The 60,948-nt window shown below is 42.5% G+C and overlaps 4 protein-coding genes and 1 long non-coding RNA gene across 10 annotated transcripts; 1 reads left to right on the top strand and 4 right to left on the bottom strand.

The window, feature by feature from the left end:
• Positions 1–1,814: 1,814 nt before the first annotated feature.
• Positions 1,815–8,104, bottom strand: LOC134511692 (ovalbumin-related protein X-like). The gene is made up of 7 exons (XM_063326039.1): positions 7,937–8,104; positions 7,236–7,286; positions 5,815–5,943; positions 4,911–5,028; positions 4,008–4,150; positions 3,540–3,695; positions 1,815–2,216 (listed from the first exon to the last, which is right to left on the bottom strand). The coding sequence occupies exons 1-7, from the start codon at positions 8,102–8,104 to the stop codon at positions 1,815–1,817; spliced, it is 1,167 nt and encodes a 388-aa protein (XP_063182109.1).
• LOC134511693 (uncharacterized) lies at positions 4,046–7,637 on the top strand. The gene is made up of 3 exons (XR_010069957.1): positions 4,046–4,178; positions 4,259–4,341; positions 7,604–7,637. It is a non-coding gene; the product is annotated as an uncharacterized LOC134511693 (long non-coding RNA).
• An 8,029-nt stretch (positions 8,105–16,133) lies between the features above and the next one.
• Positions 16,134–21,760, bottom strand: LOC134511690 (serpin B11-like). 2 transcript variants are annotated; one of them, XM_063326036.1, is made up of 8 exons: positions 21,701–21,760; positions 21,379–21,563; positions 20,801–20,863; positions 20,009–20,137; positions 18,624–18,741; positions 18,117–18,178; positions 17,211–17,378; positions 16,134–17,043 (listed from the first exon to the last, which is right to left on the bottom strand). In XM_063326036.1, exons 2-8 carry the CDS (start codon positions 21,544–21,546, stop codon positions 16,639–16,641), a joined length of 1,113 nt encoding a protein of 370 aa, XP_063182106.1. In that variant the 5' UTR covers positions 21,547–21,563; positions 21,701–21,760; the 3' UTR covers positions 16,134–16,638. The 2 variants fall into 2 exon arrangements, with proteins under 2 accessions (XP_063182106.1, XP_063182105.1); XM_063326035.1 differs by having other exon boundaries at positions 18,117–18,259.
• Positions 21,761–28,578: 6,818 nt separating this feature from the next.
• Positions 28,579–42,332, bottom strand: LOC134511689 (leukocyte elastase inhibitor-like). Of its 5 annotated transcripts, XM_063326030.1 has the most exons (8): positions 39,094–42,332; positions 38,096–38,280; positions 37,763–37,831; positions 37,200–37,328; positions 36,051–36,168; positions 35,621–35,763; positions 34,920–35,087; positions 32,594–34,388 (listed from the first exon to the last, which is right to left on the bottom strand). In XM_063326030.1, the coding sequence occupies exons 2-8, from the start codon at positions 38,261–38,263 to the stop codon at positions 33,984–33,986; spliced, it is 1,200 nt and encodes a 399-aa protein (XP_063182100.1). In that variant the 5' UTR covers positions 38,264–38,280; positions 39,094–42,332; the 3' UTR covers positions 32,594–33,983. The 5 variants fall into 5 exon arrangements, with proteins under 5 accessions (XP_063182104.1, XP_063182100.1, XP_063182101.1 ...); XM_063326034.1 differs by lacking the exon at positions 32,594–34,388 and adding an exon at positions 28,579–28,968 and having other exon boundaries at positions 38,096–42,332; XM_063326031.1 differs by lacking the exon at positions 38,096–38,280.
• A 3,596-nt stretch (positions 42,333–45,928) lies between these two features.
• On the bottom strand, positions 45,929–59,058 carry LOC134511688 (leukocyte elastase inhibitor-like). The gene is made up of 8 exons (XM_063326028.1): positions 58,980–59,058; positions 53,748–53,932; positions 52,018–52,131; positions 51,514–51,645; positions 50,524–50,641; positions 49,134–49,276; positions 47,235–47,405; positions 45,929–47,112 (listed from the first exon to the last, which is right to left on the bottom strand). Exons 2-8 carry the CDS (start codon positions 53,916–53,918, stop codon positions 46,708–46,710), a joined length of 1,254 nt encoding a protein of 417 aa, XP_063182098.1. The 5' UTR covers positions 53,919–53,932; positions 58,980–59,058; the 3' UTR covers positions 45,929–46,707.
• Positions 59,059–60,948: the final 1,890 nt, after the last annotated feature.

A 60,948-nucleotide genomic window follows, 5' to 3' on the forward strand; every position in this document is an offset into this window, starting at 1 on the left:
TAATGTGGATGTCAGACCTGTAGCACCAGCTGCTTTCCTCTACAGATCTGCTTTTATTGTACCACGCTATGTACTGATGTGGAAATAGCCAATATTAATGGCAGAGTTCCTCCTCTCAAGACTCTCAGTGGGGAAATGCTTTGCCTAATAGCTGTCAGTCTAGTTATTCTTTCTTATAGTTTTTGAGTTATATGATTTTCAGATTATTTCATCATCTAAAATAGCAGAGCTGCTGGAATAGTTCTTCCTTGAATTAATAACCAGAATGATTGTCAGTGCATACCCATTGGAATTGTATTGAAAAATACATAAGAATAAATTAGTATTCCATTGAGCTATTTCATTGTAATCTGTAATACAAAGAGGAATCAATCTCTAGATGTGTGCATTTATGAATTTTATAAAAGCCTAGGAAACTTCATATCTATGTGCATTATTCATTCTAAAAATAGGATTTTGTACTAATTCCCATTTTAATCACAACAGTTACCAATGTAATGATATTTTTAAGGGTTTGCAGTCCAAACAATTAATATAATTCTCATGACAAGCATTTGTGATTTTCTTTTATTATGTTAACAAAAAAAAATCAGTTGTATGCATCAAAATCAATAATGTATGATCAGAATGAAAACAGGACATAGTAGTGAGCATATATATCCTTATTTGCAGGTGACAATGGACACATAGGAAGAAAAAGACAGAGAATATTAGGATTCACATATATTTCTTAAAAACAAGAGATATAGCCTTGAAATATCAAAGGAACAAAGAAGCCCAGCTGCATTCATGGAAGAATAATGTACTTGAGTTCTGTACTTCACCTCAGGGCTTTCCAGGGACTAATTGAAGTTTGCTTGCTAAGCAAGCTCAACAGAGACAAGGTTTATTTTGAAAGCTGTGTTTTTTCATGAAAATCCCATGGAGCAATCAGGCTCGTTAGTACTACTTGCAGGATTTTTCTCAAAAAAACCCAAAAAAACTCTCAAACTTGAAGTGTATTCCAATGTCTTAAACAAGAATTCAGACAGCTCTTTTGCCTGGCACTTCTCACTGAGTTCTGGATCATCTGGGTCATCCAGATACCCATGTTTCAGGCTTTGAATCTACACTCTATGAGAAGGCATAACTGCACCTACACAAAGTTTGATCTCTTTGCTCTCTCTGAAGTGGGAGACTCTCTATGACTTTGGAAAACCTCTGCAAGAAATTCAGAATCAGGTGAGGAACCCATGGTGAGAGAACAACCCTGGTGATAGTGGACACGTACACCATTTCCCAACAGCTAAGTAAAAAAAAAAAAAATTTACAGAGGCACCAATCAGTGACCTGCATAGCAGAATCTTATCCACAAGCATCTCCTCCAGACTGGAGTTCTCAAAGCTTGTGTTTCAGGAACAACAACATGGTTTTGTCAGCAGAATGTTACTGGGGAATGGGCTGAGCACAGCCCATGGCTTTCTATTTAATGAACTCCCAAAGACTTGGACTCGTACCCGTAACTTGTTCCTCGAGTGAAAAATCTCTTGGCCCCTTCCTGACTGGTGGGTGCCTCTGTTTTCTGTTGGCTTAGTCTTTGCTAAGCTCAAGCAATCCTGAAACCAGTATGAGAAGGGAAAGGAGTAAACATGCTTGCTGCTGTTTCCTCACCTGCAGGTATGTCTTTGCTATGGAAGCTTCCCAAATGGGCATTTCTTAGATTAGGCTTTCCACTTGGAGAAAATATTGAAGAGATGAGATTACGCTACAATGTTACAGTAAAGGGCGTCTGTTTCTGAGGGGAAGGCAAGCGTTATTTCCAACTCTTTTTCTCCTTAGGGGGAACAATATTTACCAAAGAAGAGGATGCTGTTGGTTGGGTTATGTTTGACCAAGAAAAGGAAAGGGTGGTCAGCCCTAAACTCTTCAAACTCAGAGGAATGTTTGATGTCTCCCATCACCCCTGCTGAGCCTCCCACCTCGGTGCCTTCTTCAGTGACTTCCATATATGCCTCATGGATGGCCTCAGATATCTTTAGCATCTTTGCTGAGGAGACGCCAGACAGATTGGCCAAAGGGCTGAAGAGGTCAGTCATACCCAAGGCCATTAAGACAGATGTGAGGTTATATTTTTCCTGAATCTTCATGCGTGGGAGGTACACTTTCACTCTTTTCTTTTCCATTATGTTCGGACTGGTCCACTCTGTAAGTTTTTCAAAGCTGATTTTCTTCTCAAGCTGCAAAGAGAGGCAGGGAATGAAATGCCTGGTGTGTAAATACAGCTTCTTCATACCATTCATTTTAATCAAGGCTATTATAAAAAAAAACAAACCAGAATGGTTCCTGAAGTGCATGCTATCAACACCCATCTTGTAGTTTATTATTTGCCTCTCCAGTACTGCTCGTGTCACTATCCTTTTGTTCAGTTCTTTGTGCACCTGAAACATCCCCTTCTGTCCAACTCATCTTGTGTCTCATGACACAAGTTCCATAGCCTAGCAAATCAGTCAGCTTGTGAAAGAGATTGCAAAGAAAAAAGGCCATGAAAGTTTACCTACAATTGATTGTACCTAACAAATGCAAACTCTTCTACAACTTTAATAACTCTTTAATAATGATCGATGTGATTTTTTCCTACTTCTTTCAGAAATCCTGCATGAAGATAATTCAATTCAGCAAATTAATGCTTTGAGTTTTGTTTCTCCCTTGCATCTTTCCATTTTTATTTCCTCTTTGCTGTTAGCATCCTGTATTCACTCAGTTGTTTAGCTTCATTTTCTTCCCAGACCAAGACAAAAGTTTCATTTAATTTTGCACAGCCATTAGATTATATTTGTATTCTTGCCTCACTGCGTACTGGTCCCACTTCTCTTTTTTTTTTTTTTTACTTTAAAGGACAAAACCATGTTTTTTACCAGTTTTCATACATCTGGCAAAAACTGACTCAGCCTGACTTACTTAAAGCAGTTTTGATGTTTTCTTTTACTTTCTATGCTCTTCTAATTTTCTGTCCTTGTATGTTCATGGATTCTTTCTGCTATTGCTGTTCATTCCATTAGACCCAATTCTCTTCTGTTTTCTTTGTTTGATGTGCAATTTCCAAATGTCTTCATGCATTTCCTTTCCATCTATAGATTTAAGACTCTCTGAAGTGTTATGGATCAGTTAGTTTAGCCTGATTGGTTTCACCATTTCAGAATGAAGAATATTCCATTAAGAACATGCTTTATCTAACTTTGTTTTTCATTCAATGAATACATAATAAGAGCAATTTTTGAAAGCAGCCCATTTATGATGTTTAGTGATGATTTTGTGAAAAAAAAAAAGAAAGTCTTTAGTAATTGCTGCAAAGAAGTTTTATTAGACTGAGCCCAGGGCTCTCCTAAGAAGCCACTCTCTGCCTGAGCACCTTGGAGCGCCTGGAGGGCTCTTGTGCTCCCCTGCCTGCCCAGCACAGCAGTGGTGCGGGCAGCTGTGATGTAAATGGACAGCAAGAGGTCTGACAAGACCCAAGTCCCACGGAAGTGATAACTCTTCTGCTTCCCTTGCCAGGTCCATACCTGCTCCAGGCCAGAGATGTCATCAGGCAACAGCACCAACATGCTCAGCTGCCCGCTGGCGTACGGAAGCTCCAGGATCTTCATTTTCTCTGCAGCCACTGCTGCCACTTTGAAGGTGCTGTTTTGACACATCATTTGCACAGGTCTGCTTTCTTGCTGCAAAAACAGAAACATGAGACAACGTGACCAGGGAGCAATTTTTTCTTTAAGCAGACAAATGTACAAGCCTCTACAGGACAAGACTCAATCTTCGAGCGTGTTGCCTTTGAAGAGCTGTATCTCCATTTTCCTCTCCTATCTGCTGGTGTGCTCTGATCAGACACAGCTCTTGCAAACCTGACAGCGAGGGGCCCAGCTAAATCACCTGGCCAATGACCACAGCATGTTGTATGTGTATCACCCAGCCTGCAAGCTGTGCAAGCCAACAGCCTGGCTTCCTGGCCAGAAGCTGTGTCTGTGCCCCGCTACCTTTGTCACACTGAAGGGAAGTTCCCGAGTGTCGTCTTCTCTAAATGCTGTCTTCCATATCCCCTTGAAGTAAATGGCATTCACAAGGACCAGCGCAGTATGGAGATCAACCGAGCCTGGCTCAAGGAAATTTTGGATCTGTCCTTTAAGGAAGAAGGAGGGCAGAGAGTGGTAAGTTTTATAGCAGTAGTCTTGCATTTTAGAGGTCAATTGACATGCTGCTTCTTGACTTGACTTCCTCTTCTTCAAAGGTCTGCATGTGGAATTCAGGTTCATGAGGATGATTTAATAGAGAGCAACTGGCACCTGGCCAGCTATTTCTGCAAGAAGACAGGTAGGTTCAGGAGTGGTATACATCCCCGGGAATATTTCTAACCAGTGCTTGGCAAAAGATCTATATAGAAAAGATGGAACAGGAGAGGGAAGCAATGATATAGATTTTCTGCTTCTCACTGTGCTTATTTCTCACACTTCACTCTTGGTTTTCCTTCATCTCAGCACAATAAAAGTACACAAGATCCTGAATCAATCCTTTCCCACCAGCAGCCTAGTGCATGCCTCACTTTCTCCACTGGAAGAGCACTTCTTACCCATCCAGCACGAGCTTATAAAATTATGCAATACTCCAGAGATGGTGGGACTAACCTTGCATGAATTAAGCTCCTCAGACACAAAAAATTTGCCTATAAAGTGTGCATATCCTGGCACCTCTGCCTTTGCCAGATATGTTTAAAACACACTGGCACCGCCACACAGGTACAGTGGAGTCATCCCTTTCCACAGCAAATACCCACTAATGGGGACAGGAGGAAGAAATTTCTCCTCTGATGTTTAGTCTTTCCAGAAGTTGTTCAAATACAATTGCAAGAGGGAAGTATATTTCAAAATCTTGTATGACCTTACCGTTTGTCTGACTTTCCACCCAGGAATTAATGAGTTGTCTGGCTTGATTTGGTGCTGTTTTGAAGTTGACCGTTTCCAGACCTGCTCTGTACAGTTTCTTCACACATTTTAAGTAGATCTATAAAGACAGCAATTGTAGTCACCAAACTAGTAATTCTTTAAAAAGAGCATGAAGATGAAAATTTGTCTAAAAGGACTTTTATAGTGATGCCATGGTTAAGCTGCTTACTTCCTGGAAGAACCTGCTAAAACTGGGACAGGAAAAATATTCTGATCCATGATGTTTTCAGATCTGACATTTTTATTACTTGACTAGTTAAAAGTATATATTAGAAATCTTTAAATATTTTCATGAAGAAAGTTTCATCCAAAAACATTGTTTCTGGTTCATTTTAGCATATTTTATTATGATAATGTCCACTCCGTTTCTTTTTTTAAGCATTTTTCCTTATTTTTAAAGATAAGAGGTTTCTTTGATTTAGAATATTTGTATGTTTTGTTTTGAAAATGTCAAAAGAAAGATTTTGACACTTTCAAAAGTTGTTTTGGAGGTGGGGTTTTCAAGTGAAGAAATCTGCTGAAGTCAAAATATTGCCTGAAAAAAACCCAAACAACCTATTAAAATTAAAAGGCTTTTGGGGAGCAAATCCCGGAGCGTGGGAGGGGGCAGAATTACATTACCAAATAGCTTTGTTTATTACTCCATCCATTTTTAATAGGGCCATCTTTTTACCTGGAATTACTTTCTGTTCAGGCTGTTGGCAGGGCTGTGGCAAAGGGAAAAGCCATGTAAGTCCACACCAGTGGGGATCACTGAATTAAGAGATCACCTACTCCGGCCAATCCTCATGAATTACAGTTTTATACAGGGTTTAGCAAGAAGTGACTCTAATGTACAACTCACCGGTAGGACTGGACGTGTCTTTTCAGCATAGAGTCTGTTGGCAATGTAGAGTGAATAATTGGCTTTTGGTGCAGTGATATCAGAGAGAAGTTCTTTAAACAGTATGTGGATATTCATAGACTTGCCACACTGAGTTGTTGATAAGAATATAAAAAGGTACAGCTGTTAGCTTATTTTAGTAGAAAGAGAATTATTTATAAGGTACAAATAACATGGAAAAACAGTGTTTGGATATTCGCAAGTGAACATGTGCTACAGTCTAAACGCTCCATGAAAGGTATGTTCAATATAAGCAACTAATGATGTACAATTAGTTTATGGCATGTGATGACACTCATTCTAGGTGATAAAAAGCAGAAAACCTCAGTGATTGATTAATCTGAAACCGTATGGCTCAGGTGAGGAGACAAAAATCAAAATTCAGGTGTCAAGGACTGCAATTGGTGAGTTGTGATAGATATAGGGCCTCTAGTTCCCAGATTCTGCTTGCATTTTCAGGGCAGCTTTCTGCTGAAGCTGCAGATGGGAGAAGAGTGCTAGATGACAAGGGAGTCAGGAAGTATCTCATAATATGGTGGAAAAATGGATCAACTGTCTAACCCCCCGAGAATAGTGTTCCAGGTGACACAGGCTAAGACCACGTAAGACAAATATACAGCGATAAACAGTGCCTGGAACTTCATTTTATGAGAAGGACAATTGTGTTTAACTGCTCCTTTCTAGGTGCTTAACCAGCCACGAAATGCTTTAGCCGATATTACCTTTGTTTTGCTTTATTAAAAAAAACAAAGAAAGTTATCTTGTTCTTCGCAAGTCCCACCTTGCGTTTGTGGGTCCCAAGTGGATGGGGACAGGCCAGGGAGCATGGCTGCTTGTGTTATCTTTACAGGTTAACACAGAGTAAAGCACATGGGTGCTAACAAGGTACTGGGACCCCTCATGGTGCTCTTGGAGTAGCAGTGGGAAGTGGAGTCCGGAAAAGTCCCTAAAGCTTTTGGAAGAGTGTGGTTACTTTCCAGTTTTCAAGGCTTCTGGCCTCTTTTCTGCTGAAGCACCTTCCTGCCCCACTTTGGAGTCTCAGCGGCAAGTCTGACAGCTGTGCCCTGGCTCCAGGTGCTGAGCGCCTTTCAAGTGCTGTCCCCCAGCAGCACCGTCAAGTGTGCAGATGCTCATCTACACAACAAGGTAGTCCGGTGCCCAAAGCATCCTGTCCTGTCACTTCTTGTGGTGCAACACGCGTAGCCCGTCTTCTTTTTCTGTTTTTTGTTGTTTTGCTTTTGTTTTTTTTTAATTTACATCTCTTAAATTAAAAGCATTAGCAGAGGTATGGGAAGGCGTTGAACCTACTTGAAACACAGCCAGAACAGTCTATTCTCAGCAGAAAAATGCAAGAGAAATAAATGTACCTTAGATTTCTGTACCTTGGTCTGAATAGTTCCTCCAAGTCCTGCAATTTTGTCAAAGTGAAGAACCTGCAATCGAAAGTAGCAATAGAAGAAATTAAGTATGTGAAGCCCACTGAGAGTCACTGACGTTTGTGTTGAAACTATAGGTTTGGCCTAACCAGGTCTGATTAACACACAGAAGAACTGAGAAGTTTCATGTGAGCTTTAAATCAGTTTTTTTACTGCAAGTGCCACACTGAATATTTGTGACTGTGATACTCGGCTTACATCCCTTCTTTTCCAACTAATGGTATTGAGTCTATAAACCAGCTACAACCTTACTGTACTGTATTTATAACTCTGAGTCTTGCTTTCTCAATGTTTTATCTTTTGTATATTACAAGTTGTTCTTTCCACCTGGAAGGAATCAAGTCTGGGAGATAACATAATCGGAAGCCAGAGACCTGCTTTAACCATTCTTCAGAACTGCTCTTTCTCAATGGAAACCAAAGACCGTTCTTACCCTTCATGGGGAAAAGCAACGGTAAGTGAAAACTCAGCTCCAGATCCAAACCACGAGAATGCCATTCTTTTTCTAGGCAAGTTTGAAGCCAGTGCCAAGCGTGACTATGTGACTTTCTCCCCTTAACTGGAGAAAGTCCCAAAGATGTAAATGGACAATTTGTTGCTGTGTTGAACAGGGCCAAAAGGAGTTTGTGTCCATTTATATAACTTACCTTCTCCATCTGATACTCAGTGTTACCTCTCGCTCCCAGATAGACCATGGCCAAGGCTGCAATGATGCTCAGGGGGGAATACAAGATGTTCTCGTTGGCATGGTGGACTTTCAGCTCTTTGAATACATCAAAAGAAAATTCTGCATTTGCTGCAGTGATGGAGCCCATTGTGAAATCAATGTTGTCTAAAGCAAACAAAAATATGACTGTATAGAGGTGATAGGTAGCACTTGTTTTAAAAAGTACTGTCAATAGCCCAGAAACTGCTAGTTCATTGCTGGTTTTGTGATGCTGAACCAAGGAATGATGTAAAGCTTACAAATTCTGTGGTCGTTAGAAATATTGTAACTCCTGACCCATTGATCTCTGAATGCCTGTTTGTTTTCTTTCAGCAAGATACTAGCTCATCATCAAGGCAGTATCTTGTACTTGCCTTTTAGGAAATAGATAGTTTCATCCCTGCTTTGATATGATAAAAATAACACTGAATGGATGAGTTTCCCTATGGCCATCCATAGGGCTCTGAATGGTGCTTGAGACAATGCAAACTTCATATTTAATTTCTTCTGTGACCGCTCTGGACCATGACTCGGGTCTTTAAATCAAATGTAGTCAACTTACTATGCTCTTTGTGTACTTCTTACTGTTGCTTAGTAAAACCAGCCACAAAATTGGAGGTTGCTTTCCTGTAGTTTATAGGAGTAACAGAAGTAATCTGCTCTGTAAACCCAGCCAGTTGCTTAGATGCTGAACTATAGATTTAAGGGGGGTCTTTCCTCTAGTCCCATTTCAGACATTTAATCTCTGCTCATGCTTTTTTGTTGAGAAAAAGCACAAGCACAGATACCATAAATAAGGGTTTTGTCAGCACAGCTTGAAACAGCGTAGAGCTGCATTCATTCAGTCAGGTGCCAGTCCCGTACATGCAAATGAATGTGACATGTTAAGGATAGTCTTTGAAACCTGCGGACATTCTCTCTTTTGAATCTGAGACCAAGAAAGTTGCATACTGTTCTTGTATCTCTAAAACAGTTAAAGTTGGAGGAATGGCAGCATACCCATAGTTTGGAGCAGATGTGGCTGATTATGTGACCTGAGAGGCATCTGGGACTAATGACTGTGGAATCACAGGCTCTCTGAATCATCATACGGTACCTCACCTGTGTTCTCCAGAGAGTAAGATCAAGCAGAGAGACATGCCTTTGTTCCCAAAATAATCATTAAAATCATAAAAGAAGAGTTTTAATGCAGCATCAGATTTTCAATGAAAAGGCGGTATTTCTACTCAAACCTATGGTGTACAAACACTGAGATTTTGCACGCCTAAAAGTATTTGACAGTCAAACAGTATAAGATATATTGATAAGGCAATGTAAAATTACTGTATATGCTGTCTTTTTATGTATCTGTCTTATACTTACCTTAAAGTTCTGAAACATAATATAACTTTTTTCCATATTAAAGAATAACAATTAGAAATTATATTTTACTTGGAGAAATACTTACCCCGCAAACTTCAGAGGCACGCAATAATCCAGCTTGCCAGCTGAACCTAAACAGATTCTCTGAGCTCTTGGTGATATATATTGTACCATTTGAGACACTCCCACTGTTAGCCTTCAAGGAGTCATCTTTTGAGTCACTACCTTTTGTCACGACCTTTTGATTCATTGCACTTCGAAACGTTGAGTAGGCCAATGTTAGACTAGTACTGCAGCAAGTCAACCTTTATTTATTGAAGTAAAACCTAATAAAAAAATTGAATTATTTAAGCTTTTGCTGTAACTTATAAGGCTGTACCAAAGCAATTGGAGTTCAAGTCTAAAACTATTCAGTTCTTTTGAACTTTACACATGTTCAAAAGTTCTTTACACATGAATGAGATTGGGCCATAGAGGTAACTGCAGCCAAATGAAAAACAAATGCAAAAAAGCTGAGAAAAAACAGTGTTATAAATATATCCAGTGAAACATAATATATTTTTAATAAACCTAGCTGTAACCTAGCTAATCAGATCAGGTGATTCTCACAGTCAAGTGAAGCTAAAGATCCCAAAATATTACAGGAAAATAAGACCCAGTCCGTAGTGCAGTGATCTGGGAGTGAGCAAACAGTTCCCACCACAGTCTTATCGTTAGTGAGCATCCACGGATATAGCTGAGGAAAGAGTCTTGTATCACCAGGGAGTGCAAAAAAGTGCATCAGTCCCTGAAAACCTCGCTGTTTCTCTTCTTCTCACCTATGAGGCACTGTAAGCACAGAAAGTACTGTAAAACAGTACTCCCCCCAAGCATGAAGGCAAAAGTGGATACTGGACTAACTGCCAAAGGTCTGACATGTACGCAACAAGTCACTACATTGTCTACGCAGAGGAACAGAGGGAAGTTCCTCGTGGACAGTGACCATCTGATGTGGCCAAAATAATGCAATTCCAGACAGAGCCAGCTGCGGCATGGTCATTCTTTTCGGGGGGGTTGAAATGGATTTTTCCCATGTAAGAACAGACACAAAACTTTCTGTTTATTTTTCAAGACCAAAATAGTACTGAAAGGTGGTTTTGCCTGCCAAAAGGCAAAAGTGTGTTCCTGGAGTCCAGTAATCGGTATGGTTTATAGCCTGTACTTTTTATTTCCGTACCTAGGTGAGACCAAAGTTTATCTGAGGTCAAACTATAGGGTCTACAGCATCCACGTGGATGAGGGGACGAGGGCTCTGAGAAGAAAGTGTGTTTTGCTAAAACTTCATTTTGATGGAAACATTCAGAGCAGCAGTGTTGAGATGAATTAGAGGCCAGAGGGTGTGCATGGCAGAGATTTGGGGAACAGTCAGCAATTATGTATCGGCTGCATTGTAAGTCAGACCCCAGCGTATTCAAATAAACAGAAATGGATTTTATCCAGCCAGTAGGATTTAAAGGATTGAGGGTCAGCTTTTAATTTTCTTTCTCCACAGGTCATGGCAACAAGGCCCATGGTACATGCACAGGCCATTCTCATAGATCTTCCATACCTACTTTTTTACTATGGCAGGTGAATAAACTGCAAAATCTGTCTGCAGGAACGTTCATGGTCTGCTAGACAATCATAATGCACAATATCAAATATAATTCAATTGTAAAAAGCTATTACTCTTTATTGAATAACAGGCTTGATGAGCAGTAAAGAAACAAATCTGGCATCTGTAAAGGCCATAGGGTTGGATAATAGAAATTCCAAATTTGTATATATTAAGTTACAGAGCATACAGCAGTAGGTGCACCCTCTGTGAAGGGGAAAGGGAGCTATTGCACCCTCAACAGTGTGTTTCATTTTGCTGAAATGCAGGCATGTACGTGCAGAGCCTGATAACTGGGATGGCTTTCAGCTTCCCAACTCAGAATGACCTTTTCATCTGAGGATGTCATAGATAGTAAGCGGCTGTCCCCTCACCTTGTTCAGTGTTCCTTATTCTGTGAGCTGGGCTGCTGTAGCTTTTATTTTATCCTATCAAACCTTTCCTGTCCAAGGGCACAGGTTTTGTGTGGAGAGAGCTGGAGTGTGTCTTCTCTTATTCTCCCATTTTCACATATTCACATTAGAGTTCAGGCTACTGATCAGCAGTTGCCCAAACATGCCTTTGGGGCTTCCATGAAGAGCTTCCCTGGGCACCCACACTCCTTTGTATGCTCTGGTTCAATTTTTTTGTCCTGTGTGGACATCTGTGGAGCATGCACCTGAAGGGCACAACCGGCCCTGCACAGATGGCCAGCTCTTTGCCTAATGTCCAAGATTTTTCCAACAAACATTTTGTTACACCAACTCCTCTAGGAGTGGCCATGTAGGTGTTTCTGCTATGTTCTCCCAGCCAATATATTTGCCTTCTTGGTACACTCTACATTTCATAACTCTTCAGCAGCATGATCACCACAACAGTCACAGCAGACACTGTCTGAAAAATATGCTGTTAATTTCAGAGTTAGAAGAGCCTTAACTGAAAAGTAAAATTACTGAAAAGAAAATTGGTTCTGTTTTACCTGAAACCAGGACAGTTATCCACACAGGTAAGCTGTTTCAACGCCTGATAACTGCTCAGTTTCTGAACTATGCTAGCTTCCCTAATGTGGAAAACTACTTTGTCAAGGCAGGCAAGATATTTTAAAACATCCAAAGTAAATGAGTTCATGGAATAGAGGAAATTTGGTTCTGCCAGTAGTCGTGGATGGGGTAGTAGAACTCCTCCATGGAGTAGTCTGTCACTGCACACCCTTGGGTTTAACTTGTATTTTTTTCTACACTGAATCTTAGTGCAAAAGTGGTTGCAGAAGCAGCCTGTGAGTAGGTGAAAAATTTGATCAGAATGAGCTATCCACATGCAGCAGACAAGTGCTCTTTTGTAAAATAGGGCATTGGACCTGAAGAAATCAGGTGCTTCTCCTGAAATTCAAAAGCTAAGAGAGTCATAAAGTAAGACAAAGGGGTTAAAATCTGCTCCATATAGAAAGAGGTCACCAAGGACTCTGCTGCCCTTTGTGTCTAAACCAGTTCATGGTGTTTGCCCCTCTTCACCAATGTTGACGTAATCAAAGAAATATTAAGCAGCAGGAAAAAAAGCATCTCTGCACAGCATTTCTCTGTTCAGATTTTTACATTTAATTTCTTATGGTTGCTCAGCAACCATTGTGAGTGTTTGGGAGTAATGTTTGCTTATGGTTTGGGTGGCCTGTCCATCTGCGTCACGCTTAGCAGAGGCTATACTGGCATCTCTCAATGACGTTAAATGAACTGAAATGTGGCCAAAGAAGTCCCACTTACGGGATTTCAGATGCTTTTTATTCAGTCGCTGTATTTTCTGTGCTGGAGACGATCAGCTCTGTGTGATGCGCACACAGTCTGAGGCAAACCATCATTAGTATTAGTGCTAGCACTTTTAAGACAACCAGCACCTTGTATTAAACCTCTCAGAGAGTCAGTGTGTCAGGCCTGGGGTAAAGTTAATGCCTAACATGGCCTTTCCCCTTCAGAGCCCATAGTGGCTGGTATTTCAATGCGTATTTTGTTTGCACAGCAACCCAAGGTGAACCCAGGCCAAGCACATCCACCAGTCCTCTATGCCCCTTGACTGCTGGTTGGCTTTAGCAATAAGTCAAATGGTTATAAAAAAGCAGTATTAAACCGGTGACTTTTTTTTCTGCTGCACACGCTTGCCAAAAAGAAAGGAAGAGGCTTGCGCGGTTGCCACTCCTTGGGTAGCTGGATCTCACTCCCTGCAGCCATGTCACGCTCCGGGTGCTCTCTGGCAAGCGGTGCTGCTCTTTGCCTGGGGCACACAGCTGCCGAGTAGCTCATCCGTGCCACCTCTGAAGGGACCTAAGTTTAACAACGCTTTCTTCTTTTTCTTTACAGAATTAGCTCCCGTAAATGGCCTTCAAAACAACACATACAGAGTCTGAGTGCCTTTCTTACTGGGATCATAAGAAACCAGGACTTCCTGGTATAAAACCTTCTACCAGTTATATTTGAAGGAAATAAGCACTAGTCTTCATACGGGAAAAAAAGTATTACTCAAAACTGCTCTCCTTGGCTTTTTCAGTGACAACCCAAAAATCTTCCTCTGCCCTTCTTGTCCATCCATTGCAAATCTTTTGAAGATACAATAACAATCATGTTACACACAGGCACTAAGAAACAGTTTAGAGGAAAGCAAAATGTCAGAAAAAACTGAGAACTGCAATATCAGAGAGATTAGAGTCCAGTGGAAAGTTGAATATATAATTCGAGAGTTAGTCAGTAATCAGACCATGGAAAGACACAGATCTGTCTAGTGTGGGTCAAATGGGCGTCATCTTTCCATTGATGCAAATAGTATTTGACTTCTTTTTCTTTGCTTTCTGGCAGTGTATGGGTGCGTACGCTGTGAGGTATGCTGGCATGGTTCAACAGGTTGTGCAGCAACACTCAGCAGCAAGCCTGTCCCTGGGGAAGATGCAGTGAGATGCCCTTCAGGATCGTGTCTGCTCCAGGCACCACTTGGAGTCTCCAGCTTCCTCTGCTCTGCAGGCTCCCTTGTTTGGCATTGCACATTTACAAGCTACAGTTCCCCACAGGACAAGCACTCGCTGCCAGGGTAGAGGGTGTACCTTGTATTTTTAAGTAAATATCTCTGGTTTTGCGGGAGCACGGCCCTCTGCACTAGGAGCTGCTACCACTACGCTAGCAGCGGGAGGCTACTTTCCAGCTCCTGATTGTTTTCACCACATTTTTTAGTTGGCTTATAAATTAAGACGGCAATTAGAAAAAATATTGTGTGAAGAGAAAATAGGGCCTTTTTTATTTATACTGTATTTTGTTCCTGGTTTCAAAATGATCTAGATATCTCTGGAGCAAGTTTAAAAAAAAAAAAAAAAAGAAAAAAAGAAAACAACCAACAAACCAAAGATCACAAGTGACTACTTGTGCTGTAGTAAGCTAAGTAACAATCCTTGTTTCAGCCACAGCTTCTCCTTTGCTCACACAGAGAATTCCTTTTCCCGTTGTGAGACTTGTGTTCTTCAGGATAATATTTTACAGCACTTGCCTTATCACGTATGCCATTAGTTGGTTTTCTTTTAGATTTTATCTGAAAATATATGGGTCTGATTGTGCAAGCTAATACATTCTAACACTGTTCACTTCACTTTTTTTTTTTAAAATGTAAGTAACTTATATTTGAGACAAACCAGATATACACAAAATACTGATGGCAGTCATTGAAAAACATGCACGGCTATTTTTTGCATACCTTATTCATCAGAAGGGCTCACAGCCTGTGTTTGGTGTTCCCTTCTCCTACCCACTAATTGACATGAAAACTGTGACTCTACTGGTAATTTTACTATTTCAGGCTGTATTTCAAACAGAAAATGCAGCCATGTGAGACAGCTCCATAGACTATGCTTTATTTAGCAGTCGTATTTTTGTTGAGTACTGTAATTTACTGTAATTTTTCCCGCATATCTCAGCATTTTGGAAGAGCCCTTTGAATTTGCAGTTCTGAAATGGCACTGGTATGCTCCCAGCGTTTACCTTCTTCCCATCAGTGAGCAACAGGAAAAGCAGAGTGAGTCATCAAAGAGGTGGAATATTTTTCCTTTAAAAGCAAGTACTTTTCATGTGTCTGTGGATTTTGGACATTGCCTGCAGTCAAACTGCGCAGGCTGCTCTCCTCTCTGCAATCCCTCTGCTATGTCTTCCCACCGCTTACTCCGCAACATCCAGGAGGTGGTTTAGGGAACTAGGTCATCAGCAAGCAAATTAACTTTACGAAATTTTTTCCTCTTGATTTAGGTCCCGGAGAACTGCTCATCACCAGGTCCAGCAAGTAATAGTGGTGGCGTAAGGGAGAGAGCAGGAACACATGCGACGAAGGAGATAAGGGGAGCAGCATCCTCCTCCTCAATGGCATGAGACTGGCTCAGCCACATCCTAAAACTGTGCTCTTAGTTCCCTGATAAAATCAAATGCAAGAAAGAAGCAGGAGGTGAAGCTCAGTGTTTAACTATCCTAATGCCAAGTTGTCCAGTGCCTAAGCTTAGCACAATGAGTATTTTAAAATGAAAGGTAGACTTCAGTGTCAGTTAGACACTTTTGAAAGGATTACCATTATTTTTACCTGCTATATTAGACTATTCCTCTGTCCACTTAATTCTGCAGACTACTACATTTAGTATTTAGTTTGCAGTGATTTTATGATAAATGGAACAAATACAGGCTACTCATCTGAGTACCATCTGAATACAATAGTTTACTGATGAGGAATAAAACAGATGCAACAAGAAACTCATGCTATCAGAGGCACAAAGAAAGAGAGATGGGTTTTTTTGACAAGCAAGAATGGCTGATCACAGCTTAAAGTTTTTTGTGGGAATTAAGTGTATAACTCACAGCCATTGCAGAGCAGGCCTTGTCAGAAAAGGCCTTCCATTATTCTGAAACCCTGTTTTTATTACATGGAAACTTATGAAAAAGTTGGGGAACTTTCTAGCACATACAGGGTTTCTCACAGGAAAAAATAACAAATGGGTCTGTCCTGCTTAAGAACAAGCAAGATTACACCAGAAAAATCTCCTGCTTTCTCTTCTCTCTGAGAACAAATCCTGAGACCCTCTTTCCAGCTTGAACCATTACCCGTGATCGTTTAAAGGTGGGGTCCCACAGCTTTACTACTCACGATGCCACACTACAAAGTGGCATTCTCCTTGAGACCTATGCAGAGTTTGGGTAGGTAAAGCTAAAAGCAACCGGGTACCTGAGTTTATCCTTTTAATGCAGATAGATCCCTGTCCTCCTGTATCCTTTATGTGGCAGGATCTATCACGTGTCTTTAGGGCACTAAAATCATGGGTTTATTGGAGACATACTACATTAGGAAAGGATCAAAATAAGATCTTCTATGCAGATGTCTCTAGAGGCCTCTTTGGCAAATATCACGTAGTGTATTTTAAGATAGATGTCATTTTAGTGAGGCCTCCTAAAAGTAAAACATGCCTGAAGTTGATGTTAGAAGGGAAATGGTTAATGTTTTTTAGGTTTTTATCTCTAATTTGTCTCTGATCAGATAGTCTTTTTTTACAGCAAATTAACACATTAGGATAAAACCTAGTGAAAATGTGCGCATCTTTTGTCCTCAGTGCTTGCCAATGCAGATGTTAGTGGGGAGAAAGATCTAATTTCCAAAATAACCTCCACTTAAGGGGAGGAATATCTTCCAAAGAAGAGAATGGTGTTGGTTGGGTTGTGTCTGATGAAGAAGAGGAATGGATGGTCAGCTTTGAACTCGTAAGAAACTGGATGACACAGAGGCACTGCAACAAGACCCGTGGCACTAACGGCTTCAGTGCCCTCTTCGTTGACTTCCACAAATGACTTCTGGATGGCTTTGGACACAACTAAACCATCTTTCCTAGAGATTCCTGACAAATCAGCTTTTCCCCAGTCAAAAACATTCATCACTCCCATCTCCTGGAGAGCTGTGTTCAGAACGTAACTTTCCTCCATCTTGAACTGGGGCAGGTACACCTTCACTCTCAGCTGTTGCATCCTATCCGAGCTGGTCCATCCTGCTAGTTTCTCATACGTGAGGGTGCATTCAAGCTGTAAGGTGGTATTGATAATAATGATTAACATCATAATGAACAGAAGGAAGAGAATATAAGGTTCAGTTTTTCCTGCTTGTCTTCTGACCACACTGGAGCAACGTTAAAGTATTGCTGTCTTTGCAGCCTCCTACGTATGCTACTATAGAGAAAAAGAAGTATTACCTGTTCTAGGCCAGTAAAGTCCTCACAGACAACTTCCGGAAGAAGAATGAACATGCTCAGTTCATTATTAAAGTATGGGAGCTCTATCACATTCATTTTCAGTTCCTCTATGAAGGCCATGTTAAAATAACCTTCTTGAAACATCATCTGCACTGTCCTTTTCTCATTCTGGAGCGCATGAAACATATTAAGCAGAAAATACAGAAATATAGAAATGATCGCTCTGGTTGTAATTGGTTTCAGTATTGAGATTAGAGTTCAGTCCAGAAAACATTATTTACACTGGTCATGGGTTTAATGTACTTGTAGCATTGATGTATTCCTCCCTCTTAACTGTAGTTGTGATTAAGTTATCCATTTTAGAAGCAAAAAAACTACTTTTCCATTTCTACAGGTGCCAGATTACTTTGCTTACAACTCCCTTGTTATGTCATTCTTTTTTCTGGCACGTCAGATGAGGAGACTGATGCATCTATGAATCTAAATTCTTCATGAATAATGTCTACATTCTCCTGAGATAATTTGTCTTTATCTCATTTTTTCCTGAGAACAAACACTGTTCTACTAGTAATAGTAGCAGAGGAACAGAATCCTCAAATTCAGTCCCAAAAGCAGACTGGTTTTGAAACAGCATCCTTAGCTGCAAAATACCCAACAAAGTTAGTGAATGTGCTCAGTGGCTTTGAACCAACCAGGATCTCAGCTGCACGAGAGCCACTTCTGATGGGAAACAGTTACATATTTGGTTATCAAACTGGAGAGAAGATGCAGCTTTCCATTGTTCTAGCTGAAGACCACTGTTTTGTCTTGGGATAATAGAGAGGAAGAAAGCTCCCATCTCTTGTCATAGGAGACTGACATTTGATTTCTATCCCCCAGCTGTTTCAGTTCCTGCCCATACTGTACCTTGTTCAGTCGGAAAAATGTTTCCTTGGTGTCTTCTTTCTTAAATTCTACCGCCCACTTTCCTTTAAAATATATAGCATTCACCAGGACAAGTACAGTGGAGGGATCAATAAACCCAGTAGCAAATACGTCTTTGATTTTACCTTTAAAAATAATGAATTAAGAAGTATTAATACCTTGTTCAGGCAACCAGCTGCATTTGACTATTAATAATTACTCCTGCAAATATGAAAAGTAGTATAATGCTGTCAGACAAATTACAAAAAGTTTATGCACAGCTTTTGAAGACAGGAACTCAAAGCATTTTCCTACTTCTTCCTACATTTAGGTCCTATTGAGCAAAACAATGCAGTAAGTGTTTAATATATAAAAATATACAAATATTTTAAAAAATATATTAAAAAGGTTGAAACTGAAATTCCTAGACATGGTATTCCTAACATCCAGACACGATATTCTTAACTGGTTGGATTGCAAACCAGACAACCTGCACATATTCTTCTTTACCTTTTGTCTCATTTTCCACCCAGAAGTTAATCTTCTCTCTGGCTTCTTCCTCAGTGTATTTAAAATTGACTGCTTCCAGTTCTGCTCGATAGAATTTCTTTGTGGAATCCAAGTATTGCTGGGAAGTACAAATGACAGAATTTTATCACAACATGATGATTTTTATAACAATGATAATTTCATTGCTTCAAGGTAATTCCATGAAGTATGGAATGAGTAAAACACGCAGGTATTAAAAAATTCATTGAATGAACTCAAGCATGCAATTTTTAGAGAGCTTGTTTATAACAACACATATTTGCAATTATATTTTTCTGTATTTTCAAGCTGTACTGAACAGCAGAAATGTCTCATCATAGTAAGAAAAAAAAAAAAACGACCAAAACTTAGTGCTTTTCTTTAAGTTTATATATCATTGTTATGCTGCCCATTTTCCCCCAACCACCAAATGAAGGTTGCCTTATTTTGAACAAGTAACCACGTTGATATTATCACAATGTGATAATGTGTGTTTGTGCATATGTATTTATTCTGTGTAGATATATACACTGTAAAACTTATAACTTGTATTAAGTACAAAACTTTTCCAGGCTACTTGTCACCTTTTTCTGGCTCTGAAAATCTCTCTTTACTTACAGTGTGGTTTTGGAAGCAAGGTAAAATCTTGACTTGACAAGAGAAAGGTGGTTACAGAGATAAAAGAGCGCTGTTCCTAGCAATACTCTTAAAAACACCTTAGGTCTGGTTTGCTGAGGAAATTGTTTGTACGCACTTGCATACAAATTGCCTGGGCTGTCAATGTTCCACAGGAACGTTCTGAGATGGCCAATTCCACTTAAATTAGACTAATGGACAAAAACCTCAGAGTTGCTACTTGTCTTTGTTTGAAAAGGCAGCAGGGATCAGAGAGTCCCGTACTCGCATAGACTCTGACGGGAAGGTGGAAGAGTGAGTACAATCATTTTATTAGAAACAAAGAAGACACTGGGGGAGAAAAAAAGTCTTCTGCTGGCCACAGAGCTTCATTCCTTGGATAGAAATGACACAGCAAGCACCAGCTGTATTAGACATTGGGTGTGCGTGGCAAGGATATATTGACAGTGACTAATGCTATCATATTTTCTGGTATGCCCAGGGAAAGATGTTACTGTAGATCTGTTTCTTCATATAAAAGCTTTTAAGTCACAGTTTCCCAGTGCTTTGCTGTTCCCAATGTCTACCGCGGGGCAACTGAGATGTAAAGGCTCCCTGACTGCAAGGGCGGTGGAGTGCAGTCATTTGACAGCACTGTTGTGTTTCATTTCCCTTCATATTTTATGATGGAAGAAATTCTGCTGAGCTCACAACTCCCAGGAGTTTCTAAAATGGACACCACGGCCACTCACCTGGAAGAACGGATACGTAATTTCTCCAAAGAGCCTGTTGGCAATGGTGAGAGAGCAGCCTGGTCTGGGTTCACTGACTGCAGCCAACAGAGCCTGGAACTGGGAATGGACTCCTCCAGCTTCTTCGCACTTCAAACAGGAAAACAGAAGTTTCACAGAAGGCTTGAGCTTTCCTATGCAAAGCTGGACCTGAGAGTGACTTGCAGCCTCTGTCTCTATGAGAAGCCTGGCTCCACACAGTTGGAATAAATGCATGAGGACGCCACCTCCAACTCCCCCTGAACCAGGTGCGCAGAATGGCAACATGATTCCCCTTCAGGCCACTGCTAGTCCACCTCCGAATCACATTGTATCCTACAGTGATGGCTCGGTGCACACTGAGCAAAAGTCTGCTGGCTTGGAGCCTGGTAGGAGCAAGCTCCAAGGTGCCTTTGGTATGCCCTGTAGACAAACCTCTGCGGGTGGCAACTTAAGGAATTACCACATTTTATTTTAGTTTATAGCTTCTAAACAGTTTATATAGTTACGGTTTTTCAGTTTAGTTATTCACGTTTAGTTTATCACTGCTGTTTTGGTTAGAACCCTGTAATGAGAAGGCCTAGCTGTTGAAATGTGTGATCTCAAAAGGCCCCTTAAATAGCTATCAAAAGAGCAGTAATAAGCAGGTCTGCAAATCTATGCGGAGAGGCTGCTCAGCCCTGCTGTGCTTTCTGAGTAAGTGAGGGTTTGCAAGGAAAAGGGCTGACAAACCGGCCCCTGTTGCTTCATCTCAGAGCTGCGACTGTGCCTTACCTTCTCAGAAGGGTATTGGTTTCCCTGGCTTGCACTGCTCAAAACTTCACTGAAATGAAATACCTGCAACATAAACGTTAGGTGAATGCAGCTGAGTGACGGTACCTCAAAGCTAAAATAGGCTGTTACAAGCCTATCCCAAAACACAGCCAGACACAGCCAATGGGGAAAGTCCAGTTTGTCCTTTATCATCTTTATCATGAGATCCTTGCAAGTGAAGAAGTTTTTGTAGAGGGTGAACTCATGAAAACTTTGAAATCTTTCTTCTTATGAAAGAAGCCTGGGTATTCAGAGAAGGCAGAAGACCACATCACAAGGAGCCACTGCTTCTTAGTCCTGGACAGTGGAGCAATACCTCCAAAACACTTTCTTTAGCATTGATGTATTCATTGATCAATTACTGTAATAGTGTTTAGCCTGGAAAAGTTTGGTATTAGGAATAGCAAAAGAGAGGGTTTTTTAAAGGGCATTCTGTGTACATCACTCATTCGGATGCTTAGGAATTCTATTAGACGTTACTATCAGCCTCTTGACTCTTATCTTGCCACCATCCCCTTTCCAGAGCAAAGGAAACCCACCTCCTCAATCTGTTTGAGTGTGTTGCCCCTGGCGCCAAGGACAACCATCCCAAAGGCAGCTGAGAGACTTAGCGGGGAGAAGAAAATGTTTTCATTTCTTTTTATTTTGCTCAGTTCTCTGAAAAAGTCAAGACAGAACTTGGCATTGGCTGCACTGAGAGAGCACATTGTGGCGCTGCGATCGCCTGCAACAAGGGAAACAAAGTTTTATTCTTCTCATCCTTACACCTACTAAGCTTAGATGCCTTCGTAGAGCACAGTAAGGTTTTCTGCAGTAGCATGGCTGAATTGCTCGGCACTTCACGGAAGATTTCTGACTCACCACATCTGGGATTTCACAGTGAACTTCAGATTGAAGCAACTCATCTGAAAACCAGCACCCTGAATGGCAGGAGAAGCACGTTTTCAGAAACAGTGTTCTGAGTTCAGCTGTTTCTCCAGCTCAAGCAACAGCTATACTTAGGACTAACCTTGTCCTAACCACACACCCAGCTCACTTTATGTCCTGATCTTTCTCGCCTTGAGTGCTCCAGGCATAGCACTTATTAATTACACTCCTTGATCATACCTCACTCTCTGTCTCTCAAAAAACTTTATGCATGTTAATCATCTCTGCCTCACGTACTGTGTCCTTCTAAGGCTGGTTGCTTAATGAATTTTCAACAGAAAATTGCACTACAGATAGGCTCTCTTAGCAAGATTTTTCCACAAAGATTTTGTATTAGTGGAAAATTCCAGTCGTATTTTTTATTTTAACTGCAGCTTCAACTTTTTTTTTTACAGATATACTTTAGTTATAATCACAATTATTACTAGCAGATGATCTTGAATGTTCTGCAAAACTCTTCACATCTTACACCTAGGACAGAGTTCCTTTCTTATGAAAGTCTTTTCCCAGTATCTTCATCCAGTAAAGTGATGCAGAGGCATCTGATCCCTTAGAAAGTCAGTTCAGCATTTTAGAGCTTCCATTCTAAGTCATTTTTGCTTTGATTCGTACTGAGATTGAATAACTTTCTCCACAAATGTGGAAGACACCTTCCCCCCATTACACAAGAAGAATTAAATTATCCATGTAAATATTTAAAATAGGGAATGGTGTAGAAAGATTATTTTCTCATAAACTATCAATCTGGGTCATGCAGAGAAAGCGGGAAAAGGTTTGGTTTTAATCTTTTAGAAACGCACTTGGTAAAGCCATTGTACAAGTTAAGCACAGCTTCATCACCCAGCCCATCCATTGCACAGCGTCTTGAAAATATTCTCACTTCCTCAAAATATGCTGTGTACAGTATATATGTGCTAGTCAGGTATGTACTTATCAATGCACATATCAATTCTTAGACATTTCATAGTTATGTCATTTGTAATGTAAAGGTTAGAATTAAAGGTCAGGGAGATACTTACCTTCTCCTCAGGACTTCTCCTTGGTCAACTTGACTGTTGAGACAGGGCTTCTGGAGCGATGGGATATAAAGCCGTTGCCACTCCCAGTGGCAGCATAATTTTCATTCATGATGAATCACATCCCTGCCTGTTGCAAGCAGGTAGTATAATTAGGGGGCCTTTGGTGGAATCTTGACTTTTTCCTAATCCACATGAATTCAGAAAGAAGTCACAATTATAAGTGCATCCTGAGGTGCAAAAAAATTGTACCTAATTATAAAAAAGAGGAGTTTTCCGGGGGTTTATCTCTAAAAAATAGTTCTACAAAATTTGAGGTGTGTTGCTGTCAGAAATTACTCTACTGAATGTAAACACATGTATTTTTGTAGTAGAAATTAATTATTAAAGTCTCTGCAGGTGGCACAGTAGCAAAGAAAAATATAAAATATAAAAGTACCTATTTGGCCAACTGTGACATGAGGCAGTGGTTCCAAAGTGGAGGTGGGGCAATTCCCTTTGCCTGCTCCAGTTGTGTGCTTCTGAAGGCTTCTTTCTTAAAGACCCTTTCCAGGGAATTTTCCCTACTTGTTCTCTTCTTCATCTGGAAATTCTGCCCTTGATGGAGAGGAGGAATTTAGCCATTTGTTCCAGAGTTTCTTGAATATCCAACAGCTTGGACAAACAGTACCTTGCTTTCGTTTGCATGCCACCCTAGAAGACTGGTCACAGCGCGTGCACAGCACGACTGTGCCAAGTGTGTACCTTGGGTATGCTGCCGCTGAGCACTTTGCAGTTGCTGCAGTGGTGAAGCACAGATCGCGTGCATTCCTATCAACCACACAGCACGTGCAGACTATCCCTGGTACACCTGGGATCCTATGCTTCCTGCAGAGACACTGCACTTAGGGGCTCCCCATGCGTCATCTACATTCCCTTAGGTTTTCCAGGTGGAAATATGAGGGTCCTGTTCCTCTCTTAGGGATTCCTGATATTTCTTCTGTGACTGGGGAAGGCATTTATGGCACAAGGGGCAAAACATAGAGAAGTTGTCCCTGCCCACATAGTCTTCTTTCAAACCTTTGCATTCTGCAGATGTGTTTACAGGAAAGCTGGACGAGTTTTGTCCCGGCAGGCTGTCCACAGGACACTGATGTGTCAGCTAAGTTTAGCCCAGGACTTTTCATTACTCCTCATTTTTATCAGTGGCTCTGAGGCAGTCTGGCCCCTGCCTAGTGTTGCTTCAGCAAGGCATAGGCAGCAGGGACAGAGCAACCTAATTATAGGCAGTAATATGTTTCTGGGGCTATTTTCCTGAAAAAAAAATCTTCCTTCACGTTTAGGTTGATACGGTATGTGGGTGGACAAGTATTTGCATGAGTGTATGCAAGCACGAACACTTATAACACTGTTTTGTAAGAAGTACTTAGTTATCACTACTAACATATACTTACATATCAACCCAATCAGATACTAGGCTTCTCTGGTATTTAGGAAGCTCAGAAGTCGTAAGATACTCATGACTTTATTTCCTTTCCGGTTTGAATTTTCTCCTATTTTTCTCTTGGAGGAAACAGAAATTAAAAACATGTTGTTCATTCAACTTGTTCTCCCTGAGGAGAAGACGGTTAGACCTGCACAGATTTTGCCTGAAGGGAATAAAGCTGTGCAGTCTGGTTTTACTTGCTTGATGTTGGGGCGAGAAAACTTCACAAAGAACTGTCTGGTTTCCTTTCCTGATTTCTGCTGAGGAAGTGGCTGCTCTCCACACAATCACTACAAAAGCCAGCTCCTGAGCCTGTTCCTCATGTTGTTGCCTAAAGAAACTGCAGAGCAGAACCGGGCAGATGCTGTTCCCTTCCTTGCAGTGGTGGACTCTTCTCTGCATTCTTATTCTTGGCACTAGGCATAGCACAGTTGAAGGAAAAATATTGTGGAATACAAGAGCAGAAAGTGTGCAAGTAGAAGCAGGAAGATGCACCCGGTCTAAGTCAGAGTAGCCTTCAGACATGTAGAAGAGAGGAAGGGGAATGGTTTTCAAGCAGCAAGAATCAACAATGTATTTCCCTTTCAGGAATACTGGCAGTTTTTAATCTGAGTTAATATAGTGAATGGAAAATTACAATCCTGGAGCACAATGAATCATGTCCTTTAGGCACAGAGGTGTGTACTAGAGCCACAGTTCCCCTTAAAGTTCTTTCTTCTCTGTATGAATCTGTCAAGGCACAGTTCAAATTATCTAATATGCTAGCAGAGTGAGACACTACACTCTTGGCCCTGCTTAGTTTTCTGATACTTTTGATTTCTTGTCTTAACTTTCTTAAACAAACAGGTTTCTTTGTTGTTGTTATTTCTCTGCTTATTTAGGTCCTTCTGTTCCTCTTACATTTTGAATTATCCTGAAGATTAACTGTGTCTTCATTGCTCCATTTTGTGGAGGTTTGTTTCACATGGGTAATTTCCTGTCGGTTATTAAATTATAACTAATGAAGTAGCTGGACTGGCATTAGTTCCCAGAAAGGAACATTTCATTTCCTGCTGCTCTTCTAGTGTCTTCCTTTGATATTTTCTGCTTTTCTAGGTTAGTATAATGCAGGTTAGTGAGTGGCTTAGACGGGTGTCGCTCTCTGATGGAAATGTCTGAGAAACACAAGAGTTTTTGTTCAAGCAGATTGAAGGATCTCCTGCATTGTAGGTTCTGAGGAGACTCAGTAGGCAAACGCCTGCTGGGAAAGACAAAGCTATAGCTCATCCTGCCTTTGAACAGAGAGCTGGACTAGGGCTCGCAGCACCCCTCTCAGCCCTGTGACTCCCTTCTTGCTCTTGGAATAATGCAAAGGTTCATTGCTGGCCAGAGGAAAATGAAGAGGATTGAAGATGGGCACAGTAGTCTCAGACTCAGGAGACTTTTCCAAGGATAAGCCTCCTAATGGGAACGGATAAATAACAGGAGCATTTTTTGGAAAGGTTATAGAGAAGTAGTTGCTGCCGTGCGTTGTGTGGAAAGGAAGAGGAAGATGTAAAAGCACTGCAAGTACAAAGGAAGTGATAGGTTTTGTTTCAGATAGTTAGGCTACTCTGGAGATAATGCAGATTTCAAAGACAGCCCTTGTAGCTGGTGGTCAGATACTTGTCCTGGTAAAGTTGCTTTCAGGCACAGAATGAATAACAGACTAAGCTGCTTCCTACCCCTGAAGTTCCCTAGATTTAGATAAAACTGCAAATAGTACTACATCCTTAGGGACAAGGTTTGTTCTGCAATGTTTACCTGTTTGCAGTCATTTTGTCTGAAAGTCTCAGACTTTTCCTTCACTTACCAGGGACATTTCCATTAGTGTTTCTTATGGCCTTGGGGCCGAGGCCACAGGAATGAAGACTTCTGTATATAAGTCACAAAGTGCAAAGATACATGGACGGGATAAGCGTAGGAAGGACAAAACAAGGAACAAGGGATCCACTCAGCGATGCCCATCAGCACAACACAATTTCACAGTAAGAAGCAATGACTCACTCACCATCAGGATGTCCCTTGTGATTCTTCTTTGCTGCAAAAGCCTTGATGACTACAGTTCCCCCTTGGCTTTCTTCTCAGTTTTCAGCCATATGCTTCGCTTGCTGTCAGCGTGTGCGGGATGCAGCAGGGAAGCAGATTCTTGTTGAGAAAACAGAGGCTGATCTAAAGCTTGACAGCAAAGGCTCTCCTTGTCTCTTTCATCTGACAAAATGCACGTTCTGCTACCACTATGAGACTACTCAGGTGGTAATTACAGAGTACCTGATGTGCCTGAGGTTGCCTGTGAGTAAAGGTACCATTGGATAAGTAGGGTTTGAACAGCAACAACAAAGGACTCCTGTGATTTTTGCTGGGCCAAGGATCAAGAAGGCCCACCCTATTTGCCAGACACCTGCTACATAAGCATCGCAAAAAATAACACACCTTATACATCATATCAGAGTGATTAAAGTGATAAAGCATCTGTGGTGATCCACAGCAACTTTAGCCTGATAGAAAAATACCTCTTGAAGTGGATAAAGTGGGAGAGACTTCAGATGTTGCTGATGGTCTCAGCTCATTTGGCAAGCACCACGTGAGCAAAGTCTGATTTTAATTCCTGTGATTTTCAGGCAGTATGAGTCAAGAACCTAGTGAAAAGCAAGTATCACCTTCTAAATTGGACTGTTGCCTGCTGACTCTCCAATACTGAATTCATTGGCAACATAATGCAGGATGTCAACTTTACAGAGATTTTGGCTACCTCATGCTGGTCATTCAACTTGCCCAGGAAAAGATGGGCTCAGCACTGGTATTTTTCCACCTGAACTTCTTTCTGCACCAGAAGTCTTTCCATGACTGCAATGGACCCCTTTAGTCTCCAGGGAGATTTTGACTTGACACAAAACAGCATCCAAAAATTCTTCATCTTTGATTCACTTATTGGCATCCAAAAAAAGCTCTAGCAATGCAGCCAGTTCTGCCTGTTGTACCTCCTCTGCTCACACCCCTTCTCACCTGCTCCTGAGCCATGGCTAACAGGAAATGACATTTGTAAGCAAGGAGGTCTGCATGTGTCTTCTTAACTGGCTTCCACAGAGTAAGGGGTTGTGGCTAGACAGATAAATATTTCTGCATGATGAGCCTATTTGATAATGCCAGCGGATCCAGGCTTTGTGACTGATCTCATTTATGGTACCTCTGGATATCATTCCTTTGTGGCAGTTTAAATCATGTTATAAGCCAGGTCTTTTTACCTAAATAACAAATGCAGCATTTTTTAAAGCTGTGAGATACAGAATGTCCATAAATATTCCTCTCCTAGCTCTATCTCAAGTAATTAAACTTACGTCCGTCTCTTCTTGTCAGCCAGCATTGTGGGGTGGGGTGATGAAGACAGTAGAAAACTTCCTTTGCATTTTAAAAAAGGGGCTATTTTTCTATATTGATTAACCACTGAAAAAGATAATAGATATTTTCATGTAATGGAGCTATTTTTGGGGGGTTTTGAAAGTGTGAAAGATGTTGATTTGCATTTCAAAGTTCGTTCCTACAAAGGTAGCAACTGGTTATGTTTTTTTTAACAATGAAATGTATGCATGAAGGAAAATTCTGCTGAGATGAAAAATCAGGATTTTGACGTTTCGATATAGGCACCAGTGAACACATGATATTGCAGTTCCTATTGTTTGATTGCTGAGGCCCTGATAATCCTCCAAACCAGTCTTTCTGCAGCCCAGAAAATTAAGAAAACCCAGAGCACAAATTCAAAGTAAAACTTACCTAGCATAATTCCGGTGGATTTTGGGGTGCATCAAGTGACAGAAATAGGAGTTAGGCATGTTTATGCACTTGTGAAAAGGAAATTCCATGTTTTTTATCACTTAAGCATTTCTCCTTGGAATCCTCAAGCTTTTTTCAATGTTACTGAGGATGTTGGAGAGCGATAAAATCTCATCATAAAGGTTTATTGTTTCATCACTGATAGAGGCACAGGTAATATCATAGGAAAAAGAATCTCCTTCAGAGAATCGAGGATTGCCACAAGAATTTATACAGTGCTAATTTAAATGAAATTTGGTAGAGGAATTTCCAGTTTTGGCGAATGCAACGCATTCAACACAGATCAGTGTTCATTTTCACATTGTTCTTGGAGCTGAGCTGTAAAGAACAAAAGACTGCTCGGAAGCATTTTGTACCTGAAGAAATGGGAGAGACTTACTGCAAAATCTTCATTCAGCCACTGGTGACAATCTACATGGTGTGCAGACTCCTTCCTCTGGGGGTCTGGTACCCAACCATGGAAAATACATGGATGGGTGATGGTTTTGGCATAGAAGCAGCTGATCATAACATCTGCTGTCCATATGGCAAATGAAGTTTCCAAGAGTAACATGTATGAAAAGGAAATGAAAAATCTATTCCCACCAACAGATCTTGTAATAACTCTGAACAGATACATTGAGCAAATCTCTGTTGTTCTTTTGCAACTCCACATAGCCATTAATTAGCTTTGATTGGAAATGACAGAAATGTGTGGCTGGAAGGAGCCTTGAGATTGTCTAGTGCATCTGCTGCCCTAAGGCCGGATCAAAAATGGCTAGATCACAGTTGATAAGTGTTCGTTGAACCTGTTTTTAGAAGCTTCTAGTCAAAGAGTTTCCAAACTTCTGTTACGTTTCAGTGCTTCCTCATCCTGTCCGAAATCCTGCTGACTGAAAATTAGAACAGTTACATTCAGACGTCTTTAAACTTTGACATATGCTACTGTTCAAGGCATTCACATACTTATTAGTCAATTTATTCTTTGCACAAGACGTAGTGTTTGGGAGTGTCTCCCTGGTCATAAAATGTAATTATTGTAGATGTACTCATGACCAAGAACTTATTACTACACTAATCACACTACCCAAAACACTGTGGGTATTGTTAGCTGCGGAGCTACTTCAACAAATTATGGATTTGGAAACCTGAAACGCCCTTCAGGACTGCTCAGCCTTGTAGAGTATTGTATAATTTCCACAATTTGGAGGAGAAAGGTGTTGCTTTTGGCCGTCAGACTGGATGTTAAAAGTAATTGTTCTTTCTCATTCCCGTGACCATCCTTGTGGTATGATTTCCATAGCTAGTCAAATTATGCAATTGCTTGGTAGTCTAACATTTTATTATCATAAAAGTTAAGGTGGGGATGTTCTTGACAGTCCTTAGAGCTAGTGAAATCAGATGTATTGTGGTCCAGAAGTGAAGTGTAAGTGATAGCCAATATTTTGCACATATTGTTAGTGACCGAGTTCCTGAAAACAGAATAAAATTTGGAAATACCCTTCCTGAAAACAAAATAAAATTTGGAAATACCCTTCCCAAGCTGCCAAGCCCTGTGAGGAACTGGCAGGTGCATAATTTGAAAACACAGGGTCAAATTTTCAGCCAATGTAAACTGATTCAGCTCCAGAGGATGTGTGAAAAGAGAATTTGGTCTCATGGAGAAATGCTCTTCTTCAGGCCACAGAATAATGTGGATGTGCAAATGGTATGTTTTCCACATCCTGCCGTGGAATTTTTATAATATATCATTTCATCATTCTGCAACTCAAATTCCCTATCTACATGCTTGGGGTAAACAAGGACTACTGAACTGTCCCGAAAATAAAGTTCTCTACTTCTCTCCCCATTTCTGCTTTCTCCCAGTTGCACTGATTTTTACCATTGATAAAGTTGTTGCTCTCACATTATCCTGGATAAAATTTGACAGCTTCTTCATCTCTGCCTGCCAGTAATGCAGATACATCACCTTGTGAATACCAGATACTTCTGTCCCAACTGGTTGTAAACATTTGTGTGCAATCTAATGTAGAACCTGCAACCAGTATCACTTACCAACAATCTTCATAAAACAAGACACGTTCACTACACAGAATAAGACATTAGAGAAAAGCTGACTTTAAAGCAATATGCTTTCACGAACCAGTATTTCATGCAGAATACACAAAGTAGCCCCTGATATTTTGGTCTTGCATGCTGGTTGGATGCAAACAAGAATGCCTTGACAGAACATGATGTCCAATAGCTTTGGTATTAGACCTGGGGCACCCATGTGAAATCTATTCACAGGCAGAAGTGTCTCACGCTGTTCCAGATGAAGGCAGGTACCTAACTACAAAATGCTGATGAAGGGACATTAAGTGTGTCTGGGAAATCATGACACACCGCTTCCCATGCAACTATCTATTTGTGGGCCAGTGGAACAGCGTCGCTGTGGTACAGCAGCACACACAACCACTGTTGCTGCTGGTGGAAAGTACCATTTGACCCTTTTCCTAAACCTCCATGTTGTACAAAGTAAACATTACTACTAAGCCACAGGAGGTAAACAGGAACTGGAACGCCATCAAATGCTTGCAGAGTGACTTCAGAGTTACGATCCTGCCAGCAAGCCTTCTCATTTGGGAGTGGGGAAAGCCTGCAACTACATGTCTTCATTCACAGAGCTGCAGTTTGTTACGTGTTTAAGACATGGTTCATTTTTTCCCCTGTATTTGGAATCCAGCTGCAGGATGTGCTCATAAATAGATTCTCCCTTTTTCTGCCTTTGTGCTACATGGAGAGACACAACAGTGTGGCTTCATTTCTAAACTGAGACTTCATGGCGGCTCTTTTTTCTTCCTGGTATGCACTGGTGTCTGAGCAACTCAGCTGAAGACTCAGGGTTGAATTCTCTTCTCAGGCCTGGGCGTAAATGTATCATAATTCCCCCAATACTAGTTCACTGATATTTTAATAGCTTATAAATGAATATGGTATAAGTGCAGAAATTTGTATAGGCAGAAGAAAAACCAGTGTTAGACCCAATTTAATTTTCGGTGCAGCTCCATTCTCTCCATCCCAGCAACCAGGACTGCAGGTTTCCAAACTCTGGAGTTACTAACATTCACTAAAACCTACATGCATTGCAGTATTTCACTCACTGCTGTACAGACAGAAAATGAGCATTGCTATGCAGAAGCAAACTAAGTAAACTGCACAAATGTATACAGATAACAATTCTAATCACTGAAAATCACTAAAGGCAAATTTAATGTTTCAAGGCCTAACCTGAAGTAGGTTGCAGCATGAAAAGCACTCAGCTCACTATTTCATGCTATATTATAAAAAGGATATTAAAACCTGTGAATGCTACACAAGAAAACCAAAACAAAAAAACGTTGTCATGTATTTGCTGTTTTAAAATACTTTCCTTTATATCACCACATTTGGCAAACTGCAGCGAAACCCTGTTATGGGTTGACCCCAGCCACCAGCAAAGTGCCCACACCATCTTGCTTACTCCTCTCCATCCCCAAAGGAATGGGGAAGAGGACAGGAAGAGCAAAACGGGGAAAAAATCTGAGTTGAGATAAAGGCATTTTAATAGGTAAAAGAAAGGGGAAAAACAAGCAATGAAAAAGCAGCCACTCGCCATCTCACACAAGCAGGCCAATGCCCAGACAATCTCTGAGCAACAGACACCTCGGAAGCAAAAAAAAAAAAACCCCACCCACCACCATTTCTTCCTCTACCCCAGTTTTTATTGCTGACATGATGTTATATGGTATGGTATATCCCTTTGGCCAATTCAGGTCAGCTGTCCTGGCTGTGTCCCTTCCCAGCTCCTTGCCTACCTCCAACTTACTTGCTGGGGACAGGGGCAGAGTGGGAAAAAGAGGAAGCTTCAGTGCTGTGCACTCACCAGGAACAGCCAAAATATTAGTGCTATCAACACTGGTTTAGGCAGAAATCCAAAAGACCACCATGCAGGCTGCTATGAAGAAAGTTAACTCTATCCCAGTCACACCAGTGCACCCTAGTACATATATGACAAAAGGATTGCATGAATATATTCTGAAATATATGTGATTTGGAGGGTATGGTACTTCAGAGGGACTTCCCGCTATTATGAAATTCTGAGCTGAGAAAGCCTTTCCCCTCAGTCATCCCCCCTCTATTGTTTAGTAAGATAATTTCCCACTCATCAGACAGAGGGATGTTGAAATGGCAGGGTGAGAGATTACAGATTTAGAAGAGAGATTACAGATTTAGAACAATCTTCCTCCAAGGCCAAACACCTTATGGCCTTGAAGGAGTGTGGCTTTTCAGGCACATGTCAAACTCCAGAGATTTGGGGAAGAGTTTTCTTTGAAAGGTTTCACAGTGACGTTACAAAAAAAACCCACCTTCTGCATCCATCATTATTTTTAGAAGAGCAAATCAGTCAAATGCAGGTGGAGGACATTTAAGTTCCTAGTGGTGGTAAGTTACACCTCGCTGTGCTTTTAGTTCATGGACAAAATACACCAGGCGTGACACAAGACGTGTCAAGAGGTTCAAAAGCATTGAGCACCTAAGGCATCTTTCAAATGAGGATTCAAGAAGCCAGATCAATTAAATGCTTTGAGTACCTTTATTGCTGTCACACTGTGGGGTTAAGCAAGCTACTACAGTTTAATAGTACTATTACAGTACTTACTACACCTAAAATTACTTCTGTGCTATAGTTCACTGTTATAAACGTATAAAGCTTTGGGAAACCACACACGCTCATGGCATGCAATGTGTCAGACCATGTGTCTACACATGATGCTTGCAACAGGAGAAAAAAATGGGAAGAAAGCAATATCCAGCTGTCCCCAGAAGAGGACACACAAGCATGGCACAGATGAGGACAAAGGAGGTGCAACCAACTTCTTGAGGACAAGACGTCACTGCAGGGTTATTGGGTTCCTCCTGAAACCTCCCCAGGCTTTGTCAGTCAGAGAGCTGGCATCACTGTGAAGGTGTTTGTGTCTTGGACTTGCACAGCAGGGAAATGGGACTGCTCTGGCTTTCTTAGGTATCCCTTACAGCACAACGCTGATGAGTCTGCACTCTCTGAGGAGGTGCTGCATCACACTGCAAAGGCTCACTGCCAAATCACAGCCAGGCAAAGACCATGACGCCCCAGGGCCCACCAGAGAGGAGCGGGACTTCTCTCCCTTGTGCTGAACGGGAAGATCAGCTACCTCTGCCCAGGGGTAGCTTTTGTGTCTCTACCCCTGTGGGAAGGGCTCCTGTCACTTCAGAGGTCCTTCCCAGAGGGGAGAGCTGGAGAGGGTACCTGAGGAGCAGAGTGAGAGACAAATGTAACTACGTATCTCTACACCCAACGTCTGTGTGGAGCTGTACTCAGAACACCCACATGACCTGTGGATTTCACTGCCATCATGGCAGCCAAAAGCCTCCCCTCATGGTGGCATTAAGGCACTGGGTTTCCAGAGACACAAGGGAGGAAAGCGGGGGATTCAGCACTGAGCAGTCTCTGCCTTGGGACCTGGTGGCTGGGAAGGAAGGTCTGCAACACCCCACCACCAGTTTTGCCATACAGCTGAAGAGGAAAGGCATCATTTTGGACTTCTCGTTTATACAGCACTTCACCCAACTGTTTAGACAGCATGACTCCACTGAGAGTTTTCATGGCAAAGAATGAAACAAGCTCAATTAGTGTTGTTCTCTCATTTGAGAAGAGCTCTAAATAGGAAAGGCCCATTATAATTTTTTCCAGTAGTCTTGCCAAGGCAGCTTGGTGTTTTTTCTTGGGATCAAGACTATGGATATCAGGAAACGCCAGTGACACTTGATAGCAACATGTTGTTCATGCCTTACTGCTTTCTACCACAATATTGTTCTCTCTTTGGGAAGAAAGAAGCAAAACCTTTCCTTAGGGGGAACAACATCTGCCAAAGAAGAGAATGTTCTTGCTCAGATTGTGCTTGATCAAGAAGAGGAACGGGTGGTCAGCTCTGAACTCATAAGTAATGTGGCAGCACAACAGTACTTTAACTGCCCCTGTAGCAGCAGCTGCCTCAGTGCCTTCTTCATTAACTTCTACAAAGGACTTATGAATAGCCTCGGAGACGAACAGCCCAGGCTTTCTTGACAGCCCAGAGAAATCAGCTTGCTCAAGGATGAAGGCATCCCTCAACCCCAGAGCCTGCAGTACTGGTATGAGCTCACAGCTCTCTTCAATTCTGAACTGGGGCAAGTACAACGTGATTTTTTGTGGATACACATTCTTCATATCAGTCCATTCTGCTAATTTCTCATAGGTGACAGCACTCTCTAGCTGCAAGGACAAAACACAGGGAATCAATGGTCATGAGAAACTAAAAATGCTCACAGCCTTTAAGGAAAAGCCTGGTTTTCACGACAAAGACAGAACGTGTGCCCTACAGCTATTGAGTGTGAAGTCAGGCAAATTCAGATCCATCCTTGTCAGAGGGATCCTTCTCATCTGTTCATATTTTCACCAAATACCAACAGGGCATCGTGCCTCAATACTTTTGCAAGGAAGAAGTAAGTTCCCTTCACTAGTGCTACATTTTGGCCACTGAAATAGGCATTAGCTCCCTTGGAAAGGCTACAGTGTCGCTTTTTAGTAGGTTTCCTCAGCCTTGCTCTGCTCTTCCGAAGCAACCTATATACCCATTAACCTCTCTCATCTTTACACAGGCAACAGCATTCTGCCTGTGGAAAGCAAGATAAAACCCATAACTATAAAAGATACAAGCTTGGCCTTCATGGCTGGGAAGCATGATATTTAGGTCCTGGATGGACAGGTAGTTTCTGCTCCCAGGAGCAGAGACAGGAGTGTTACCTGTTCAAGGCCAGTAGACTCATCACAGATGTTTTCTGGCAGAAGAATGAACATGCTGAACTCTTCTCCAGTGTACGGGAGCTCCAGTACTTTCACTTGCTCTTCTTGTCTCCAGGCTAATTTATATTTTCCTGTCTGACACATCATCAGTACGTTCCTGTGCTCTCTCTAAAATACAGAAAGTCAATTAATAGTCAGAAAAAAACAGGTAAAATAAAGCAAGTAATAAACCCCATGGGATCAACCTGCTTGAAATTTCTTGTTCATTTTCCATGAACGCTCCTCAAACCACTGTATGATTTTGCTGAGAGCATTGGCAGAGGCTCAAGCTCCATGAAAGCCCTAACAGTCGCTCTAAGGGCTTCTAGTCCTCTGCACTGTAGTTCATGCTGCTTATCTAACTCTTTCCTAAAGGATAATGCCAACTTCCACTACAGCCCATGGGAAAGGCTGATTGGCCCTCAGAAAGGTCTCCTCTGTAACTCAGCCTCTCCAAGAAGGTATCAAAGCTTGCCTTCACATGACTTCTGTCTCAGAGGCACTTGGGAAGAGGATGCTGCCTTCCTACTTCACGGGGTGGAGGCTTTGGGCTTGGATAAATTGAGCCCCCACTCCCAGGCCAGGCAGAGACTTGCCCTGCACAGGTTACCAGGAATTTCCCCACTTTCCCCTGTTGTCCACAGCACTTGTCCCAATCTTACCTTGTTCAGCCTAAAAGGCATTTCCCTGGTGTTTTTCTCCTCAAATTTTACAGCCCATTTCCCTTTGAAGTGGATAGCGTTGACCAGAGTTAGCACCGTTGTGCAATCAATAGAGCCAGGAGGGAACAAATCTTTAATTTTCCCTTTAAAACAACAAACAAAGGTGAATTATGCTTTTGTTTTGATTCACTTGGAAGAATTGTCCATTTGCGGCAAGAATCGATCCACAGCTTTATCAGAGTCAAAGCTCCCAGGAGCTCAGGGCCCCCAAGCTCCTTTTGCAGTAGCTGCAAGCAAAATGAATCACTCCATAGCATTTTCGAATGTTGCTGCACTCAGGAAAAGGGAGAAACTCAAACACCAGGTATTGACTTCTCACATGGTCCTGATGCACACTCCCTAGGCAGCCAAGCACGGGCCTTGTCCTTACCACCGGTTTGCTTTTCCACCCAGGAATTCATCTTCTCTCTGGACTCTTCAGCTGCATTAATGAAGTCCACCGCTTCTAGCTGTGCATGGTAGAAGGTCCTTGTGGAGTCTAAGTATTGCTGCAAAACAGAGAAGAGAGGTGGCTCTCATGATGGTAATCAGGGAGCTACTTGACCACAGGGAAAAATAAAGAGTCCAAGAAATGGATGCCAAACTGTAGGTCAGAGCTCTGTGTGGGGCTACTTTTTCCAGTATTAATGTCCTGCATATGCACTATGACTTTTCAGGAGGGACCTTCTGGGCACGGGGAGGAGCGAAGCAACCCGTTCCTGGGACACCTTTCACGTAAGAGAGCCCCAGCTCCACTGTCTTTTGCAGTTCTTTGTGAGAGGGTGTTTTGCTTTTTCACCATGACAACCATTTCAGGAAGATAGCTGTTGGGGAGGGCAGGGCACAACCCTGCCAGCCTGGTCATCACCCACGGCCCCTGCTGCCACCTCTCCACTGCTGCTCCCTGTCTCAGGTTGCAAGCTGGGCCCCGCTTCTCATCCCACTGCGTGTGGAAGTCCGTTCACTTCAAAGTGCCAGCAAATGAAAAATAACATGCAAGGAATTCACCTCCCCCATTGTGCACAGCACAAATGAGCAGAAAGAATGCCCTGGGATCAGGCCATTAAAGTCGGGTCTCAGTATATACACGTGTGTTTGCAGCCTGGGCAAACTGGATTTTTCCCCTTGTCTGGAATGATGATTTCTGTGGAAATGCTCTACACCACACTACTCAAACATGCATATGTGCTGCAGCATTTTAAAAGATGTAGGTGAAGGGTGGGTGCTGATTCCACCTGTATCAAAGCATGAAGAAACGTCATTTTGGTGAAAGTTGCTACCTAGGTCTTTCAAAAGTGTTTTTATCTCCCCCTCTGGAAATGCAGGCCCTTTTCCTTGACTTTGCACAAAGTCTATTTAATCTCATAAGTCTCTCTCTTTTTATTCTTCTCACTCTGTGTTTCATCCACCTGTGAGAGCTTGCTTTCCTGTCACAACAGCAGCAATACAGAAATGCGCAACTTGATGTCCTTAGGAGAAGTTCAAAGTGTAGTCCAGAAGTTTTTCAAAACCACAAAACCTGTAAACAGTTGTGACTCACCTGAAGGAATTGAAAAGTCACTTCTCCAAAGAGCCCATTGGCAATGCTGAGGGAACATGTGGCACCAGATTTGCTGAGGGCAGATAGAAGCTCCTGGAACTGAGAATGGGATCCTCCGGCTTCTTCACACTGGGAGCAGCAGGGAAAAGCTGTCTTTAGCAAGATGCTCTTTCCTGGAGCTCCACCCATGTGCCCTCAGGCTGAAATCATAGTTATCGTCCCCAAGTGCACTTGTGGGGCCAAGGGGCATGCAAAGACCCGCAAACACATGTCTGGGCTTCCTGACCATCCAAAAGCACCGGGTCACACACTTGTCTCCCTCCCCTCTTGTCATCTGCACCTTGAAAAAGGATCACCGTTTAAATTTGGCGGCACTTTCAGCAGCAAAGCAACAAGGTCTCTTTTGCACATGAACACAGGTTTCAGAGTTTGAGAGCAGGGCTGAACTCTGCTCTTACCGTGCTTTTGGACTAAGTGCTGCCATTTAGCAGGTAAGTCTGCCTTGCCTTGCTTCGCTTCGTACTGCAGCTCAGTGTTATCACACAGGTCAGACACTATCTCACCTTTCCAGTTCTTTTCTTTCTCTTGGTTCCTGGACTTGCTGTGCTCAGCATCTCATGAATATGAAGCACCTGCAATATAAATGCAATATAAAAATCTATATAAATAGATTAATGAAGACATAAAGAACGCATTCAGGTTGTACCGCAGCCTCACGGGCACTGCAAATCAGCTGAGCATGTTTGGACAGGAGACCTTTGACACCTGTAGCTGACACCTCTCTCAGTTTGCCGTTTGTGAAGAACATGGCCGGGACTGCCAGAGGCTCCTCCTCTTTTCCATTTCCAAATGTAAGCCTCTAATAGCAGTCCCCAGGAAAAGGGAAAGAAACTCACCTTTTCCATCTCTTTGGCTGTGTTGCCTCCAGCACCCAGCAGGACCATGCTCAGGGCAGCTGAGATGCTCAGCGGGGAGAAGATGATATTTTCATTTCTTTTTACTTTGCTCAGCTCTTTGAAGAAGTTCAGGCAGAACTTGGTGTTTGCTGCACTGAGGGAGCCCATCGTGGCATGGCCAAGGCCTACAACAGGACAACTATGTAATCCATCTCAAGAGCCGAGAGAGCTGGAAAAACAGAGCCTTTCTCAAGAAACGGCACCCCAAGCACCGACTCGCTCCTGGGAGCAGGTTTCAGACCACGCTTAGCACTTCATGGCAAAATGCACCCCGTACCCTGACGCGAACAAATCACTCTTGCTCTTCCCCTGTCTGCTGCAGCCAGCTCCACACTCACATTCACGCCCTCGTTTTTTTTTTCTAAAGGCTGTACACTGTGTAAATATGTTCACATAGTCAACATCCTGTTTTTCTCGCAAGAACTGCTACATGGTTTAGCAGCATTGGTCAGCCATCAGACACTGTGCTTCACCGAAGTATGCTGTCTTAAAAACTTTTTTTATTTGTATATTGTGTGAAACATGAAGCACAATGTGTGAAAACAACCAACGGAGAGACCAGTGAATTAAATTACCAAGTCATAGCGAAACAGGAACGTGGAAAGGCCTTCCTCTGCCTCCTGAATTTGAGGTAGCATGTTCATACCTGCCCCAGCACTTCTGAGACAACTGCCTTGCCATTTATTGCCTTTTGCCTTTTAAGGGTATTACCAAATTCCCTCCTGCTGGTGAGAGACCTCGTTCAACTCAAGCAAAGAATTTGGCTACACACTTCCTACATCCTGGGATTGTCACATCCACGAAATGTGGGAGTCAGCCCCGTGGGCAGAAACACTGCGGCCTGCCTCTACACATGGCTGCAAGTCACTTTTTTCCCCTCCAGCTTCTGTTTCCAGTCCTATCACCACCCTGAAGAAAGCCAAAGCTGTGAAAGTTACCTTCTCCTGGGAGGAGCCGACTCTGGCAGCGCCTCCGCTGATGGAGGGCTGTGTCCAGCCCTGTCTTAAATCAAAACCAATCGCTGTGTAGTCTGGCTCCCTGCCCAGCTTACTTCTGAAGAAAGAACATGTCCGGAGAAATCAAGGATCAACAGCAGAGTACCAGGAGAATGGCTTTTCAGGTTCCGCAGCAATGTGGGAGACACAATCCAGTCTTGTCTGGTTTTCACTCTCTGAAACAAACTGTGAAAGAAGGAAATTCCCTTCTTTCCCCTCCCAGAGAGGAAGCACCCTGTTGATGCTGATGCATCTCATTAGCTTGCTCTGCTGGATCCCCTCAAAGACGCGGCAAGCACCTGCAGAAGGCATAGAGTAACAGCAAGAGGGAAACAGAAACAAAGCAGAAAGTAAGACTCTGATACGCAGCGTTCAGAGAGGCACTGAAAGACTTGTGTCCACCTGATAATCTCTGTCTCGTGGGGAGCTCTGACAGTCCTGCAGCAGGTGATAGAACTGGGCCCATAACAACAACATGTTATTTCTTCGTTAACCCAGGCCTTCCCAGAGAGATGCAGTGATCCAGACTGTGCCCCAGCAGCTTCTCTGCCTGAGGGCTGCACTCAGCAGGGGCTGCCTCAGCACCGGCGCTTTGTCTGTCTTGGGAAAGCTCAGCACGTTTTCCCTCCTGTGTCAGCAGGAGCCAGAGAGCAGAGGGGACACATGGTGGCCTTCAGCCACACATTCCGTCCTGGGGTTTGAGCATCTCCCAGATTGTGGGTTAGGAGGTGGCAGGCCTGACAAGGTGCTACAGGACCTTGGTCCAGAGCGCAGAAGGAGTCCCAGTTACACAGCTCTGGGAACAGACCCTGGCACCAGGATGCTCCCGTATGGTGAGAATTTTAGGGAACGAGCTTTTTCCGTTGACCTCATGCAGGAAAAGGTGCAAGAGGAGGTGAAGTGAAGGCACCACCAGCCTTGCTTAGGAGACCTCAGTATGGCCAACACTGCTGGCATGTGCAAGGAAGAGCACTGAGCTGGAGCAGCTCCTTCATTCAGACGGGTACTCCTTGCCCCTCCAACACTGGATGTGGATTTTCCCCAAGAGACCAAAGACAGTTATACACTGCAACTGGAGCACGGTCATCGCAGGTGCTCAGCTCCAAATATTTGCTGCTGTACTGCAGCTACAGATGTGGTTTCCTAACCCCTAGGTCTAGCCCACATGTTTCAGCAGAACTGTGTGGGGAGCTTGAGGCATCGATGGTTTTGGCTTGAAATGCATGTGGGGCTCACGAGGCTTTTGCTGCGTTCCATGGTCAGACTGAGTTGTCAGTCTGCAGCTCTGGAGGACTTGCACAAAACAACAAGCAAAAAAGGCAGCAAGTTGGAGTTGCTCCTATCGGGGGGCACAGGAGATACACCAAAGCCCCCTGGGTATGTCTTTCAGGGTCCTTCCTATTCATCATCATTCATGTACAAGGAAATGGGCAGCACGCTGCCAAAGCACTTACTCATCTTTTGACTCTGGAGGCTGTCCTGCTTCCCAAGCAGCAGCCAGCTTTTCCCTGAGGTGTCTCAAGGCTGGATGTGGGCTGAGCACTCTCTTTATTTCAGGCCAACAGTCACTGTGCTGAGCGCTGCTCCAGGCAGAATGTCCTATTCCTCGCAGAAGACCAGCAGCTGTCTCCATTGAGCAAAATGCAGCTAAGCCCCCCTAATCGATATCACATGATGATTGATTGCATGGATATAATCTGAAAATATGACTGGGGGGGGGCTTTCCCCTATTATGAAACTCTGGATTGAGGCTGCAGGCTGCAAGGAGGGCTGAGCCAAAAGCCAGCTGCCTCCGAGGCGTTGCACGAGAAAAAAAGACATCCACCAGGATATGCAATAGAGGTCCATCAGCAGCGCCTTTCCAGCATGTTTAAAACTGTCAGTAAGTGTACGGATGGAAACAGGCTGGACCCTCTTTCCAACCTGTAGCGGTCAAGCGAGGGAGTAACGCGAAACAGTCCTGGAGCTGCGTAGGTGGCAGTGCTCTTACAGAAAAGCTGTGACGTGCCACCTCATAATTAAGAACATATAATTTCACGCCTGACGATTCAGATGAAAAAGCTGCACAGAAACACCCTCCGAAGAGCTGGAAGGAAGCTCACAGTTGAATTACTTTATTCATATTTTCTTTTCTAGGCAGATATTTAAAAAGTGAAGCAAGATTCATGCTATCAGAAAGATATAAAGTAAAATAACATTATTGTTAGGATAATAATAATAACCCATGTGTAGATACTTCTTTTCTGTTAACGTGTCACTAGATTAACACAGGAATAGTCCTAGGAGCAGGGACTGGAAGCCAGAACTCATCTACAAGTTGTTCTAGTTATTGAACTGCAAAGTTATCAGTCCTTGAATTCTCCTCTTGTGTTATTAAGTTGCAGTCATTTGAGTAAGAGCAAAACTTTAAAAGGAAGGTGGATAGTTTTCCACCCAGAATATGCTAAAACCTAGTGCCTGATGGTGCTTGGTGTGTTCTCCTGGGACATGAAGGCTTTAATTCCAGCAAGGGTATGGGACACACTGGAGACAAGCCCTTCACCTCCTCCTGAGCCACATGAGTTTCTCCACTACAGAAGTTATGTACCATTTTCACAAAAAAAAAAAAAAAAAGAAGTCACTCTAATGGCGTTTTCAGGGAGCCCTATCTGAGTAGCTTGCACAAGGTCTGCTTTGAGCACATTCACTAGGTGTTCTCCAGGGACTTGCGCCTCATTCCACCTCGTTCCTGGATTTCAGCATTGGCAAAGCACCTCATTGCTCACATCAAGGCAGTTCAGAGCAAGCAAAGAAAAATGTTAGCTGCTAAAGAATTTACAAAAGGTGAAAATAAAATGCCTACAGATTTTGGATACTTCCACGTGGGTAGGAAAAGAGAAATTTTCTTTCAGATGGCTTTTTGGATGTACGTACTTAAAGCCAGCCTATGTTCTATTTAAAAGAGACACATCATTATTTTAGTGTTGCTTCTCCTTTCTGAAGCCATCTATAATTCTGTACATTAAACATGTTATTCACTGGTTCTCCATTACATATACACAGAAAAATAAAGTCAGGAAGTGTAACTTCTGAATCTAGTTTTCATAAAGCCTATGAATACTTCGATGTAGTACCTGCTAGAAGTGATTATAATTCCCTATAGAAAAGAAGCCTACTTTACCAAGAAAATAAAAGCAAGGATTTGCTAAAAGACAATTTTTTTAATAAATATGGAAATTAAAAGTCTAGATTATCCCACTGCTGGTACTGTGTGACTGACTCTACAGCTGGAGTAGAATAGCACCTTGTATAGGACAGAAAGCATGAAATTACTTACATTACCATCAGTCAAGGCCAGCCTTTGATGTGTGGTAATTGTACCAAATATTACATTATTATCATTAATATTAATAAATTATGACTGAATAAAAGTTAATCTATTTATTTTGATAAAAAATCCATGTCATAGATTATGTACAATTTATATTGTATATCACACTGTGGTTGAACTTTGAATTTTAGTCCTGATATTCTGTTTATAATACCTTATGCAGGTCTTGGCCAGAAGATGCTAACTAGTCGCACTGCCGCCCAGCTACCCTTCCGTCAGATTGCATATTTCCTCCCTTGCTGCTCTGTTCAAAAGGAACAAGCCCCGGTATTATCTGAACAGAGAGGTGCTACTATACATTTACCTTGCTAAGCTGACCCTACTGGGCTAATGGACTAAAATATAGTATATCACGGAAGTTAAAAAAAAAAAAAAAAAGTGAATTCAAAGCACTACTTCTGGATGATTTTATGAAACCATCCAAGAAAATGAGCTGGCTCTTCCATACGTGCGTTGGAAGCGCAGGACAAACGGTCCACGAGAAAGGTGACAGAAAGTTGATGAATATTGGAAGGGAGACTGGAAACTAGAAGTTTTACAATATGTCAGGCAGAAAAGGGACACAATTTTTTTTTGTTGTAGGGTTTGGGGAAATAAGAATATTTGTAAGAAATCAGTGACAGGATTGTTTCTAAACATCATTTTATTACTGTTAGTATTTTTATTAGTAATATTGCTGTGTCCAGTCTTAAGATCATAAGGAATTCCTGCACTTTTCTGAATTTCTCTGCATCCACAGCTGCTCATGAATCCTCTGAGGAGGGCTATGGCCCTGCGACTTGGAGAAGCAAGCTGAAACGCTGTGCAACCCGAGCTCAGCGTGCCAAGTTTCAAGAGGAGCGGCAGAGACTTGCGGTGTGAACTCCTACCGCCACCGCCTGCCTCGCACCGCGGGGAAACCGCACGCAAAGTTAGCTCTGCCTGGACACAGACATTAAAAGCGATACTGTGGAACTGAAAGTGTGAACGTTGATCGTGTTTCTAAATCCAGTCTTGGGCCATGAGTGCTGTAAAGTACTATTTCTTCATCTTATAGCTTAAAAGCCATATATTTTGTCAATGACCATTATTCCAATCACAGGCGAGTTTCTCCCACTTCCAGTTCCAGACGGGAGTAGGAAAACAAGGCAGATCCTACACAGCTCAGTAAGTATAACATGGAATATTAAAGTCAACAGAATTTGTGATTTTTAATATGTGCATGTATGTTTTAGGTCTAAGACACAATACCTAATAGCTCTTCTGTTTTTTACCAACTCAGACATTTCGTGACACAACATGGTTACTGTAAACTAGTTTGGCCAGCTGTAAATCAGTAACTGACCAGAGCTGGGTTGGGTTAGCCAAATTCGGATAACCAGTGCGCAAGACGCGGAACCATAGAATGGGGTTTGAGTTGAGGGGGACCTTTAAAGTCCACCTAGTCCAACTCTGGGGGCTCGGGGCATGGCAGAAAATGCCTTGCCATTTGCAAAGGGGATGTCTTTTGCTGCCCTGGGGCGGGGAGAGGCATTGGACCTTGTTTGCGTGGATGGGGACTGGCAGAGAGAGGCACTCTCTGTGGTAGAGTTTGCACCGAGAGAGAAAAATAAAGTCAAAAAGTTAGATTGCATAGATGTTTGGCTTTTTCCTTCACAACGTTAGTCTTCTTTTCATAGTTCATGAGATTGTGGCAGTAGTAAAACCGTTGCTATTGCGTGTACCAGAAATGGCCCGGCTGCATCCCTTTCACTGCGCGGGGCTCACCACATCATTTCACGTCTCCTGTGCTTCTGCAGCACGGGAACAGCCCAGCTTAGCCACTGATAAATGGAGACTTCTATTGCAAACTTCCCCTTCTATTTCTTTCACTTTCAAGACTAAGCTCCTGCATTCTTTGCTGGTAGCAAGTGCAGATCCATCCCCCTGCTAACCCACGGTGTCATCAGAAAAACCTGTTTTAACTCAAGGGTGCCGGAAAAGAATACGCTGGTGGCTGGGGACTGTATACCCATTTATGAGAAAAGACAAGAATAAAGGGAAGGGTTTTTTTTCCTCTGTGGTGTTTGCCATTTCATCACAGGAATCCCCATCCCTGCCTTTTCAGAAAAGCTGTTTGAAGGTAGATTTTTTGAGGTTGCAGTTCTCTGAACTTCCCCGGGGAATGTGAACACTGTATGATGACAGCTTTAGGCAATAAAAACATTGTCTAACAGGCAATCTGGGCTGTCAGCCTCCAGAAGGGAAACACAGACACGGACTGGAGAACTACTGCTGCAGCTGTACTGCACCTTCAGATCGGACAGTCAAGAGTAGTTTTATTTATTTGACTCTTTTTGCTTCCTTGACTCTTTTCTTGTCCTGCTCCTGTCTGTTCTTGCTCAGTTACCATTCATTCTTATTTTCTAGACTTTCTTGTCCGAAGGACCCCACATAACTTATGGTGCATAAGTTATGGTAATCATAAATGCAGAAAATTAGGGTGCTTTACACCTAATTATATGGTGAATGGTTAACATATACTTTCCTTTTTACGGGTAATAAAGCATGTTGCAAACTTTAATTTGTTAAACCTCACACAGAATCCCTCTGAGGAAGTTGTTAGTTATGTTAAACCAGCAACTTAACAGTTATGTCTCACTGTCAGTCAGCAGCAAGTTTTTTCTCCCACAGACTAGTTATGTTTAACTGTGACTTCAATGATTTACGCTGCTCTTAACAAAACCTTTCTTCATTTCTCAGAGCACAGAGAGAGCTCTGTCTTTATGACTGCATCTCAGATTGTTAAAATTCACCAGCCAGCAGGATGCAAGAAAACACATTTCTTGGAAGTTCACGGCTACACTTTTCCACGTCAGTAACCTCAGTGAGGTGCTTTTGACCATTTTCCTCCTATTTCATGAGACTGAAATCACTTGATTTATCCACATATAAAAGGCAGCCTTTTTTACGGTGTAATTAATAAACCATCTTTACAAAGTGTGTTTTCATATCCTGTTCCTGCAGGCACCATGCATACAAAATTCTCTTTGGAGTCATTTGAGACCTTAGAGGGTGCTTAGGGGAGGCTGTCCAGAGAGGTGGTGGAGTCTCCACCCCTGGAGATATTTAAAAGCTGCCTGGACATGATCCTGGGCAACCAGCTGTAGGTAGCCCTGCTCGAGCCGGGGAGGTGGACCAGATGGTCTCCAGAGGTCCCTTCTAACTTTTATTTCAGAAATTAATGCAGAAAAAGTCCAGTAAAAAGAGGGCCCAAATCCTGCCCTCCTGTATACATAAATACTGTTGTAATCAGCTCCCTTTCTAGAGGTGTCCATGAGGGCAGAACCCTGTCCTTTTCCCTGAGTATTCCTACTGTTATTAGCGTAAAAACCAACGCTGCTAATAAAAACTCACACAAAAAGATCCAAGGCTCATAAAAGGCGCACATGTCACATCACTTGTCCAATTAGTAAGATGACGCTTTAGATGTAGGCGCACATCTGAGTAAATAAATGAAGCCAAAGGTGCTTCTAGCATAAACTTTTTATATAATGCAGAATAGCACAAAAGGCAGAATCAGTACACATCACTGGGGAGAAAGTGGTACAGTTATCAGTAAACAGGTATATTTGCTGTAAATAAGTATCTCCTATTTGGCTGTGAACAGTTGCTACAAGAAAGGGAATTATCATGGCCAGATCTTCACTGTGCAAAGGATTTGCTGCAGAGCACAGACAAGGAAAAAGTGTCTCTAAAGCACCTCTCTGCTGACCAGGACCCAGCTGGCCAGGAATCAAAAAATACAGAGCAGGGCTGTATTTATAAATACTGGCAGTTACCGAAAACTGTTGCAGACAATTCTCCTCAGACAGCAGCACACCCACTCCACCTTTGCAAGCCCAGGCAGGTGCTGTACGACACTACCTGGCTGCGCTGGGGAACTGTAAGGAATATAGGAGCATAGTGGGCATCGAGGAAACAAAATGTTACTCACATCCAATGAGGTTAAAGGAAAATTTACTCCTTTTCTGGATTCAGATCAATATTTGCAATTTAAGGAGCCTAGTGGCAGAACATCCAATTGATGGATTCTAAGCTAAACTGCTTGCAGTAATTACTTTCAAATGCAAACTAGCTGTCAAAGGACTAAGAATGGATTGGGAAAAAAATACTATTTGTAATTTTCATCCAGGTGTTTCTCATAATGTTAGAAAATGGCCCCGATTTTAAGGTGAGCAGAGTTTGCCAAAAAAGAGAATGGTATTGGTAGGATTGTGTCTAATAAAGAATAAGAAAGGGTGGTCAGCCATAAACACCTCCGTGAGAGGAAGAGATCTCCTCACAATGACAGCTCCTGTACCAGCTGCTGCTTCCGTGCCTTCCTCATTGACTTCCACATATGTCTTATGGACCACATTTGACAGCACCAGCGATTTTGCAAAGGACATTGCAGAAAGATCAGCTTTTGATTCAGTGAAGATGTCAGTCATCCCCATCGCTTGTAATACCTCATTGAGGTTAAAGGTGTTTTCAAGCTTGAATCGGGGAAGGTATACCTCCACTCTTGTCTCAAACATGTGTTCTGAAGAGGCCCACAGCATTAAATTTTCAGGGGTCATTGTGCTTTCGATCTAGAAGACGGGGGAAAAAAGAGCTTAAAACAGGTGGGCGGCTTTGAGGAGTTTAGATCTTTACCCAGCCTTAATTCAGACAACCAAGTTTCAGCCATAGTCCATGATATATACTGCCTTACCTGCTCCAGCCCACTGGTAGATCCGTCAGCCGTGTCACCCGGCAGCAGGATGATCATGCTCAGTGACTTCTGAGCGTAAGGGAGTTCAAGGAGCTGAGCACCCGTCTCCTCAATGTAGCCAAATTTAAACATGCCTTTCTGATACATCATCTGCACAGGTTTTTTCTCATTCTGTTTAAAAGAAAATTATACAGTCACTTAAGCAATACAGCTCTTAGCATTTAAACTTATTATAGGTGTAATATCAGTCATCAGGGTTTCAGCAGTGACTGCTGTTAAGCTAAATATTTTTCTTTATTTTGTTGCATCTACAGTGACACAAAAAACATAAGCTTTGCCATGCATAAATAAAGGGGATAATTCTTTGGGGGGAAAAAAAAACAAACAAACAAAAACCCCAAAACAATTTCCCAGCAACTGATCAGATAGTGAAGTTCCTTAATAGTTTTACACTTCCGAACAGGCTGATGCTGGTTGGATTTGCACGTCCTAACTTGGACTGGGATAAAGAAGAAATAGCACTGTAAGAAACAAGCTGACATTAATCAGACTGATTGTTTAGACAGGAAGTAATAAATAGGTTAAGAGCAAAATCAGCCTTTCGCAGGCATCCTCTTCGAGGTCTTGTTATCTTGCCTTTTTTGTGGTGGAGTTGTTTGAAAGCTGTATAAAGGCTCAAGTTTCCTTTTACGGTTAGCTAACTTCTAAAGCAGTAAAGAAGCCATTTGGCAGATGACATATTTTCAGCAAAAATGCCTTTAGTATTGATTAGCAGATGAAGAAAAACCTATACAGCTTCTCCTTATCTCATAGTTTCTCCTTCTGCAGCAGTGCACCAAATGTTCTCAACTATAGACCTTTGTCAATACCCATATTCAAAGATATATTTAAATTCACTAACGTAAGTACTCAATATAACAGTTTCTTACCACTGTCTTAACAATGGAATGCAACATGATAACTAGATATATATGTATTTCTGACCTTTTCCTTTGATATGTAAGGAACACTCAAAAGACACTTTTTTCCCCACACAAAGCTCTACAATTTAAGATTAGACTGGAATCTGTTGGGGTTTTTTCTTTTTTTTTTCATGGCTGAGAACTAATAGAATATTGGCACAACATATGGAAAGAAGACAAAACCGAATTAAATGAAAGTAAATGTTTTTGATTGCCTTTTTTGATAATATCTGTCAGACTTAACAGGCACACACAATACCTGGAGGAATGCGCCTGTTAAAGAAATAACTTTGCAACCGTATCGACAATACCTTAGTTAAACAACTAAGGCTTTGGTGATACCCCTATGGCAGAAAAAAGGGCTAAAAGTTAAAATAGACTTAAAATAAACTTTGAAATGTTGCAAATACTACAAATAAACCAAAATGCTCTATAAGAATATCTCCTTTTTCAAATTGCAGTTGTATTTTTGTAGTTTGTTGCTATCTGGCCTAGTTTGTTTGGTGTGTTTTAATCTCTCAAATGCATAGCTAATGTTAAAATATATTGAATGTAAAAACACAGGATGACTCCTTGGAGCCTATATGAAATGGGATGTTCAGATTTGCCTCCATCCACAACAGCTATCTGTAATGACTACTATGTTCAACAGAGCTAATCAGGGCTAACGCTTGTGTTTTGCCAGTCACCAAAGCAAAAATCTGAGTTGTTGCGACTTCTCAGTCTTGCATATTTTTTCAGTAAAGATTATGCTTTTCTCTGGATAAACCTTCCTGCCACCTCTAGCCAACAGGAGAGGCAGGTTAAGTTCCCAGCACACCCACACCTTGCTCACAGGGCAGCTGAGCCCTGGACGTTGTGCCTCTGTGTTACGCTTGCCTCATTGCTCGCAGTATCTAGCAAAAATAATGTTAAGATTTACAGAATGCAGAGGTACCTGATTCAGTTTAAAATCTCTCTGTACTGTTTTTTGTTCCTCAAACTTGTGTTCCCAGGATGCTTTGAAGTAGATTACATTCACCAGCACCAGCAATGCACGTGCGTCAATCACACCAGGAGCGAAGAGTTCCTTGATTTTACCTAAAGAAATTTTGGAATACACAAGTATTTGTTTGTTGTCATTAAGACTCTGGGCCCAATTACTTGTCTGTGAACTTAGTTTTGGAGAAACTTAGAAATCCAGTTCTTGGTTTATTCAAAGGGTGGGGACAATATAGGCAAATACATGGTAGATTCCTCTGCACTGTTACCAGCCAGGGAGGACAGGGGGGTGGGGGGGGTCACCAAATTAGCCAACTGTCAATGACAGTGACCGTATATATCTGCCAGGTGACATTAACCATGGGGCAGGAAGCAGCACCATTAATCACATATTTCGGTTTACATGAAGGCATCTTTCCCTTTGCCCTGAGCACAGCAGTTAAACAGCTGTGGAGCTTTTGACTTTATACACAGGGGCTGAAGTAGGAGCTGCCAGGTCCCCAGCCTTCATATGAGCACCCAGAGCAACGATGGCTCCTAACCCTGTGCAAGGCGGCTCCTGAACCTTCAGCCCTCTTACTGGGAGCCAACCGGGGTTAACAGCTCTTTCCCGCACCAGTCACAGGCCGCTCTGACAGTACAAGGACAGGTTTGGTCAGGAGACGGGCAACTGAGAACTTACAGAAACCTTCAAATCTATTTGACTGTCCCCCAGTAAGTTCTGGTTTATGTTCAGCCAGAAGATTTAGGAAATTCTCATCCTGCTGCTACTGCAGCTCCGACAAAACTAAAGGAAAATGACATATATCGTGTTTAGTCTAACCAGCGAGAGCCAATGGCCCCTGCTAGCCTGTTAAGGGCAAGAGCTGGTTGATTGTCACTTGTGATAGTGAGTCTCATTGATCTCTCATCTTTGTGGGCGTTGTTCTACATATAACCAGGTCCTCAGTCATCCTCCTTCACCCCCAGGCTGTTCCCAATCTCACCATGAAGCTCACAGCTTACATCCCCTGCTGTCCTGTGTCTGTGTTTGTGGCTGTTCACAGAAGCAATTTGTACAGTCAAACTTCATAGGTATTGTTGCAACTATCATGCCAGGCATAAGGGTGCGAATACAAAAGTATTTGGCAACAAATACACCTTTAATTCAGAAATAATTTCCCTAATAACGTACTCTGATATTTAAAGAGTAGATGGAAAGACAAACCATCTTTAAACACCATAATATTGAACACCCAGAAATGTGAACAAGCCTTTGCTTTTCATACCCTGGAATTTCTTTTGTTGAAGCATTGGAAGAATGCAGTGATAGTATCGCATATGGCTATGGTTTTGCTTTGTTTTACCTTGTGTCTCACTTTCAACCCACGTGTTAATTTTTATTCTGGCAGCTTCAACAGCACCATGAAAGTCCACTGTTTGCACCATTGCTCCATACAGTTCCTTAGTGCACATTAGAAATTGCTGTAAAGCAAAATAAAGATTATGCATTAGTCAAATCTGTTATGCTCTTATTCCCTTCTGAAAGAAATCAATGGTTCAAAACTATTTTAGAAATGGTGAGGGACCTGTTGACTCCATAAGGCAAAATTTCATTTTGGAAACATCAACTACCTGAAGTTTATTCTTTGAAGAAGAGATAATTATTCTATTGCATAGGCAAGAAAATAAATAAGTAAAAAGCCAGAAGAAAGAGTCTTCCCACGGAGAACTGCATACCTGAGGTCCAGATAAAAATAAAAAATTACAGAACATGTAAAACATGTTGTTTAATGCTTAAATATTCAAGTTATTCAACAGAAATAATTGACAGAAAAGCAAGGATGTGACTAGCAAGTCATCTGTACTAGGTAGTCTAGAGATCCCTCTCATTCAGTACAACAGGAGTAAGAAGTTCAGCACAGGAGCCCTACAGCATGAAACTAAATAACATCTCAGGAGATAAACTCTCTCCGGGAGCCCTACAGCATGAAACTACATAACATCTCAGGAGATAAACTCTCTCCGAGCTTACTGCTGCCCTCAGCTGTGCCACTTGCAAGTCTAGAAGTATCTTACACAGAGCTCGAATAGGCCATTTTTGGCTGTAGTCACACCTCTGGCTGAGTGTAGGCATCTGCGAAAAGCAAAGGGACTCCTGCTTACTTTCGCTCTATAGCCATTGATATCCACAGGCTGACACTCTCTTGTCTCTTTCCCACCAGCCCCAAGAGATACGGCTCCAAGAAGCACGTCAAGTGCTCCAAAATGCACACGAGGGTGGCAACAGTGATGCTCGCAGTTACAGGGAAGTTTGAGGTCAGGGCCACGGGAGTTAGCAGGTACAGGTAACTTACCTGCTGGAGTTCAAATCCTTGTTGTAAAAAGAGATTGTTGGCCAGGGTTAAAACGTAGCTTTCACCAAGGTTTTGTAGTTGTAAAAGCAGTGCCTGGAACGCTTTATGGTTAAGGTCCCCATCCTTGTTACACTGGGAATATTACAAATACAACAATTATAACAATTCTTCTGTATAGCTTTGGTTGTTAATTTTCATCCTAAATAGATTACGCTCTAGGGCTAGCTCCTGCTGTACTGATTTTTAAATCCAGCTAGTCTAAGCTTTGTTGCCTGATCCTCCTTCAGACGAGAACACTGACGGCTTTGGTATTGACTTCACAGAAGACTTGGCCCTTAATAAAATAACACCTTGTATCAGACATTTCCTAGTGGATTAGGCAGACTCTGTGCATGTGGTCTTGACTCCCTCCAGTGGCAGACTCTTTACTCTAGGTGGCTTTACACCTAGTAACCTACTGTGCAGTGAAGAAAGGGCCCCAGTGCTGCCCAGCCAAGGGCGCACCTGTGAGAGGGAAGGCTGTCTCTCCTGGCTTAGTTCTGGCTCCATTTCTGGGGCTGCGCTCTCAAGGTCAGATCCAAGGCTCATTCTTCCTGCAGCTTTCCTGACGTGAAGCACCTGCAGTTGAAGATGACAAATTACAGCACTTGTAACTGGGATAGAAGCATTTTCCTCATTTAAAAGATTTGCTATGCTGCCCTGGATAAATGGTGTAGATTTTCTCAGCTTCAGTTAGATCAAAATGTCAGGCTTGAAGTTGTTCATATATTGATGTTCAAATTCACATTTCTGTATTAGCAAACCAAGAAGAACTTGCACTTAATCTCTCAAAGCGTTACTCTCCACTACCTCGAAGTGTTTACATTTGATTTGTATTTTTGTTGCTACAGTTACCTTAAATTTCAAAAACAAAAAGTTGCCTCAGGCAAAGACATATAACTTCTTTTTTAAAACATCAAAACTGGCTTTTTGCAATCATTCTTAATCTTTGCATCAGCTTAGGAAATACATCAAAATCACAGTGCTCTTAACCGAAACGAGTCTTTGCTTCTAACGTGCAAATATCTTACCGAAAAATTTCCACCATTGTAATAATATTGCATCATACATAGACTTAATCTTTATTATTGAAGATACTGGATCCCCATTGCTTTCCTAAAATAAGCGAGAGTCCCTGTGTATTGGGTCTATGTGGCAAGGTTATGGTAGCCAGGGGGACGCAGGGGTGGCCTCTCTGTGAAGAGATCGGGGGCTGCTGCCATGTGGAACAGAGCTGGTTCCAGCCATTTCCAAAATTAGTTGAGTCTGTTTTGCCATGACAGTAACTGGTGAGTGATCTCCCTGTTCTTATCTTGACCCACAAGATTTTTCATCTTATTTTCTCTCACTGTCCTTGTTGAAGATGGGGAGTGAGAAAGCGGCTGGGTGGGCATGTAGCAGCCACCAGCCAAGGTCGACCCACCACACCCTGGGAACCTCATGAGGAGGGCATGTCTACCTTGGCTGCTGGTGACCCAGCAGTCAGACTGTGCACATGGCAGCGATATGATGGATGAAGCTCTACCAGTACAGAACCAGCTACTGGCAAGAACATCTGCCTTAGGATTATTGGTCTTTTATCACTCATGGGCACAAACAAGAAAAGAGAAGAAAGATTGTAGAAAGCAAAACTTGCACTGCTGGGAGAAATGTTGCAGCAAGCGGAGGGGTGGCCTTCATCCCATCCCCACGCACCTGGGTCCCTGTGGCCTCTGCAGGTGAGACATTTTGACTCTTGAATGTCATAAGTGACAAGTGAGCTAATGCTTCCAGACATCCAGTCACAATCACTTTGGGTTTCTCCAACTCTTCCCACTACCCGCTCAGACTCACTCTTTCAGGATTCTCATTGCAACCACAAGAGGAAGCGCCTGCCCGTAATTTTGAAACAAAGTCTGGTATTCTAGCAGCTGGCTGGGGGAAAGCCAGAGCGCACCGCTGTCTAGCATCACCTCCTCTCATTCAGCTCTTGCTCCATGCTCCTAAGCCTGCATGGGGGCACGGTGCGACTCACACAAGCAAATGGCAAGGATCATAGGGCACCACGCACGACTGTGAAGGCGGCACCTGTGCTTGCATTCGTGCTTGTTTCCTATGAGACCTTGGCACATGTGTTGTGCTAGGATGCCCAACATTTCCATTAAGGGAACAGTAAGCAATGTGGAAGCATCTCGGCATGTTTCGTTAATACTCACTTTTTCTATCTGAGCAGCAGTGTTGTTTTTTGCGCCTAGATGGACCAGGGCCAGGGCAACAGAGATGCTCATTGGAGAGAAGACGATGTTTGTGTCCTCTGCATTTCTGTTGAGCTTATTGTAGAGATCAAGGCAAAACTCAGTAATTGGTCTAGAAACGGAGCCCATCATGAAGCAGCTGCTGACTGGGAGCACAAAAGAAAGAAGAAATTTAATGCAGCTTGTTGCCTAAGCTAGATCACACACCACGCATCTGTCAGCCCTGAGATTGTCCAATAGCTGGTTGCTAAACAATAGAAGTTTGCTAAATTCTGAGAGTTTGAAACAGCCAACCTTGCACACATCTGTCGGTCCATGCTGCACAGCAAGGACACAGCAGGTCTGGAAAAGGGACCCACGCTCACAACATATGTGAATTCCTCAGAAAGGATCTTTTTTCTGTCTTATCCCATGGCGTATCTTATTTCAGATCATGCTATTGAAATCAGTCAACTGTGGATTAACATTTTCCTTCTCCAAACTGGTTTGATGTATACAGTTATGTCAACTCTTTCCTCTTGTAACAACATACGATTAATGACAGAAACCTCGTGACAGAAACTACACCTGCATACAACCATGTCTGATAACAAGAGCTGTGGTATGAGGGTTTCAAACAACAGGTTTATAAAAACAAAATCACTATTAATTAAATGTTCTCATATATGAAAAAAGGTCATTAACAACTATGGAGACTGAACTACGTATGGAAACATGAACAGTTTGAAATACACTTTTTCCCTCCTCATGAGTTTTCCAGGAGCCACAGATTCAGACAGGATACACAATTAAAATTTCCAAACAATGCAATAGCTCAATGGCCTTGAAAAGAAGTCTGTAAGCTCCTGCTCAATGATATGACAAGATCTTTGTCACTCTCTTCTTTTGTACTAGAAACATAACAGTCTGATACCTTTCCCGTGGGTCATTTACATTAAATCCACCCTGCTAAGAACAAGTTGTGACCAAGTTCCAGCTTGGTCCTCACAAGCAGGAGGCCATCTGAAAAAAAGGGGTGTAGAAACTCCTTTATACCAGTTGGATCACACAAGCTTTTCTGGAATCATTATACCCAAAAAACCTCACATCACTTTCAGCCTCAAACAAATGACATTTTGGACAGCATGCCAGAAAAATGTGTGAACAGCAAAGCATACACTCCTGTCTGCCTGCAGACGTAGAGTAGCTGTGGCCTGTGTTCCAGGAAGATACTTTACTTAGGTGGAAATACACAGCCATGTTACGGAGAGAAGTCCCTCATGTCTCCCATGGCACAGATCTGGCTGTCTCTAGCTTTCAACCTGCGTCGGGACAAGTGTGGGTCAGGTCAAGAGCAAGTTGCCAGAGCTTCTGTCCATTGAAAAGATGGGTGAGTGCACAGCCAGGTGGTTATTCCATAGGAGGCCACGGCACAGCAGGAGCTCTTTCTCGGCCCTGTGCCACCTGGCTGCTGCAGCCTGCAAGGCCAAGTTGTGTGAGGAGCTCCAGCCTGTGTCACTAGAAGGCTAAGGGTGGGGAGAGGCTGATGCAAAGCTGAAATGCGAGATCTTTCATCATCAGAGCCCTTGTAAGGCCTGTCCTGGGCTGTCGGTGTCCAGCAGCCACTTTGAGAGAGGTTTAGAGCCTTCTTGGGAAGGGGCTGCCTGGTGCTGGGGACCTCCATCCCCTCCCGGCCAATGTTCCCCTGCCACACTGCTCTCCCACTGAGGCCCCAGCTCTTCTACCATGGCCACTGCCCCCTCCTCACAGAGAGCCTGCCCTTCACAGACCTTTCTTTACTCCAAGAGCTACTCAAAATATCTTGCGTTGTCCTCACGGATGCTGAGTGCACGTTGCCTCTCACTCAGCCGTGAGCCAGACACAAACTTTGCATGAGAAGCTGTGGCTGAGGCGCCAGAAGAAGTTTCCAGGGTGTAGGGAGTTGCTGTGGCTCGGCTGAGGTGCAGCATTTGTCTGCGCGAACCGTCTTAGCCCGCAGCAAGTGCCAGACAATGGGAATGAGCTCGGCCCGCAAAAAAATGGATTTAACCTCAGACAGATTACTGCAGTGGCTTGGAAGAGCTGAAAAGTCAGGTTGCTGAATACATATGGAGGTGCCACATGTGGCAAATGCAGATGTGTCCTGCCTTTTGACTAGCTTGAAAAGCACAGCAGTAATCAATGCTTCATCGTGCTTCTGACTGATGCTCTGTGGAAAGGACCTGCGATGCTGAAAGAAAAAGTTCATATATGTTTCATACTGAGACGTTTGTTTTACACAGAAGTCCAGAAGCACTTCACATGAAGCCCTAATACAAATGGGCAAAACAGAGGAAAAATACCCAACAGGTTTTCTGTTAAATAATTAAAGATGAGTTATATCTCATTAAGTCTGAAAACAGCTGTTCTAGCTCTGCTCTTTGTGTCTTTGTATGAAACACAGTTTTCATTTTCCTTTTAATAACACAGTCATCTTACCACAAGAAAAGGAGACTGCACTAAATAATCATTTCTCTTTTCTTCCACCTTCATTACCTATTACCCAGAACCTTCTGAAAACAAAACTCAGAGCTTCTGTAGTGCTGAAGTTTGTATTGCTCCACTTCCACACCTTGTGAAAGATCTGAAATGAACCTGTGAAATCGTTTACAGTGAATGTAGGTCATGAGGCATATTGTAGGTGTGCCCAGAACGAGTCAAGGAGTAAAAAAAGAGTTAATGAACTTCCTCAGCATGAAGGAGGCACCTCCACCCCACCCTGCAGGGAGAGGATGGGCTGCCAAGCTAGAGGGAGAGCCCAGGAGCTGGGAACAGGTTTTAAAAGCCAAAGGAGGTGGCCACTCCTTTAGAAGAAGCAGCAGACTTTTTCTAAAAGTCCTCAGGGTGACGTCCAGGTGCAAACAGTGCGGCCAACTCCATGGGTTTGTGAGTGGGAACTACTTAGAAAGCTGCCCTGGAAACCCAAAGCAAGGGATGGGAAGTGCAGGATGGTGGAGGAATTTTCTTACTGCAGAATGAAAGGATTTAGTGCACTTTCTTAATCTTAAATTGGGGTGGGCACAAATGTATGAGCCATGTGTGTAATCTGTGTAATCATTCAATCAGTGAGAGTTTGGGGATTACTGCAAGGACAGTGGAGTTTGAAGAACACCTACATGATGGACAACACATGGTAATGTTACTTTTCAAAGATCTTGGCGTGATAAGGAGAGAAGATATAAGATCAAAAGGGGTGTTCCAGGAAGATCACAGCTGCCGTTCTGCACTAGCCAAAGCGTCTGCACTTAACATTAGCAACAGTGCAGAGACAGCAGGCAGGGCTGGGGCTTTACAGCTGATGAAGGGAGATGCTTTGCATGATGGTTTAGTAGCTTTTAACATAGTCTGGCAGATGGCAATTGCTGGCGCTGTTATATGTGAGCAAGAAGCTACCCAGGAAAAGAGCTTCCTTCAGAAGAAACCACTGTATAACCACAGACCTTGTAAAGATGAGAAACTACTTCCATGGCTGTGTGAAATGAAGGACACTCCTTTTCTATAACTATTCATGATCTGTTCTCTCCTTACAGTTTGTTTTCGGCTAAGGGTAGATGAAATCAAGACAAAAACTCTCAAAGAATAAAAAGCTGTGCTCAAAGCTATCATAATTAATAGGTGGGTTAGATTATATTATGCAGTCAACAGGAGGAGGCAGTAAATAAGGTGGGAAGGCTAAGAGAACTGTAGCCTTGTTTTTAAGGTAATTCTATGTTTAATACAAGGTAAAGCAAGAAGGAACCTGTTTTCCCTGATGCCACATGATAATGCCCATTGCATGTTTTGCTTATTCAATCTGCTTCCCATTAAGGTGCTTTAGCACACATTAATTTCTCATACATAAAGGAAGACAGAATTGGCAGAAATTATGTGTGTCTATCTTAGAAAAGGAGCACATGCCAGAAAATACCGTCCCATCACATGAAAAATAGAAGTGACTTTCTTATTTTTCATGACCATTCATACAAAAAGATGTTCCCAGGTGTTTCTGTGCTGATTTGGAGTGAAAGGGACAAACAGCACGTAAGAAAAAATGAAATTTCCTGCAACACAGAAATTCCAATCATCCCTATATGACACAAAATATTTCCAAAGTAGCATGCTTTAGATTAGATTAAAAACCAATACATTTCAGTACAAAATAACTTCTCAAGGGAAATGTTCCCAAGTTCCTTTTCCAACCAACTTAGCCTCTCAGGCTACTACTTTTATGCCAGGAAGGTCTTTTTCTGGCTGCTTTTATTATTTTGCATCAGTACCTCCAGGATGTATATTTTCTGCCTCTTTCTAGGCCAATTATTCCTGCATAAACAGGCATGGATGTACCTTGGCCTGTTACGGGCTGTGCAGCGGCAAGTGATTTGCTATGCCTGTGTGCAGCTGCACAGGCTTCTCAGCAAGCTTCTAAACATCCTTGCCAAACCCAAGAGCTAATATGTTGCTAGTGAAGACTAGCATCGCCACTAACAATCCAAAATCTGAATACTACTCCACCCTTCCTATTTTATATAGTAATTGTTTAAGCACATAAACAATCCCCCGGCAGCGGGCATCAGGGTACACGGGAAACACCTAAGCACCCCAGCAGAGAACTGCATGCCCTCTCTCTCCTCGAGGGAAAATTTCGTGGCTTTTTCTTGTGCCATGGAAACCTGAGTAAAGAAGGGAAATTAAAATGTATCTCACACTTTGTGGGTGAGTTTGCCCAGGTCATCGGCACCCTCATTTCATGTCAAGCCCATTTCTACCAGAGCGGGTAGAGGTGCTCTGAAAGAGCCTGCCCTGCAGCTCTGTTGGAGGTACAGGCAGAAAAGCGTCTGCTTTCTAGTATAAGCCATTGAGATGATCTGTCCTGTGGCAATTAGAGCTTTCTGGATAGGCACAGAGGTCCTGGGGAAATTTCAGATTCAAAAGCCTGTGAAATTTAGGCAAGAGTCTTTAGATTCATAGCTTTGGACACGTGTTCCTAAATTCCTCACCTACATCCCACTGAAGACCAACTCCCTTTGTGTGAGCTCTTGAGCCACGTGAATTATAGCAGTGTGTTTTGCTGCCTGCAGCCTGAAAAGGTATCTCCCCCTCTGTCCCATCTGTAAACATGATGTTTACTTTACCAACCTGTAGACTACTAACTCACAAGTTATTCTGGGGGGAAAAAAAAAATAAATAATTGTTTACCTTCTTGCCCGAAGAGGTTAAATGAAGAGCACAACAGCTGAGCTCTGGAGCACGTTCTTGTGAATACCGTATTACAAAAATCTCCCACTCTCTTGTGGGAGAGTTCAGCCTCTAACCAATTGTTGATGATAGCAGCATGTCGCAATTTAACGCAAATGCCATCAACGTGAAGTTACCTGCAAAGACTGGGAGACCTGTACCTACCAATATGCTAATAGTATTTCTCTCAAAGCTGCCCAGCAAGTTTGGCAGGCAATATCTGCTGGCAACAGCTCCAATATTATTGCAATGCCAAGTCACCCTCAGCTGGAAAACAGGGCATTAACCCTGCAGATCCATGGCCGTGCTGCCGTGTGTAGTTCCTTTCAAATTTGATGGGGTCTGGCTTGAACACAGGGGGGTGCAGGCCTCGTGCCAGGATTCAGAGATGCCTTGTTTGGATCCGAGCTTGTTTGCAGAGATAGAGCAAACGAATGGGAAATGCATGAGGTTTATGTTGCCTGCAGCCATCTCTCTCTCTCTCTCTCTCTCTCTCCCAGGTAAGGAGCCAGCTTTATGCGTATGGAAAGAGCTTAATTAGAGAAGGGAAGAAATATTTCCTTGAACTGTAACAGGAATCCTCAGCCAGGGGGTATTCTTTTAAATCACTGGAGTTAAGAATAAAAGAAGGCCAGGAGCGTCTGATTACGTGAGTTATGTCTCCAGCATAAAATGAGATGGAACTAAAGAGCTGGGAAGCACGGAGCTGCATCAACACAGCGTTTGATCTCCCCAGATCAGCACCTCTGAGCTCAGGTGCAACACTGGGTTATGGCAGCTGGGATCAGGGGTCAAAATGAAGTCCTCTAGGGTTGTGTGTGGCTTCGCAACCCTGAAAATTTTCTGCCTTTCCATTCTCAGCTCTTCTTTCTTCCTACAAAGCATAAAACTGGCTTTGGATTCATAGGATATTTGAGGGATCAGACACAGTGAGGGGAGAAAGAAGGAAAGAGGAAGAAGGTCTCCCAGTACCACCTTGCCCTTCCCACACTTCCCTCCTAGTGCTGAAGCTGGTCCACCCTCTACCTCAGGCGCAGCTCACACCACCTTTGCTGTTCCCTGCTCCTCTGCCAAGGTCTCAGCCCAGTTGCCCAAGCTCCACTGTTCCAGTGCTCATCCAAAAAGAGGGATTTGTAAACAATGCAAGATACAACGATAAAATGAGTGTTCTTGCTACCCCTGTTCTTATCCTCACTCTTTTGCTTCCATTTGGCATATTCACACCTTTGTTTCTGTTTTTTTCTTCCTGAATGTTTCTGGAGTGTTCTTTAGTCTTCCACCTCAGTTCTTTCTGTCTCTTGATCTGTTATATTTATTTCTGCACATTGCCTTACCATGTATCTTTTCTTCTTATGCCTTTATGAGTCCTAACCTCTTTTCAGTTACAGTCTAAATATTTTTGAGTACCTTTCAAGACTTTCCTTCTTCCAGTTTCTGCGCTTTCTCCCTCCCTCCTATATTAAGATCGTTCTTCCACTGATTTCTTTTACTTGCTCTGTACACATATTCCCTCAGAACTCCCTTGACATCAGTTTAACTGCTTTGCCTCAGGAAATGTCAATGTATGTGCAAATTCTGTCTTTTTGAGGCCCTTAGGATAGTATACTCAGGGTTCAAAACTGTACTGCTTTTCCAGTGGGGCCAATTGGCTCTACATAGCATTTCTCAAGTTTCGAAGCCAAACTGCTGTTCCCCACAAACAACTTTTCTTACCACAAGACATTAAGATGTATCACTTCTCTTCTACAAAATGCTGGGAGCAGGAAGTGCGCAATGATTGTGCAGCTGAGCAAGTGATGAGATGACTAGACACATAACACCGCAGTTTGCAACTGCCTGCAAAAGCCAGCCACGGCTTGCTTTTTTTCCATCGGGGCCATCACCCATCACTGGATAGCAGCGCTCTGGTGAAAGGTGAGGTGGAGCAGTT

The sequence above is a fragment of the Chroicocephalus ridibundus genome, chromosome 2 (genome assembly GCF_963924245.1).
Source record: "Chroicocephalus ridibundus chromosome 2, bChrRid1.1, whole genome shotgun sequence".
NCBI lineage: Eukaryota > Metazoa > Chordata > Aves > Charadriiformes > Laridae > Chroicocephalus > Chroicocephalus ridibundus.

What these genes read in the sequence shown, in the direction of transcription:
- LOC134511692 (XM_063326039.1), bottom strand. Translation starts at nt 8,104, where the DNA reads ATGGGCTCCATCACTGCAGCAAATGCAGAATTTTCTTTTGATGTATTC. An exon ending in CTGAGTATCAGATGGAGAAG is followed by an intron (nt 7,287 to 7,936) that starts GTAAGTTATATA and finishes TTTCGATTGCAG; the next exon opens with GTTCTTCACTTTGACAAAAT. An exon ending in AGACACGTCCAGTCCTACCG is followed by an intron (nt 5,029 to 5,814) that starts GTGAGTTGTACA and finishes CTGTCTTTATAG; the next exon opens with ATCTACTTAAAATGTGTGAA.
- LOC134511690 (XM_063326035.1), bottom strand. Translation starts at nt 21,546, where the DNA reads ATGTGCTCTCTCAGTGCAGCCAATGCCAAGTTCTGTCTTGACTTTTTC. An exon ending in TTACGTATCCGTTCTTCCAG is followed by an intron (nt 18,742 to 20,008) that starts GTGAGTGGCCGT and finishes TGTACTTCCCAG; the next exon opens with CAATACTTGGATTCCACAAA. An exon ending in CATTTTTCCGACTGAACAAG is followed by an intron (nt 17,379 to 18,116) that starts GTACAGTATGGG and finishes CATGCGCTCCAG; the next exon opens with AATGAGAAAAGGACAGTGCA.
- LOC134511689 (XM_063326030.1), bottom strand. Translation starts at nt 38,263, where the DNA reads ATGGGCTCCCTCAGTGCAGCAAACACCAAGTTCTGCCTGAACTTCTTC. An exon ending in GGTGGAAAAGCAAACCGGTG is followed by an intron (nt 35,764 to 36,050) that starts GTAAGGACAAGG and finishes GTTGTTTTAAAG; the next exon opens with GGAAAATTAAAGATTTGTTC. An exon ending in TGCCTTTTAGGCTGAACAAG is followed by an intron (nt 35,088 to 35,620) that starts GTAAGATTGGGA and finishes TCTGTATTTTAG; the next exon opens with AGAGAGCACAGGAACGTACT.
- LOC134511688 (XM_063326028.1), bottom strand. Translation starts at nt 53,918, where the DNA reads ATGATGGGCTCCGTTTCTAGACCAATTACTGAGTTTTGCCTTGATCTC. An exon ending in GACAGCCTTCCCTCTCACAG is followed by an intron (nt 51,646 to 52,017) that starts GTGCGCCCTTGG and finishes TAATATTCCCAG; the next exon opens with TGTAACAAGGATGGGGACCT. An exon ending in CTACCAGTGGGCTGGAGCAG is followed by an intron (nt 47,113 to 47,234) that starts GTAAGGCAGTAT and finishes CCCGTCTTCTAG; the next exon opens with ATCGAAAGCACAATGACCCC.